The sequence below is a fragment of the Misgurnus anguillicaudatus genome, chromosome 12 (genome assembly GCF_027580225.2).
Source record: "Misgurnus anguillicaudatus chromosome 12, ASM2758022v2, whole genome shotgun sequence".
Taxonomy (NCBI): domain Eukaryota; kingdom Metazoa; phylum Chordata; class Actinopteri; order Cypriniformes; family Cobitidae; genus Misgurnus; species Misgurnus anguillicaudatus.
In genome coordinates, this window is record NC_073348.2 from 41148689 (window position 1) to 41217416 (window position 68728).

General features: G+C 39.5%; 8 protein-coding genes and 1 long non-coding RNA gene across 16 annotated transcripts in view; 6 read left to right on the forward strand and 3 right to left on the reverse strand.

The window, feature by feature from the left end:
* Positions 1 to 3140: 3140 nt before the first annotated feature.
* Positions 3141 to 14534, forward strand: LOC129446692 (myotonin-protein kinase). 3 transcript variants are annotated; one of them, XM_073874638.1, is made up of 15 exons: positions 3141 to 3185; positions 7842 to 7933; positions 8010 to 8093; positions 8215 to 8310; positions 8620 to 8768; positions 8837 to 8930; positions 9013 to 9210; positions 9681 to 9929; positions 10032 to 10111; positions 10183 to 10255; positions 10332 to 10429; positions 12075 to 12172; positions 12557 to 12618; positions 12943 to 13017; positions 13535 to 14534. In XM_073874638.1, exons 3-15 carry the CDS (start codon positions 8025 to 8027, stop codon positions 13634 to 13636), a joined length of 1443 nt encoding a protein of 480 aa, XP_073730739.1. In that variant the 5' UTR covers positions 3141 to 3185; positions 7842 to 7933; positions 8010 to 8024; the 3' UTR covers positions 13637 to 14534. The 3 variants fall into 3 exon arrangements, with proteins under 3 accessions (XP_073730739.1, XP_055063888.2, XP_055063890.2); XM_055207913.2 differs by lacking the exon at positions 3141 to 3185 and adding an exon at positions 5081 to 5469; XM_055207915.2 differs by lacking the exons at positions 3141 to 3185; positions 12557 to 12618 and adding an exon at positions 5081 to 5469.
* An 805-nt stretch (positions 14535 to 15339) lies between these two features.
* On the reverse strand, positions 15340 to 18052 carry LOC129446693 (transcriptional regulator ovo). Its single transcript, XM_055207916.2, has 4 exons — positions 17782 to 18052; positions 16888 to 17093; positions 16626 to 16809; positions 15340 to 16530 (listed from the first exon to the last, which is right to left on the reverse strand). The coding sequence occupies exons 1-4, from the start codon at positions 17870 to 17872 to the stop codon at positions 16220 to 16222; spliced, it is 792 nt and encodes a 263-aa protein (XP_055063891.1). The 5' UTR covers positions 17873 to 18052; the 3' UTR covers positions 15340 to 16219.
* Positions 18053 to 21812: 3760 nt separating this feature from the next.
* On the forward strand, positions 21813 to 29950 carry vaspa (vasodilator stimulated phosphoprotein a). The gene is made up of 13 exons (XM_055207338.2): positions 21813 to 21922; positions 23417 to 23588; positions 25636 to 25816; positions 25968 to 26037; positions 26119 to 26404; positions 26489 to 26628; positions 26910 to 26958; positions 27068 to 27101; positions 27619 to 27670; positions 27759 to 27830; positions 29101 to 29173; positions 29254 to 29311; positions 29400 to 29950. The coding sequence occupies exons 1-13, from the start codon at positions 21918 to 21920 to the stop codon at positions 29435 to 29437; spliced, it is 1230 nt and encodes a 409-aa protein (XP_055063313.2). The 5' UTR covers positions 21813 to 21917; the 3' UTR covers positions 29438 to 29950.
* A 309-nt stretch (positions 29951 to 30259) lies between these two features.
* akt2l (v-akt murine thymoma viral oncogene homolog 2, like) lies at positions 30260 to 36048 on the forward strand. Of its 2 annotated transcripts, none has more exons than XM_055207336.2 (14): positions 30260 to 30441; positions 31987 to 32083; positions 32161 to 32289; positions 32466 to 32577; positions 32665 to 32815; positions 32896 to 33027; positions 33103 to 33168; positions 33767 to 33835; positions 33912 to 34034; positions 34361 to 34489; positions 34647 to 34861; positions 34935 to 35022; positions 35098 to 35200; positions 35343 to 36048. In XM_055207336.2, exons 2-14 carry the CDS (start codon positions 32038 to 32040, stop codon positions 35420 to 35422), a joined length of 1443 nt encoding a protein of 480 aa, XP_055063311.2. In that variant the 5' UTR covers positions 30260 to 30441; positions 31987 to 32037; the 3' UTR covers positions 35423 to 36048. The 2 variants fall into 2 exon arrangements, with proteins under 2 accessions (XP_055063311.2, XP_055063312.2); XM_055207337.2 differs by lacking the exon at positions 30260 to 30441 and adding an exon at positions 30564 to 30586.
* Positions 36049 to 37065: 1017 nt separating this feature from the next.
* Positions 37066 to 40531, forward strand: LOC129446366 (NHL repeat-containing protein 3). Its single transcript, XM_055207331.2, has 7 exons — positions 37066 to 37232; positions 37600 to 37752; positions 37823 to 37973; positions 38064 to 38264; positions 38332 to 38423; positions 38679 to 38791; positions 39582 to 40531. Exons 1-7 carry the CDS (start codon positions 37143 to 37145, stop codon positions 39820 to 39822), a joined length of 1041 nt encoding a protein of 346 aa, XP_055063306.2. The 5' UTR covers positions 37066 to 37142; the 3' UTR covers positions 39823 to 40531.
* A 170-nt stretch (positions 40532 to 40701) lies between these two features.
* On the forward strand, positions 40702 to 51018 carry emsy (EMSY transcriptional repressor, BRCA2 interacting). Of its 2 annotated transcripts, none has more exons than XM_073874640.1 (21): positions 40702 to 40910; positions 42399 to 42473; positions 42565 to 42670; positions 42747 to 42846; positions 42925 to 42999; positions 43588 to 43763; positions 43854 to 43994; positions 44945 to 45204; positions 45379 to 45613; positions 45690 to 45863; positions 46117 to 46265; positions 46367 to 46541; positions 46615 to 46751; positions 46821 to 46997; positions 47091 to 47289; positions 47628 to 47792; positions 47876 to 48025; positions 48366 to 48508; positions 49356 to 49832; positions 50044 to 50376; positions 50458 to 51018. In XM_073874640.1, the coding sequence occupies exons 3-21, from the start codon at positions 42568 to 42570 to the stop codon at positions 50662 to 50664; spliced, it is 3576 nt and encodes a 1191-aa protein (XP_073730741.1). In that variant the 5' UTR covers positions 40702 to 40910; positions 42399 to 42473; positions 42565 to 42567; the 3' UTR covers positions 50665 to 51018. The 2 variants fall into 2 exon arrangements, with proteins under 2 accessions (XP_073730741.1, XP_073730740.1); XM_073874639.1 differs by having other exon boundaries at positions 40703 to 40910; positions 47076 to 47289.
* An 8864-nt stretch (positions 51019 to 59882) lies between these two features.
* lrrc32 (leucine rich repeat containing 32) lies at positions 59883 to 65701 on the reverse strand. Of its 4 annotated transcripts, none has more exons than XM_055207327.2 (3): positions 65424 to 65701; positions 64481 to 64571; positions 59883 to 63107 (listed from the first exon to the last, which is right to left on the reverse strand). In XM_055207327.2, the coding sequence occupies exons 2-3, from the start codon at positions 64565 to 64567 to the stop codon at positions 61236 to 61238; spliced, it is 1959 nt and encodes a 652-aa protein (XP_055063302.2). In that variant the 5' UTR covers positions 64568 to 64571; positions 65424 to 65701; the 3' UTR covers positions 59883 to 61235. The 4 variants fall into 4 exon arrangements, with proteins under 4 accessions (XP_055063302.2, XP_055063298.2, XP_055063299.2 ...); XM_055207323.2 differs by lacking the exon at positions 65424 to 65701 and adding an exon at positions 64979 to 65119; XM_055207324.2 differs by lacking the exon at positions 65424 to 65701 and adding an exon at positions 64979 to 65106 and having other exon boundaries at positions 64481 to 64706.
* LOC129446370 (uncharacterized) overlaps positions 65199 to 68728 on the forward strand; it is a 14290-nt gene continuing 10760 nt past the window's right edge. Inside the window, exons 1-2 of the long non-coding RNA XR_008645172.2 lie at positions 65199 to 65328; positions 68278 to 68460. This is a non-coding gene — a long non-coding RNA (uncharacterized lncRNA). The remainder of the gene's footprint in view (positions 65329 to 68277; positions 68461 to 68728) is intronic.
* The window catches only part of klhl35 (kelch-like family member 35), a 3614-nt gene continuing 3180 nt past the window's right edge, over positions 68295 to 68728 (reverse strand). The window contains exon 7 of the mRNA XM_055207329.2: positions 68295 to 68477. Within this exon, the coding sequence (XP_055063304.2) occupies positions 68295 to 68477 (183 nt within the window). The remainder of the gene's footprint in view (positions 68478 to 68728) is intronic.

Below are 68728 nucleotides of genomic sequence, written 5' to 3' on the forward strand. Positions count from 1 at the left end.
GTGTTTCCTGTTAGACCGCAGGCACAGGAATGCACAGAAACACTTCTACACACACACACACAGACACACACACACAGAACACACAGACACACACAGTAATGAACTCCAGCTGGAGCACAACCTCCTCTCTGTTAATGTTACACAGTGAAAGCATTTAAAACACTGAAACTCTTTGACAGCTCTGTGCTGTGCATGAAGACCAACAACTTACTGCATGAGCTGGATTTCCTTCAACTAAAATGGATTTTCTGGATGTTTATAAACTATATTATAATAATAATGTTTTATTTATAAAGCACCTTTCCCAAGCTCAAGGTCGCTGTACAATAAAGTAAGCAAAAGTTCATCAACAGACAAGTTTCAAGTTAAAACATACATGTTTAGATGCATTACAACACTAGACAGAGGAGGGGTGAAAATATCTGCTGAAAAGATGTTTTAAATTGTGATTTGAAAGAGCTTTTAGATGAAATGTGATGAAGGGAGATCCATAAAGCTCTGAATGATCCACCACCCACTGAAGAAAGATGGAAACAGTAAGCAGTTTTACATCCGAAGATATAAGTAAACATTTAAACGTCAACAGGAGAATTTTAAACTGAAGAGTAACCAAAAAGCATCCATATATAGTCTTATATCTCTTCTTTGTTGACCAGCAAAGAATCTAAAAAGAGCAAAGAGCTAAACTTCATTTGTCATAAAGCTTTATCATGCTGAGTTTGGCCATAAACAGGATAGTTTTGCTGTGTGTGCGCGTGTGTGTGTGCGTGCTTGTGTGTGCATGCATGTGTTTCCATCTGGAGGTGGTTTGTAAGGCATTTTCCTTCAGGGCCAAGAACCTGGAGCATTTCCTTTGAGAGAGGAAGATGAAGAAATGAAGAGAGAAAGAGTGGGATTAGTGGATCATGCAGCACATCTGGCTTTCATTAGAGCAAAGATGGTCGAGATGAAATAGAGAAGTGCAGCACTGACCTACTTCTGCTCACAACATTGAGACTCAAATGAGATTTTCCAGACCTCCCGACCCGAGTCCCAGCAGAACATTATCCACCCACCCTAAATCTCCACAGCTCAACATTACTCACCCAACATCTACACAACTTTCTCTTTCTACTGTCTTCTTCTTCTCACCAGGAGTTAGCTGCTGGTGTTTGATGCTGGTTAACTTAGACAGCTGCATACCACAGTCTGGGAATTCAGCCAGACAAGCAGAGAGAAAGAGAGAGAGAGAGAGACAGTTAATCTTCATCCCACCCAGTCTGACCCTCCTCTCTCTCATATGATTGACAGCATCAGCCTCAGCTAACAGGGAACGTTCCTGTAACTTTGGCTAATGTTCTCTAAAAGTTCTCTTAAAGTTATCAAGAACCGTTCTTGCAGTAATATTAATACAACGTTTTCCTAACGTTATCTGCCATTAATGTCCTTAACACGTTAGTTTTAGAAACATTATAATTGCATTGTTAGCAGAACCTTCTAAAAACGTTTTGAAAAACATTCTTATAACCAAACAATAACGTTGATAAAACGTCTAAACAACTGGACGTTTTTAACGCTCTAAGAATGTTCAAATATAAAAGTTTTTGAAACTTAAATGTAACATTATGGGAACGTTTTCATAATGGAAAATTGTTAGGGATTCTACAATCTTTAAAATATTCCTTACTCAACACAATCTAATTTAAAACTCTTAGATTATTCATTTACAAAGGATACTTGTATTTGTTTTCTTTCTAAAACTATATTATTAATTAACTATATTAATTTGGTTTTTTTTACTCATTTTTATGAGTGAGTTTTGTTTGTCTCATTATTATTTATGAAATTGTGTGTTCTTTTCTTGTATGTGTAACAGAGTATCATGGTAAATATTTTGCTTAATAGCATGAAAATCAGACTTTCATGTTTCATGTTTAAGTGCTATAAGTTGGTCCCCAGTGCTTCTATCAATCTAGAAAATGTGATAAAGATCAACCCAGTAACTTAGTTTTGTTAAACCATTCTCTGCAAGCATGTGAAAAAATAGATCATTGAAATTTGTCTCCCCTGATGATGTCAGAAGGGGATCTTGTTATAATAATACCACCCCTTAATCTGCACTATCCAACCATGGCACTGACATTTGATGCAGATATCAGCTCGTTTGCATTTTAAAGGACACACACAAAACTTCACATATGGACTCTGGGGATTTATTTAAAATCTTAAAAAACTCGTATGAAATGTCAGCTTTAATTACTTTTGTCGGGCTGAATTTATGCTGTTATTAAACATTGATAATTTATAAAGTATACGACATGTAAATGTATTGATAAAGGTCAAAGGTCACTTGTGTTATGTCATTGGTTTGGATGGAATTACATCACACCCAAAATGGTCAATAAGAGCCGTGTTGAGGGTTAAATCTCTTTAAGTAATGTGAGTGGTCAGAGATGTTTAGTCTACTGCAGAACTGATGATGAAGGATTAAAGTGATGCTGTTTAACTAGTTAGTTCAGTTATTATTTGAGTTTATACCACGGGTCTGTTGAATGCTGCATTCTGATTGGCTGAGAAATGTTCTATGGGTGTTGATTATTTTTCTGTAAACCGCACACCTATCTTTTCAAATGTCTTAAAAATAGGCACCAGAGCAATGTTTGTGGTAACCGTGGTATAAGCGGAATAATTGACTCCGGTCCTTTGAATTATTTGAAAATAATGCACACCTGCGGTGTAACGGCACTCCGCTTCACGTCGTGCCGCATTACCACCTTGGTGTGCATTATTTTCTTATAATTCAATGGCCCGTCGTCAATTATTCCTTACAAATTGTTTGGTTATTTCTTTAATTGTCGTGATTCTGTCAGGATACAGACTAACGTCTAAATATCAGATCACAACATATGAGGATTATATCTTATTTCTTTGTCTCGCTTTGTTTTACCGCCCTCTTGTGTTCATACAAATAAATAACACACAATCACACAATCTCCAAACACACAAGAGATTCAGAGAGGTGATGAAGAAATAAAACAATGACGTCTGCTCTCTGCTCTGTATTTAATTAAACATCAAAATCAAACTGATTTTAATTCACTATGTATAAAAACCTCAAGCGGGGCGGGGCTGCGCCTTATGACGTCGACGACGTAGGCGGGGTCACTCGGCTGTTGTTCATCTGTACGGTCGGCTGGCTGCACCAGGTAACGAGTCCTAATTAAACACGTAAACTATCACCAACAATAACTAAACTACTGCAAATAAGCTTAGGTAGATAGTGTTTAAGTTAAATAAGTACTGTATAAATAATATTAAACTTTAGTTATTGATAATTTTAGTTAGAAATGCTTAAAACAGTGTGCTTGGGTATTTTTCACATTTCTTTTGTCAGTCTGATAAAAGAGTAAAAAAGAGTCAATGCGCATTGCATTGTGGGATTCAGTATCACGCAGTTTGCACTTCTGTGTGGATGTAGCAGGTCATATATAATCTACATTGACGGAATTCAGCTATAAAATGTTTCATTGTTCCTGGACCTGTTGTGAAGCTATTTTAATTATGCTCAGAAGTTGCACACATTCATTGCATTCAGAATTTAATTGCATACAGTACAGGTGGAAGTAGTAAATCAACCCATATTAACAAATCAAATCAGACACACACACACACACACACACCTCATGTCTCAATCAGCTCTCTTGTTGAGTAGTCAGGGCACTGATCAGGGAGTCGGACATTTTAATGGTTAATCGCAAAAACCTTCCAGTGCACTGGAACGTTCCTTCCCTAAATATTCCCACAATGCAACGCAAAAAAAAACATTGAGCATTGATGGTCCCTATGTTCCCAATGTGAAGTGAGCTAGGGTCCTTACCAGGCCCTGTCCCAAATGGCGCACTTCATGTGGACTTTTTTATCTTGTGGCCTTAAATTGCACGTGCTTGCTCAGTCTATGAGTCCATAAGGTGTCCAATCTGTCATTTTTACGCTCTGAAGTCCACACTGATGGGCAACTTCTCTTCCTATTTCTGGTGTGACACTCGAGTCTATTGCAAAATACGACTCCGGTGCGCCCTTGTCTACAGGGTCCCTAAGGTCTGCTCTACATGATGTCATCAAAGTGGGGACTCTAAGGAAGTCCACAAGTCCGGTGTGTGTTATTTTGGGACAAGGCCATACTTCTATTGGGCAGTGAGGTGTGCATGAACGTCTTCTAAAAAAATGTAAAAAACTTAAAATGCTAATTTGCGTCTGACAGGAAGTCAGTGAGCTGTGTTGCCAAAGCCCTGCTTTTCCCGTAGCTTTGGCTTACATTTAAACTGGTGCACTAAGTTATTTTGTCATCATGCTGTCAGTTTTAAGGCATGATGATTTTATTATAGTAACAGACACACGGGTTTATGATGACTAGTATACAGTAAAAATCAATTGTGTGTAATGCACGACATTGACTGTAAAATATGTCATTTAGGTATGGAGTATGTTTTTATATGCAGATCTGGCAACCCTATCAGTGTATATTAATAGAGGAGACATTACTGGAGATAATGCACTCAGTGAAGTGTAGATTAGACCAGCAGATAATATGAGACTGATCTAAGTATGATGAGATCTGATCTCTGTGTATCATAGGACTCATGATGATTTCTACTGACACACTAAAGAGAAATATTTCAATACACAAAATTTTGTGGATGATGTGCCTGAGAGTTGAGTTTCACCTGTGATGAAGATGATGAAGAATGAGGCTGACGTCAGTGTTTCTGTTCACACAATGAAATTCCATGAGGAGAGAAGATGAGTTATGGACTGACCTGAGACCTGTGGACCGGTGACAGGTGGATGTTTCTGCTCTGAATTAGAGAAGTAGAGCAGCACATGTGTGAGTTTTATTTAAACAGACTGACAAACTTTTCTTACTAGAGTAAATCTGAGTGACGTGACTCTGATACTAGAGTAAAATTAAGAGCTAAACACAGAAAAGAGACACACCTCAAGAAAAACACAATAACATAAAGAGAGAGAGAGAGAGAGAGAGAGACACACACACAAAAAAAGGGATTGAGGCTGGCTGGAGGAACAGAGAGAGAGAGAGAGAGAGAGAGAGAGAGAGTGAGAGAGTGAGCGAGCGAGCACGTGTGTGTGTGTGTGTGTTTAAGTATACATCAGTACTGGAACAGAAGTCTGTAAAGCGTGAGAGATCTGATGGAGTTCTTCAGGAGTTATGGAGGTGGATTATAGATGAATCAGATCTGGTCTGGATCGCTGTCATGTCAACGGGCCCAGTGCCCAATAAAGCCGCTCGTCCGAAAGACACGGGTCACGAAGACAACCTGCCCATCCTAAAGGAGTCGATCGTCCCCGCGTCAGATCAACTGAGTCACGTCGGGCTGCAGACGCTTCTGGATCTGATGGTTGGAGTTTATCAAGAGTTTAACTCGTCTGCTCGAGCTCGAGAGAAATATGTTAGACGTTTCCTTCAGTGGGGTCAGTAATCTTACCTCATATTACCTCATTCATGTCTGTCTTTCAGTCTCAGTGTTGACAAGGTCATCTGAGGTCATGTCATCATTACTGTCATTATTTAACCTCAAGCTGTCTCAGTAAATGAAATCAGTCTGTGTGGCTTTAATATCTTTTATGTTTGATTTATTTGAGGTTTAACAGCGCAGATGTTTGTTTTGAACACTTTCATTGTGTCACACAGTCAGTCAGTTGTGAAATGATGTCAGTGATGATGACAGAATTATTTCTCTAAAGATCACACACTTGTGTACATGTCTACTATCTGTGTGTGTGTGTGTGTGTGTGTGTGTGTGTGTGTGTGTGTCTTTGTCTGTACAGGATGTCAGTGTGTTCATACCTTTAAAGAGTTGTCACTATGCAACAAAATAAAACACACAAACACACACAGAGAGCAGTGGCAGTGTTGACATTATAACAGTTACACCCTACATGGACAACACAACACCAACTCTCTCTCTCTCTCTCTCTCTCTCTCTCTCTCTCTCTCTCTCTCTCTCTCTCTCTCTCTCTCTCTCTCTTATTTTAAGGGAACTTTATTGGCATAATTGCATCACTTACAGTATTGCCAAAGCATTATACATAAAACAGGAACCATGAAATAACACAATAGTAACGAACATTAAGGTGTAATTAAGGTGCTGTGTGATGGATGAAGTGCTACTGCAAATGAAGTCAGAGGATATTTATAATATGAAATAGACTTTGAAATATAAACATTAAAGAAGTATATAACTGTAGATTAACAGAGACACATGAGAGGTAGACTAAAAGTACAATACATGAGCAGGGCTGTAGATTATTTCTGATGGTGTGAAACTCATAAATAAATTTAGCAGCAGCTGATGGGTGTCTGTCTTCACCCTGTAACATCTTCATCTCTCTATCTATCTCTCTTTCTCTGCGTTTAAATCTCTGTGTCAAAGAGCTTAACCATAACTTCTAGTTGCGATGACACGCGTGTCCACATTACTGTCTCTTGTTCACACAGAATGCTTTCTGTGAATGTTACGGCAATGTTATGTAGGTCCTCTTTATGAGAGCGATCCCAGAACAATTATGGGACGTGTGGGTGATTCTCATGAAATCCAGACTTAGAAGGTGTGAGATTTCTTTTAAAAGCCCTTGAAGCCATTTTTTTGCACATATAAGATTAAGGTCTGAACTTACTATAACCATTATTTTTTAGAAGATTTAAAAAATATTTTCTTTAGAATTATTAAAATTTTTTACATTATCAAAAATGATCATTACCGCAACATGATTAAATGTATGCATTTACAAACTCATGTTTCGGTAATGAGAACTAAAAAGTTGTCTAGGTACTATAACAAACAAAACTTTAACTTTTATCTGGAGAAAAAAAATAAGAACTGCTTACCTGGTAGCCATCTTGAGTGTCACAGTCAATTATGTCCCTTACAACAATTTTTTTTAAATGTTAGTTCCTTGAGTGCTTAAACAATGATTGAAAATTGTTGCGGAGGATGAGAAAATTTTTCTTGGACACATTTATATTCCTTATTATTGTCTCTACATTTACTAATGATAACCAAATACCACATGTTTCTTTACTGTAAATGTTTAGAGTATAACGTGCACTGAAGCTTTTTATTTTTTTAAATGTGGAAAGAACAACAAAATTGGTTTGATGTCAATTGAAATCATGTGCAAAATAATACACGAAGAGATGCTTCTTATTTTGATACTCTGCATTTGCGTTTATTATCAAAATGTTTCGTTGCTCATGACACCTCATAAGTCTAATTTCGCGAGAATCACCCGTTTGTGTTCACACAGAAGACTCTCTGACAATTTAAAGGAAATTTTCTTGGACCAAAGTGCCGTGTGAATGAGGTTTTAGATTCATGTGTTTTATTTCTGAGCGCTTCACTGTTAAAGGGCAACAGAGCGTATGAAAGACTGTAACATCTACTCTTATACTTCTGTTCAGTCACAAACTAATCCTGTAGATCTTCATCAGCTGAATGACACATGTACCTCACATTCTTCATCTGTTATCCCTACTGAAAAATCCAGCATATGCTGGTAGCTGGTTTTAGCTAGTCCTCCCAGCCTGGCAAAGCTGGTCAAGCTGGTGGGTCAGCCGGTCTTCCAGCTAGATCAGCTTAAAAAGTGACCATAACACAGCTAGACCAGCTTGCTACACCAGCAATACCAGCTAAAAACAAGCTTGGAGACCAGTTAAAACCAGCTCACCAGCTTATGCTGGTCTTAGCTGGATCTTTCAGGAGGGATGTTCATCTTATCCATCCATTAATGAAGCCAAGCAGTCATCTGGATCACTTCTGACATGTGATGTTATCTTCTCTCAGCTGAACCTCTGGTCAGACAGGTGAAGAAGACTCGACTGAGGAGAGATGATTTTGACATCTTGAAGGTGATTGGCAGAGGGACGTTCAGTGAGGTGAGGTTCAGATCTCTGTGATGATGATGATTATTCTGCAGATAACAGATATATCAAATCTCTTGCTCTTCGTCAGGTGGCACTGGCCAGAATGAACAGCACACAGCAGGTGTATGCACTCAAAATCATGAACAAATGGGACATGCTGAAGCGTGGAGAGGTAAAGACATCTTCATCTCATCACAAACACAATTCTGCCATCCATCATGTGATGAATCACTCTGTGTGTGTGTATGTGTGTGTGTGTGTGTGTTTGTGTATCTCTCTGTGTGTGTGTTCAGACCGCATGTTATCAGGAAGAGAGAGAGGTTCTGCTCAGAGGAGATCGACGCTGGATCACAGAACTCCATTACGCCTTTCAGGATGACAATTACCTCGTACGTGTCTGACAGTTTCTGTATAAAGAATAAAATGTTCTTGATCTTTAGGCATAATAAAGAGAAACTCTTAAAAATTCATCCCCAGTCCAAAAGTACTAGATTAATGATAAAAGATTCATATTTAAAAACAAAATGAGTTCGACCGACAGCACACTCAGAAGTCTTTAATAGTAGAAATATGGATTGCTGTAAAAACTCATCATTGGCAGGAAAGTGTTTTACTTGATGATGGCAAAAAAAACTTTATTAAAATTGTAAGTGAATGCAAAGATATGAGGAATGATTTTTTTCTTTTGTGTTGAGAAGTATTTAGTGATGGATTATTATGTTGGAGGAGATCTGCTGACGTTACTCAGTAAATTTGGGGATGGTATCCCGGAGGACATGGCTCAGTTCTACCTGGCTGAGATGGTGATGGCCATCGATTGTATTCATGGACTGGGTTACGTGCACAGGTAATCTCTTATCATATCTCTTACATACTGTATTTCATGATGTTTAATATCCGTTTGCCCTCCTCTAGAGACATTAAACCCGATAACATCCTGCTGACTGCTGACGGTCACGTACGATTGGGCGATTTTGGCTCGTGTCTCCGTCTGGACGATGATGGGCTGGTGAGGTCATTGCACAAAACCTCAGATGAAGGCCTCATTAAATATTCATGAGCAGTGTAAAGTTGAGATGTTTTCTGTACAGATTCGCTCGTGTTTGGCGGTGGGTACACCAGATTATCTCTCACCGGAGATCCTGAGGGCGGTGGAGGGTGAAGAAGGATACGGTGTGGAGTGTGACTGGTGGGCTCTGGGCGTGTGCGCGTACGAGATGCTTTTCGGAACAACACCCTTTTACGCCGAGTCCATTTCTGAGACCTATGCTAAAATAATCCACTTCAAGGTGTTGTGTTTGTTGAATGAAATATTAGAAACACACAGTTTGATATAACAAACACTCAGATTACATATCACTGATCTCTGATCATTACTCTTTAAATTTCCAAAGGTGTCTGAGAGTAAATCATCTCAGTAGTGTACACATCAGTAGTGTTTGTTCTGTTTTCCGTCTACTTATAATAAATCAATGAGGAGGAAGTCAGACTTTTTATTGTGTGTGTGTGTAATGATTTACTGTGTAAGCTCTTTTATTACTAAATGAGAAAAGATCATAAAATCTAAACTCTTTTGTCCATGCACGGTTATTTTAGTTTACCCATGGTTTTAAAAATGATAATCAGTACAGTAAAAAACTATGTTTACTACACTTTTACTATAATAAAACCATAATTCATTTATAAAGAGTAAATATGGCTTTATATATTTTCAACTGTTTGAGATGAGAGTAAACCGTGTGTCTTTTTATCTAAACAGGATTATTTTGAATTTCCCATCATGAGTTCGGAGGTGTCTTCTGATGCGTGCTCACTGATCTCAGGTCTGATCTGTGATCGTAGTGTGAGAATGGGTTCAAAGGGTTCTGGAGACTTTCAGAAACATTCGTTCTTCAAGGGTCTGGATTGGACTTCTCTTCATCTTCTTCCAGCTCCATATCATCCTGAAGTCTCAGATCCCACGGACACCTCAAACTTTGATGTTCTGGATGACTGTCTCAGTCAAATGGTACCTGAATCATCTCTCATGCTTATATAGTGACGAGAGATGTTTGTCGTGCACATCAGTCTTGAATATTCACAGTATCAAAGTGATTTCTCTGTACTTTAGGAGAACTTGTGTGACGTCATGGACCGCGCTCCAGTCGGAGTTCATCTGGCGTTTGTTGGTTACTCTTACACAGCCACCAGGTCAAACATCTTCAGTTGATTTATTTTCTCTCAGAGCTCTTGATGTTCACTGCAGTACTTCTACTTTACAGAGAGACAGGAGCCATTGATCACAGCGCTGACATTATGATGAAGATTGACTATCTACACCCGAAGGAGAAACTGGTATGATGCTCCTCCTTTATCTTCTCAATCTGGATCATGATACGGATTAATCTCAGTAAGAATGTGAATGCTTCAGAATCAGATGTGTCCAGGTCCAGATGATCCTCCAGAACACAAACCAGAGCTCATCAGGAGTTTAGAAACACAGGAGAACATCACAGAGGAACTGCAGAGGTACATCATCATCTGTTCCACAGCACTGATCTCAGATCTGATCTGATCTATTATATAACTGATCATTTATCCACCCAGCTTTACACTGTTGTCTGTAGTTATGCACCATAGTAAACGTTTCACTTTTGATTGGCTGTGATTAAGCTCAGGTCTGTGATGTCATCAGACTGCTCCCTGCCTTGACGTGCTTTGTGTTTTGTTTTCATTCATTCGTGGTTCCTGCTTTACCTGTCTCATGATCCTATAGACGCGTCCTCACCTGTCTACTGTTCAATAACACTGTTTGTGTCCAGATAAAACACACGATTCATCTTCAGGAGTGAGGAGCAACAATGTCATTACAGTTTGCATTGTTTTTAAAGGCGGAGTCCATGATGTTTGAAAGCCAATGTTGATATTTGAAATCACCTAAACAAACACGCCCCTTCCCCAATAGAATCTGGACCTTCTGTTGATAGACCCGCCCCACACATACGCAACCCGGCATTTGATTTGATTTGATTGGCTATAAGTGTGTTTTGGTAGTCGGCCCGTCTCCATTTCCAAACATCGTGGACTCCGCCTTTAATGAATGAATTTCTGAAAACATTTGTATTGTGTTTGTTACACAGTAGGTGCAGCCAAATAATCCGATTATAATGATATTGATGGCTCAGTCGGATTGAAAAGCCTTCATGTTTCATGTTTAATCAGTATGATTGAGGTTGATTGGATGCAAATTTGGATTTAAAGGGGTGGTATTGTCTGATCTGTGATCCGATCATCAGAGAAAATAATGCATGTAAGCGCGTGAATCTTAGTATTTTCTCAATTGGATGCAAAAATATCTTGTGCTTAAGTTCACATCTTATATTTACCTGTTATTTATGCATCACATGATTCACGTCACAGAAACATGCAAAAGAAAGGCAATGGCAACACACATTATATGGAGTCACGCCTGTTAAAATAGGGCTGTGCCTGTTTTTATTGCCTATATCTGAAAACTTCTTAAGAACAACTTACTTAACTTTGACTTTGTACATTTATTCAGAAATAAAGTGTGAACTCAATGAGGGATGTTGTGCGCTGCGTTGCCAAGTCCTCTGCTTTTTGGCTGAGTTCAGATTTGGGCTACTTTAAAAAAAATTTGAGTTTAGTTTATTGGTATTTTGGTTGTGAATAGTCATTGGGATGTTTTTGGCTTTGTTTTGTGTGTCCATTGGGTTGGTTTTGATACATTAATCTGGCAACCCTGGCTGTGCGCTTGTGCAGATGTTTTGTCTGGATTATATTGAATGTACATTTTAATCAGATTAGGGAACACGTAAACGGTACTGTCATAACCTACAATCAGATTAAATTCAGTGGTTACATTTTATTTTACGGCGTCACTGTTAAAGTGTAATGATATATTTAAGTACTAAGTAATAATCATTAACAACATGTACTTACTGTAGGGTTGGGTTAGGATTAGGGTTTGGTTTAGGATTAGTTGCATGTAATATGCATATATAACTGTTATTACTATAATAATTACATGTAACATGTGTAACAAAGACACCGTAAACTAAAGTGTTACCAATTTAGTCAGAATATGTGCATGTAAAGATAGGCAATGTTAGTCCATCAGTAATGTGATGTGATGTGATGTGGTTTCATTCAGGTGCTTACAGGCAGCTGAAGAGGAGAATGAAGAACTAAAGCAAAAGATGAAGAGATTACAGGATGAGATTGACAGACTGAACATCAGCAGAGACACGGGTAACAACATTACATTCATCTAGTCTAATATTGACTCTGTGACTGAAGTAAACATCACATCAAAGGAGCAGTTTGCAGTTTTATGTTACTACAATAATATTTAAGGCCAGTTTATCAAACTAACTAAAGAGTTTAAAAGAGTTTACATGATTGTATCTGTGTCTGTCTGTAAACATTTCAATCTGAGACTGATCTGTGTTTCACTTTTAAGATGATGTTACTGATAATCACATTACATTCTGTCACTCAGTCATGCATTGTATCCTGCACACCCCAAACCACTGTGTGTGTGTCTGTGTTTGTGTCTTTGTCTGCGTATGTGTGTTTGTGTCTTTGTCTGTGTGTGTGTGTTTGTGTCTTGGTGTGTTTCTCCTTCAATCACAGAGTTGTGTATGTGCCGGTCGCTGTGTTCTGTGCCGGTCCGCTGTGAGGATCCGCTGTGGCATGTAAGCATGTTTCTGAGCACACACACACACACACACACACACACACACACACACACACACACACACACACACACACACACACACACACACACACACTATATCTGTTCACATCAGCTGCTTGTCACCTTCATTCTATTATTGTAGTATGAGCAGTTTGCAGCAACATTTGTTCGATTGTGTGTCAGTCAGCAGACAGTTGTCACCCCTGTCAGTTGTGTGTGTGTGTGTGTGTGTGTGTGTGTGTGTGTGTGTGTGTGTGTGTGTGTGTGTGTGTGTGTGTGTGTGTTTGTACAAACTTATTTAACCCCCTGATGATGTTTCTAGAGCTCAGCAGCGACCTCTGCCTGTCATTACCCGCTAGTGACGCCACTTCATCGCCACCTGCTGTTGTTCAACAGAGTGAGTTTTCATCAGCCAATCAATAAACAGTTTAAAATCAGATTTTGACATGTATTCATATTAAAAAGTGTTCAGTTAATAAATATAATGTGTTTATATAGAAAATAAATACATTTTTGCCAACATTAGACACATGTCTTTAGAGATGTAAAGATGAAATGTTTTTACTTTTCTCTCTATTAGTCTGTGAATATGTTTGTTTATATGCTGAAATAACTGTGCATCTAACTCAACGAGACCACAATGAATAAAACAATCTTTTTGATATAGTCTACTCAAAACAACAAGTTTTACTTCTTAAATGTACTTTATTTTACTTGTTGATATGTTTATCATTATTAAGCCAACCTAATATATAAAATATGTAATAAATAAATATTAAAATAGAGTCTATTAGTAAAATGTGCTTCGGTGGGCAACTCACAGACTCTGTGTGGTGCCCGCTGGCACAATGTTGGAGGAGAGCACTGAACTAAACTTGACTTAAACTTTGTTTCTGATGTTTTGTTTATGACAGGTACACAGGCCACAGGTGAAGAGTGAAGGATATTTATTAGTTTGTGCTAAAGGGTCTGAACTTCTGATGTGGGAGCGTCGCTGTAGCTCTGAAATCTCCTGATGAAGAACACAAACACATCAGACACTACACACACTGTCAGAAGAGGTCATCAGACTTTACACTGATCTCATCTACTGTATGCCCGTCTGATCTCATCTACTCTACACTGATCAGAACTAATCTTTACACTGGTCTGATCTCATCTACTGTATGCCCGTCTGGTCTGATCTACTTTACACTGGTCTGATCTCATCTACTCTACACTGATCTCTTCTACTATATGCCCGTCTGATTTGATCTACTTTGCACTGGTCTGATCTGTTCTATTGTGGTTTGATCTGGTTTACAGCGGTCTGATCTGTTGTTAGCTCATAGCGTCACTCCAACATTACATCAGACATTGAGATGTCTTCATAACAGTTCTTTTGGTTTGTTTGTGTAGTGCTGAGTTGTGTGGATTGTTGATGTGTTTGTGTGATCTATAAGAGCATCACTGCCAGTCTGCTGTACAGAAGTGTTAACATGTTCAGGTTTCTGTCTGTATGGTGATCCTCTTTCTGTCATTTACATACAGAATTTATTCACTGTTTATTTAGAGTCTAAAGCACCTGACAGAAGTCAAGAGGTTCACAGATTTATCATCTAAACACAAACACTATCCTCTCTACACGCACTTATATTTCATTCAGTATCTGCAACACTGTTTCAATGCATACAATGAAAAAAATGACTTTCTTACTTAGAATTTTTGTTTTGTATTCAGATATCCAAAAAATTCTACATTTTAAAGAAAAAACTACATTTATTTCAAGATTTTTTTACCCCAATGGCAGATTTTTTTTGGCTCTTTTAAGCACAACTTCACTTAAATTGTATATTTTTTGTCTAAAAACTAGACTTATTTAATTTAGATATTTGTACTGAAAACAAGACACAAATACTAAGTAAGAAAGTCATTTTTTGCAGTGTATTCGCTACATGATGTTATTTTTGTACAAAAAAAAAGAAAATGACATTTTTATTACATATTAGAAAACTAAGTGAACAACTTGGAAATAAAGTTGACTTATTTATTTAACAAAGTTTGCATTTATCCCTAAATCATGTTTGTTACCTACACACATTATTTAAATGAGTAAATCTACATCTCGACATCTAAATGTACTCTGTTTACTCTCTCAATATACATTTATGATCTTTCTGTGTTCTTACAATAAGACCATGAATGTGTATTTAAAAAGTAAATAAATGATGCAGTTTTGTGTTTATCAGCTGTGAGCTTTAATGAGTTTGAGGCGGTTTGGTTTCCCAGACAGGAGTTGAGTTTAATCCCAGACTAAAATGCATGTTTGAGGTGTTTTTACTGAAACTCACATATCTCAACATACAGTATATATCAGTGCTGTCTCAAGATTCACACCAGTAATGTCTTTATCTTAATATAACCTGGCTTAATCTAAACCGGGTAATCGCCCATTTGTGTTGTTTGCTTAGATAAACATCACTGTTAAATGATACAAACTAAACCTCAAACAACCCAACAGCACTGTTTTAATAAAAGTAAAGGCCGCACACAATTTCTTTAAAATGTACCTTTAAATAAAGTGATATAAATATAATGTAATAAAATCTGTTGTAGATTAATTGTGTTTATAAATAAACAATCCCTAACTTCTCAATATCTAATAAGAGATCACATGAAAACATTAGAAATACTCTATGATCATTTTCTCGTTATCTTGGACAATTAACCAGTAACTTTGGTGTAGAAGATGACTCTTGCTACAATGATTAACTGTTTAAGGGATAGTTCACCCAAAAATGATGACAGAATGTCCCTTTAATCTGATGTACTAATACAACACTGATCATTCTTATATACGGGTGAAAGAACAAACAGTCACAACTTTGATTTGTAAAATGGATCTCTTAATAATCCTTAACACAACACAACACAATGACATTTCACATGAACAGAGCCGAATACAGTCATCATGTGTGATATATCTGTGTGAATATTGCATTCTGTCTTTGTGGTTTGGAAAGTGTTCATAGGGTAAAAACTGATTGTTGATGTACATTTGCATGAAATGCTAAAAATGCAAATGTACTCTCTTGCCTCACATCATCAAATACATATTTAACCTTACAGTCGCATGAGTATTTAGGGTTACTACTGTAAACTAATAAAGCAATATCGCTGGAGTAATAGTGTGATATAGCTCATCTGTGATTAAGTAAAGGAGTCAAACCCACAAAATAAAACTGAGAATAACTTCACACTTTAACAAATAATAAAATAACCTACATTTGTCTTCTAGCTTTACAGTTTATGGCTCTTTTTTAAAAGGCTGATAAATAACATTGTTCATTCATTACACACAGCAGGTCAGAGTTTCTGTGGTTTCAACTTCAGTCGATGACTTCACAGATAAACGTGACTCTTTTGCTTGTCAAACATCTCTTTTTGGAGATGCACAGTAGTACGGAAGGCCGTTGGGGACAAAAGTGTGAAACTAACGCCTTAACATGTACTACGTGTAAACATGTAAATGACATGTTAACGCGTTAGTCTCACACTTTTTGGCTCCAATGCCAGTAGAGTTTCCTTGACAGTCATCAGTCCTGTTCAGACAGTTGCGCTTACATGTAAAGACCCGCCGGCGGGTACAGCATGAAGGGGGCAATGGTGTGCTGCGCGGGACTCTCGAGCACGTGTTTGCGGTAGTAACGGCGAAGCGCGGGGCTGCTCGGGTGCTGCTGTCTCACGTGCAGGAAATACTCGTCCGGTCGGCTGGAAGTGAAGCCGCAGTCCTCGCACACGAAGATCTTGGAGCGTCGCTGGCGGTACGCGTACTGCTGACGCACGCCGTGGATCTTGCGCAGGTGCGACTCCAGCGAGCATCTCTGCGTAAACGCTTTATCACACAGATCACACCTGTACGGACGAATACCTGCGGAGAGAGCGGACAGGGTCACGGGTGGGTCATCGTGCATCGACACCTAATAAGATGTTGAGACCAAGCTAGGTAATGTTTTATGTTATCACCTGTGTGTGTCCGCATGTGTCTCTTCAGGTCAAATGTGTCGTTGAAGCCTTTACCGCAGTACCTGCACGGGTGTCGCTTAATCAGACTGTGACACTTCAGGTGACGAGTGAGCATGCGCTGTAGAGGAAACATTTTATGACACACGGAGCACAAAAACTCTGAGGATCCACTGGATTCCCGAACCTGCAGTTAAACAGGAGTGAAGTTACACCTAATAATGTCTTTAGTCTCTATATATGTATGTGAAGAAAGTGAACTTACTTTGTGCTGTGTTGGGTTCGCTAATGCAGATGAAGGACGAGAACTCTGATGCAGCGATTGATGTTGTTGGATTCTCTCCATCCCATAATCGACAGAGCGAGAGACACGAACGGCTTCCAGAGCAACAGGTGGAGGTTTTTGGACAGGCGGTGGGGTGTCAGGCACTGATTCCAGAACATCATCGGTGGGTGTCTCTACATCTGCTTCTATCATGAGAAAGAAACAAATAAAGTACAAATGAAACCACAGGTCTGATCTGTCTGTCTGTCTGTCTATCTCTGTCTGAGTTCTCAAATGCATTTGATTTCATAGCTGAGATCTAAATCTTGTAAGAAGTGTTCTAGATATGTTTAAGTGTGTATTATTGACAGTTTTTGGAGTCTAAGATGTTGTTGAGATCTTTTCTACATTTACGCATTTGGAAGACGTTTTTATCCAAAGTGATTTACAGTGCACTACAAGGTTTTACATTTTTTAAATCAGTATGTGTTGACCTTTTGCGCCGCTAATGCAATGCTCTACCAGCTATGAGCTATACATGAACACTATTTTACTTTGAAGTAAAATTCATCTTATTTCAGTCTCAGAGAAACCGTTTAGATGAAGATGCAGGTGCATTTACTGTAAATCCACAGTTAGCGAACAAAGAGCAATTTATTCATCAAAACGAATCTCATTTTAATTTATTTCTGTATCACCTTTTACACAGCAGCTTTGCACTAAATGAAACTTGATTAATGCTTATTAAAAGAATCATTCATTATAAAGCAGTAAGCAGTCGAGTGCACAAAAATACTGATGACTTTAAGAGTTTATTGTATGATTTCCAGATCATCTTATCTTATAGTCCTCACACGCTTATGATGAACGAGTCTGCTAATGGAGTTAACGTACCTGTGTCTGGATCAGTGCAGGTGTCAGATTCTTTCCACTGCCATCCAGCACCAACCGCCTGTTTCCTCTTCACCAGAAATGAACGTGGCATTTTTTACAAGTTGTAAGTTCGGTTCACTCCACTAACTTTGGATAGTAGACTTGAGCTAGCAAAACATGAAGTTGACCAGATGCTGGAGATAACTCAGACTGACCTGTACTGCTCATTTACTGCTCAATGTCTAGAGAGTAAATCTCAGAGCTCATTTCCATATCTCTAGAGAGAGAGAGAGAAAAGAGAGAGAGAGAGAGAGAGATTCTGCATTAGAAAGACACACCTGTGTGTGTGTGTGTATGTATGTGTGTGTGTGTTTGTGCTGCTTTAACTGCAGCTCCGCTGGTTTGCATGCCAGGTAGAGACAATCTGGTCTCCTCATTTAACTGGACCTGCCATGCAAATGCTCTTCTGGTTGTGTCGGGTGAAGGGCACGGCCGCTCTAACAGGAGCACGCACAGCCTGAACTGCTAGTAAAATTTTGCTTTTATTTGATGTTCCAGCTGATTGTCTGTTGGGTTTAAGTCACCTAAACTTGGACAAAGGCAATTCAAATGGGTTCTTTTACTGTTTACTATCGGTTAACATCGCAGTTCAGGAACGTGAATAGGTTTCTCTAGACCTAACAGATGTCCTTTTCTTTTGTTCAGAGACTCAAAGCTTTCCATCAGTTATCTGTCTCTTTAACTTCATCATAAACATATTCTTCTCTTTCAATCATGGCTCATTTTGGGCTTTCTGGCCCAGATGTAAACCTCTCAGATGAAGTCTGGATGACGTTGAGTGCGTTATTTTGTCATTATGCAAACTAAAGAAAGTTATTATCAAGCGCCATATGTTAGGTGTTACTCTCTAGAGTTGTTCATGGCCTTATGAATGATATTTATTCATGCAAAAAAATAAGAACAAGCCATTAAAAAATCTGTGAATGAGCAGACTTCATCTGTGCACGCAGCATGAAGTTAAAACAACTTGGTTTTGCGAGTCAATTCAACCTATGATGATTTTAAGAAAGTTGACATATGTAAATTGTTTAACTTGATTTGTTAAGTTAAAGTAACATATATGTTGATTTGTATTTTTTTCCAGTGTGTTGCACGTATACATCTGTGTTTTTTGTTTCGTTGTTTTTTCCACTGATGATGAAGGAAACATACGTTATGATAGGGCCGTACACTAGAGTACTGTCATCCGCAGACTCGCTCTAACTGTATGCAAATAATCTCTGTGTCCAGCGAGAGAACATTTTATCATATATGGAAACATCCCTCGCTAATGAATCTTCCCAAAGTCCCTCTTGAAGGAAAGCACGGTGCCTTTGAAATGTAAAAGTGGATTATAATTTCTGTGAAAGAGAATGATGTGAGGTCTTAAACTTTATAAAGTCCACACAGTAAACACGTCAAACAGTCAACGCACTGGCTACGCACAGATTTGCATGTTTCTTTGAGCGGTGGCGTGTTTAAACACGAAGATGGGCACCGAGTTTGACTGTTAAATGTCTCTGTTTGTAATGTGAACCACACCCGCTGGACAGAAAAGAGCCGTCCGTCTGTTCGCATCTATACTTCATGTCTCTTTAAATGAAGGAAATCTAGCGTTTCAGAAATATCTGAGTCAACTGAGCCTCAGGAATCAAAATTGGATTCATATGAAAGAAGGAAAAATGAGCACAGAAAGTAAAGGACATGAATTGAGTTATTCACAAAAACCAAATGCATTATAAGAAGATAAAATCACATTGAAGTGCATTGACATTAATAAAGAATTTTGTGCTGAATGTATTGTTTATATATTGCTAAATGTAAACAATGATGATAATGTTGAGATGGTAGCTGTGTGTGTGTGATTTTCAATAGGATATAATACATAACACAACCTATCACATATAACAGTGATAACAACAGTGACGTTAGTACGAGTCAAATTTATGCACTACAAAAATGACTTTCTAACATAGTATTTTTGACCTGTTTTCAGTACAAATATCAAAAAATTCTTAAATCAATATGCATTTTCTTGATGAGAAAGTAGTTTTTAGACAAAAAATTTACCACAATAGTAGATTTTTGCTTGTTTTGAGCGCACATTTGTTATAAATTGGATATTTTTGGTCTAAAAACTCGACTTATTTTCGTGATCATTAAAAAATGCATCTTGAATGAAGAATTTTTAGATATTTGTACTAAAAACAAAACAAAAATACAAAGTAAAAAAGTCATTGTTTCAACATATTTCATTTGTGTCTTATACCTTTGCTTTAAGTTTGGACTGAATGAGAAGATAAAAACAAACACCAATCACACAATTTTACTTGTTTATTTAATGTCAGGTCACTTAATCAATACAAATCTATGTCAGTTTTGACATCCAGCTGTCCAGCTTTTCATTCATGTCTGTGCCAAGTATAAGGGAGAGTGGGGTAAGATGAGCCGATTTTTACATATGTGGCCTTCTTTGCATGAAAAACTGAGACAGAAGTCAAACAAAAACATCAACCTTTATTTAAGGATGTCTCGTGTCAAATGAAATGATAAGAATGCCTTAATAACAAAAGGGCTTTGAAAAAAAGTGCTCTTGTGGCTCAACCTTCCCCAGCTGAGGGGTAAACTGACCCACTGACTTTTTTGTTTAAACCTGAACATAGTTTAAAAATTTGCACTTTTCTTAAATTTCATTTTAAAGGTGCCAAATAATGCATTGAAATAATATGTTAAATTGTTCTTTGATATTTACATAGAAGGTATGTAACTTTATTAAGTGCAAAATTTGTCCAGAAACGTTTTTACATGTTCATTTACAACCCTAGGAATTGTCATTTGAATGAAATTGTCGTTATTTGCCCTATTTGGAAGGGTAATAATGATAATAACAATAATAATGTTGATTGCTCTGCGGCTCATGCCAGCAGTAGCTCTGTGTGTGTGTGTAAACAGATCTTATGTTTGAGTCTGTATCAGATGAAATACAGATTTTGAGGAACAATTTATTGTTTGATGATTGTTAATGGACGTTTCTGAGTGGTAAGTTTGTTTTGTCAGTATGGACCTGCAAAACGCCAAATGCATAAAATAAAAATGTATTAAAATTGTAATGTCTTGGCATGATATGTTTTCTAAAATGTTTAAAAATGAACAAATCAGTTGTGCGAAACTACACAGAATTTTTTTTTAACTAAACATATTCAGTGGTTTCAGTAACACCATTTTGGGAAAACTGCCTATAGTAATTCAGGTTAATCTTTAGCTAAATCATTCACATGGTTTTTTATTCATTAGCCTATCACCAATATATTTGGTATAAATATTTAGACCTGGATAAATCTGCTTTGACATAACAGCCATTATACCTGGCATGTATAAATTTTACTTTGATAGGATAAAAACAGTTTTTTGTAAAAAAAAATCATACTTAACTATTTAACTTGAGCTTCTCATTACCATAGCCATAGCCATTGCCTAGATAAGGGGGGGGGGGGGTCAACTTTGCTCTCCCCTAAACTTTGAACACATTTTAAATGTACAGTATATTAAGTAAAAAATTATAATTTATATTAAATCCATAAATAATGTATTGATTCATGTTTGTCACTTCATATATTCAAGAAATTCATCAGATATTTTACACAATGTGCTTAAGAAAAATTAACAATAAAGAAAAATAATAAATTATGTTTGCATTTTATATCAGGATTGAAAATGACTAATAGATGTTTTTTCTCACTTATTTTACCATTCAGTTGTTTTATCACATATAGATCAATTTTATTGTTTACACCATCATCGAGAACCTCGACTTTATATCAAATAAGAAAAAATAAAGATCTTTGCTATTTTCTCAGTTGGTGATTTTATAAACCTACTCATTAGTCATCATGATTCATAAATGATTGATATGTTTAAAGAGTTTGTCATGTATTTATTTCCGTGTATAATCATTAAGTATTGTGTTTTAATTGGCTGATGAGTGTTGATAGTTCCTCGTTTAAAAACCAGGAAATATATTCACAGCAGCGGATGTTCACACGCGCGCGCACACACACGCACGCACGCGCGCGGATGATGGTGTTCATTAGTAACGCGTGAATCGATCTCGATCTATAATGAGGTGAGTTTTTTATTCTGTCATATATTTACACTCATGAGGTATTAATAATAATAATATCAGGTGTAAATGTGTCTTTATAAAGCTGAGGTGAGAAACTTTTATATAAAACTGTCATTAAAGTCTTCAAACTCTCGTTTTTTACCAAACATGAGTGCATATAAACTCTCATTTAGTCGTTTAGTTTTATTATATAACGTTTATTTACAGTTATATGATCAGGATTAATCAACATCTTACAACTGAACTCGTGTGAGTTATTGTCTTGAGACTGAGCTGAGATCAGAATGAATAGAAATGTATCCGTTAATATTCATACTCGAAACAATATTATCATCTGATGTAACAGTAAGTGATGTTAAAGGGATAGATAGATCACCCAAATATAAAACTTCTGGCATCATTTTCTCTTCCTCATGTTGGTTTAAACCTGTATGAGTTTATTTATTCTGATGAACACAAAAGAAGATATTTGATAAATGATGCACACAGTTAATGGTACCCATTGAACCCCATTGTATTTGTTTCCCTATCATGAAAGTCAAAGGTTACAATCAGCTGTGTGCTTAATACCATCATTTATCAAAATATCTTCTTTTTGTTCATCTGAGAAATGAAATTCAATGTTATTAAAGGGTGAACTGTAACTTTAAGGAGCTTTGATGTGAAACTGCATTCAGTGTGTGAGAACTAAAGTTGATAACTTTAATAATCAATTTGAAGTCATCAGTTCAGATATAACAGGAAGTTTCTATCTCACCCAGAAATACACACACACACACACAGATAAAGCCGCAAGTAAACCATTGCAAGAAATGCACACAGCTGCATGAGACTCTGACAAAACTTCATCTAATTTACATAAAGAGTCAGAGAAGAGCCAATACGAGTGTGAGATCTCACCTCAGTTTTAACAGACACTTGTGTTGATGTGTTTCCTCTCTTATTGCTCTCACATCCTCTTCTGAACTCATTTAATGACCATCTTTCTCAAAAGAGCTTTACTTCACTTTTTATGATTGTTTGCAGGATTATTTCAGTCTGTGTACTCGAATAAAGTCAGTTCCTCATCCGCCGACAGTTAAAAGACACAATGATACCTTCATTATTTTCATTTCTGTTTTATCACATTCTTTAGATGGTTTTGTTATTTAAGTGGGATTTTATTTTGTCTGATGTTTTTTTGGTGGTTATTGTTTTTAGAAGTGAAGTTTTTATCAGCGGAAGTCAATGATTGTGTCACATAAGTTGAATTGAAATGGTTACAGAAGAGGACGGACGAGGTTTCCCACATCCTCCTCACGCTCACTGGCTCTCTGTTTAAAACTGCATGTGTACATGAGCTCTTATTTAATGTTTTAGATCATCTGCTATGGTTTTAATGTCTTTCATGTCTCCGAATGAAGTCTGATCAGATGCAGCTGATTTCACTTCCTCATTTTCTTCTTACTGCACTTTACTGTGTGTCTTTATCTCAGCAACTCTTTGTGTTTGCAGTGAGCAGAGCATCTGTCAGGCGCGGGCCAGCGTCATGATGTACGATGACGCCAGTAAACGCTGGTTACCGGCCGGTTCCGGTCCTCAGGCCGTCAGCAGGGTCCATATCTTCCAGAACCTCAGTAACAACACCTTCAGAGTGGTGGGCCGAAAACAACAAGCCGACCAACAGGTACACACGACACGATGACTAGAGATAATGCTGTGTGAAGTGAAGTACAGTGCGGTGGACGGAGGAAGTTGACGTTTTTTTGTCTCTGCATGATTTTGTTTCTGTGCATGTGTGTGTGTAATTTTAAAAAGCAGAATAAAGTTTTCTAGAGTATGATGTGTTTAAATGTGTGAGTGATGTTCTCACCGCAGGTCTTACAGTTTCTCACACTTCCTGTCTGCAGCTCAGTACCACAAACTCATTGATCAGACCATTTCATGCTGGTTTCATTTGATTCAGATGTTAAAATCATGCCAATATACATTTCTCATACACTGACAGTTTTATGTGCAAACACTCTGTTGAGCTGAAGTGTTAAAGTGGTGAAGTTGTGTTTATAAAGGTTTGCAAAGGCTGCATCTTATGATAAATATATGAAGAGTTCAGGTGCAAAACCCTCAAAGTCAGTGGCGGCCGCGCACAAATGTGAAGCTTGTCAAAACATGTATTTAGCACAGCATGTGCACGTATGTGCATCATTAGGGATCGACCGATATGGATTTTTCAGTGCCGATGCCGATACCGATTTTTGTTTCATCAGCCTAAGCCGATGACCGATACAGGCTGCCGATTTTCTTGAGCCGATATTTGGAGCCGATACTGCTTTTGCTCACTCAATTTACATCATAAAAATTATGTAAAAAAATGGCATGTTGTTAAAAAGAGATGTTATTAGTCTGGACAGTTCTTACATTCATTTTAGTCTAGGACTAGTCTAATCCCTGTCCGGGAAACCGCCCCATAGAGAAGAGAAATAAAAACCAGCTTTGTTCAGCTATTAGCTGTTAGGCCGAGCTTTCGATGTTGTCATGGAAAGGTTAATTGTTTTTAGTCACATGACCTGCAATCGCTTGCGGGTTTCAGCACTCTGTCTGTAAATAATGGCAGAAAAAAATCGGCGAACATGGCAGCCACGTATCGGCCAATGCCGATACACATAAAACTCGCAAATATCGGCCCGATATATCGGCTGGCCGATATATCGGTCTATCACTATTCATCATGATAAAATATGTATTTGGCACGTCATGTAAACTTTTGTGCATTGCGCATCATGTCAAGGTATGAGCCTGCTGCAGACGATGATATAAATAGACATTCACGTTTGCCAGAAACTCACTTAATCTCATGTGTAATGTTAGGTGAGTGTCTTGTGAGTATTTTGTGAATGTGAGCGTCTCTTTTATCATAAATTCTTTAGACACGTCTGCAGCATGCAGATATTTTGACATGACACACGATGCACATAGATTCACATGACACAATGAACACATATTTTGAATTCCTGCCCCTCTCCTGCCGCTATACTGCTGAGTGTGACTTTTATGTTTAGGTTGAGTAATTTCACTATAATGGTGATAAAAGGTTATTAGTCAGTAATTGAAATGCCTTGTTATCACAAATGTTCCTTTAGTCATTTAATCACAATTTAATATATGACTGTCAAGTGCATGCAAGCGTTTTTGGCAAATATCTCCACTTTTGAAAGAAGTCTCCAGTCACTCGTCACTGTCCTTTCTGAATAAAGATAAAAGGTAACTGAAGAACTTCTTAAACGTTAAACTAGCATATAGCATTAACTCAGCAGTCACAACTTTGTTTTTAGCATTGTAATAACATTGTAATTAATGTGTAATTTAATGTTCATCTGGACAGTTGGTGTTATGTTGTGATTGGTCTGTTTTTCAGCGGTCTTTTGAAGTTTACACAAGAAGGAGGAAACAATTGTGTTGAGGCTCATGATGTTTCATTACCATGTACACAACTCTTATTATTAATCTATGGCTACATAAATACAGTTTTACATTATACGGCACCTTTGACAGACAAAGAGTTATATATGAATGGCCTGAAAGGCCGGGATTAAGCGTATTTGAAGCGAAAGTATTTGATGAATGTATAATACGTGCCGAGAGCATTCAGTTATTATCGTTATTTCATTTTTAGTGTTTAGAGGCTTTTGCATCTGACTTTTATTTGAATAATATGATATTTTTTATTGTTTTAGGTTGTCATTAATTGTCCTTTAGTAAAAGGCATAAAATACAATCAGGCAACACCGACGTTCCATCAGTGGCGAGATGCACGGCAGGTTTGGGGACTGAACTTTGGCAGTAAGGAGGATGCAGCACAGTTTGCTGGCGCTATGGCGCAAGCGCTTGATATTCTCAGCGGTCAGACAGATACAGGTCAGATCATCAGTGTACTCCTACAATTACAGACAGCTTGTTCTTATACCTCTCAATGGTAAAGTGTACACTTGGCAAGAGTTTGATTTCTTAGGTCCTGATTATAAGTTCAATGCTCTCCACCTTCATCCTGATTCTGTCTGTACGGCAGGTGCGTGTCCTCCTCCTCCTCGACCTCCACAGAACGGCCCGAGCGCTGAGGAGTTAGAACACAGGAGAAGGTATAAACTTCATCATCACTCACACACAGATCACAGCTGAGCTCCATCACATCACACACATCTCTCTCGCTCTCTCTTCAGACAGGAGCAGCAGGAGAGAGAGCGACAGGCGCCGGCCCCTCCTCCGGCTCCAGCTCCAGCTCCCACCTCTGCGCCTCCTCCACCTGGACCTCCACCTGCTTCAGGAGCCCCGCCACCACCGCCGCCTCCCCCGCCACCTCCTTCTGGAGGAGGAGGACCACCCGCTCCCCCTCCACCTCCCTCTGGAGGAGGAGATGGCGGAGGAGGAGGAGGAGGTGGAGGAGGAGGAGGAGATGGAGGTCTGGCCGCAGCGCTCGCTGCAGCTAAACTACGCAAAGTAGCCAAGGTCAGTAAGATGGAGTTTCTCTTCTAATGAAAGAATGCACAGATCTATCAGCTCATCTCTCATGTTTATGTTGTGTATGTGCAGGATGAAAGCGGAGCACCTACTCCTGCAGCGAGTAGTGGTGGTGGTGGTGGTGGCGGTGGAGGTGGTGGTGGTGGTGGTGGCGGCGGCGGCGGTGGTGGTGGAGGACTAATGGGAGAGATGAGTGCTATTCTCGCTCGACGGTCAGTAAATAGTTGTTTTTCATTTATGTATTAGAAACTAATATTGGATTCATTCTTTTCTGAACCTCCGGCTCCTGACCCTCATGTGACTTTATCCTCATTTCCAGTATTTTGGCTAACAGCTTGTGCACATTATTAATTTGATGTTTAGGGTTCGATACATAAATGCAAAGTGGTAACTCGCCTTAATAATAATATAGCAGAAAACAGCAGTGCACCATGAGCGTTTGGTTTATGTTTGTGTTTATAATTATAAATGTACCAACTTCTCTCTATTACAGAAAAAAAATGTCCGACAAGCCAGCAGTGAAAAAAGAAGAATCGACAAATGTAAGTCTGGCTGTGTGTTTTAATAAACATGTGTGTGTGTGTGTGTGTGTGTGTGTGTCAGATTGATTTTCTGTTGTGTGTTAAAGTGATTTCTTCATCCTCTTCTCAGGGGGATTCAACTCAACCTGACCCCAAACCTGCAGGTGAGAAGAAAATGATTAGATAAACCACACCACACTTCCTGATTAATTGTTATTTATAGTAGTGTGTAGGTTCTACGCCGTAGGTTATGCATAGGCTTTGCATAGCCTGATTTAACAACACAGCCTTTCTATGCGGACAACAAGCGCTGTGATTGGTCCACTAGAACCAATAGTGGTCTTCATAGTAATTTCCACTTGTGACAGTAAGAACACAGATGGGCCAAGTTGAGGAGTGATTCAACTCAAACAACAAAAAGTCGCTGTCTATTTAACTCCATCATTGCCATCTTCTCAAATGATAAACAACAATCTGCTGCTTCTTTGGCATTGCACTGCTACTGTGGGTTACACGCGTGGATGCTGCCTACTAGTGGCCTGCGTGTGTAATTGCACTTTGACGATATGTAAACCAATGCGATGAGGCGACACCGCAGGACCTACGCATAACTATAATGAGCTCTTTACTTTCAACACCACACGTTCTTCACCTTAAATGTCCTTCATCTTTTCTATTCAGATAAACCAGAAGCTGTCAAGAAGCCTTGGGAGAAACCTTCTTCAGTATCGCGGTAAAGTTTGGCATCACCGTGTTCACCTCTGTGTCTGTACGTTCTCTGAAACAGTTTGTTAAAGATTTGCGTTGTGTTTTATTAACAGTGTGAATTCAGCTTCAAAGAGTCAAGACACCAAGAGTCCAGTATCTCCTTCCACTGGCGGCACATTGAGCAGGTACTGTACTTTACACTCTTTACTCTTTATATTAATGAATGTGTTTCTCTTTGATCATGTTTGTAGGCTGTGCTTACAACCTCAAGTACTCCTTCTAAATGCTTACTGCATATTAAAAATATTAGAGACACAAATGTTCATCTAAACTTTATTTCATTGTGAAGTTTCATTCTTACACTAATAGGTGTAGTTTCTGACATATAATGAGTTATGACATGAGTTATCTCCTCAATTAAGAGAAAACGCTTTCCTGCCAATGACGAGTTTTTACGTCAATCCATATTTCTGCTATTATCCACTAGGTGTCGCTCTTACCCAACTTATAAAACACCAAAGCATCCACTGATCCAAAAACAGTAAAAACTCTGTGTATGTTTTGATGCTAATAAACGCCCTTTACAAAATGCAATTATCTCAGCTTTTTATTAAAAATTTAGTATTTTTGTGCAAATAAAGAGCAGTGTTTGTGGTAACCCTGGTATAAGATTAATAATTGACCCTGGTCCTCTGAAGTTTTTTGAAAATAATGCACACGTGCCGTGTAACTCCACTTCGTGTCTTGCCTAGGGCTGTCACGATTATGAAATTTGGCTGACGGTTAATTGTCTAATAAATTGTGACGATTAATTGGCTGTTTTAGGGCTTTGACGTTTAATTCTAATACATTTTTTTGTTTGTTCATGAAATAATGTTTCGCACATTGTTGTGATTATTTGAATTAAATCTTTTGCAAGGTTTACCTGGCAGTAAATATTAATACACATAAGTAATTATTTAATGAATATATCTTAAAAAAACTGAAAAAAATCCCTAAATTTTAAATTGCTGCTTTGGAAATGTATATTTTACTTTGCTTATCAAAGTTTTGCAGCATTTCTTTAAATGCTGTTTTTTCATTATATTAAATGGCTTTGCAATGTATTGCATTACACTCTCAGTCAAGGAGCGCCATTAGATACGGTCTCATTTATACAGGCGCTGCAGCTCCCCCTTGTGTTTTTTGGAGAGATATGCAATCATTGCGGTGATCTGAAATCATCGAAATGAGGTCAAACAATCACAATGGGATGATTATTTAATCATTGTGATAGCCCTAGTCTTGCCGCATTAACGCCTTGGGTGTGCATTTTTTCAAATAATCGAACGTCCCGTCGTCAATTATTCTTTACATAATGTATGTTTATATATTTAAAGAAAAAAAATGTCTGTAAGGCATAAAATCATAAAAAACGATTTTCACATTGTGTGTGTGCGTCTGGTCTTTCTCCAGGACGAGGCCGGGCAGCAGCGCAGGTGATTCGGCTGGAATCAAAGACTCTGCAGACATGGAGAAATTCAAACAGGTCATTCAGTGCTGCAAGAAACCTAAGATTCATGATACTGTGTCTTTACATGAAGTTAAAACATGTTTGTTTGATAACAGGAAATCCTAGAAGAGTTTCGTAAAGAGCTGCAGAAAGTCAAAGAAGAAATAATTGGAGGTCAGTTGAGTTCATGGAGAGAAATACAGTGAAGTTCCTCCTTTAACACAATGACTGATGTTATGTTATGTTATGTTGTCATCCACAGCTCTGCTGGAGGAACTGCAGAAGATCAATGTGGTGTAGCTGCGCAGACCTGTTTCACACCTGACACACGGATGAAGGAAGCTCTGATCGCAACCACAAACAGAACAGTTTCATTCTTGTGATCTCAAAATCACACGCTTGCCTTTATTTTTATTGTTTTATTCATGAAGTATCAGGCTGAATATGAATGTACTCTATTAGAAGTATTTTAATATACCATTGTGTGTTTTAATCTCAGCACATTTCGTCTTGTTTACGTGTAACTAGTTCACTTTTTTTGCGTGTGATAATGTGTCTTTTTTATTATTTTCGAAACTAGTTTACATGTTGTTTACATGTTTAAAAAGAGGAAAATGTGAGGTTCTATATAAGAGCAAAAGTATTTTATCTAAGTTGAATGACATCATGTTTAATATGATGTATGAGTGATGTCAGAGGTTTGTGTGTATGTGAAGCTCTTGCGTGTTTGCAGTGTGTGTTTGTGCTTTAATGCTGTTTCATCACCAGCACAGTGTATGTCACTAACAATAAAATACTATGGTTTTACCATGATTCATGTAAGTTACAGGCTTTATGATATTATCAGCAGAGTACAGAACATACATACAGAATAGTAAACATGCATTATGGTCATAACAAATAAACAAGAAAACAAAAGAAAAAACATAGGCTACATTAAAAAAAAGAGTATGAGTGCGTGCTGATTATGATGACGTAACATGTCATTGATTTACAGACTGTTCTCTGATCCGCTGTGCAAATAAAACCGTTTGGTTGTGTAAATACTGATCTCAGAGCAGCGCCTCCCTACCTGTGTAACCGCTGAAGCAACGGACTGAACTGATCCGAGAGCAGCGAGGGCGGGGCCAGTGACGTCGCTGCCGCTGAACTCTGGACGCGAGCGTGTTGAATTCGCTCTCGATCCGGATCAAGACGCGATAAATGAAGCGATAAACGCGCTTTACATCTGAGATCTGAAAAATGATTCGCGATTCATTCATTGTTTGTGTGGAAACGAACGCGTTAGCACAGACAGCAAGCAGGTAGTTTGCATAAATCACTAAATTAACTAGTTTAACTAGCGGATTTCTCTTTGTTCTCTCACATTTTTTAAACTGTATTGAAGCGTTATTTGACTTGTAATGATGTAAAGTGAGTTGTGTGTTACCCAGACCCAAAGTTCACATGGTAAGTTTGTTTGTTCAGGTAAGTTAGCTTAGCTTCATCTAATAGCTTTACATGAGAAACTAGCTCACTGCTTGTTAACATTTTATTGTGTCATACAAAGTGTTTTCTTTAAGTGAGATTCTGACAGTAATGCTACATATTTAGTACCTAAAAGCTACAGCCATGGGGTTTTTTGGTTATGTACTATGTGTAATACCATGGTATACCTTAGCGTATATGTAACACTAGGATTTCAGCAGTAACAACATAAACAAACGGTTTTCGTGGAACAAACGTAACTTCCGGTAAACTCCGCTAATAATCAATAACAACAGAGTCCTTTTAGAGGAGTTTATTTCTGATAACAAGATAAATAAACAACACTTAAATTACAGTTTAAATCATAACTAAAGCTTATCAAAAACGACACTGACTGAACTAGCGCTACTGTGTAAAATGTGTTCTATATAATCTATACAACTACAGATCGGCTGCCAAACCTCTCTTCGCATAGCGCTGATCCATGATCACCATCTCCCCTCGCCTTTAAGAAACCAAAATATTTGTTATTTTTTATTTGAAGAGGTTGTTCCAGAGTTTAGTTTATCCACTAGCCTGATCATAAAACAAACAGAGACCAGATGTTAAGTTCTGTCCAGACGCATAACCGTGTCAACCCGGGTGTCTTTAAATTAATGAAACCGTCTATACGTCAAAGTGACGTGAAATAAGGTCTGTCTGACTTCATGTTGGGCTGCGCAGACTGATCGACGGCTGACTTAAAGCAGTGCATGCCGGTTAGACATTTTGATTCTGATGATCACTGATGACAACGGTCAAGTGCATTTCATGTTTAATCAAACCTTCAGTTCCACTAATAAACATTATAAATGTATGTTTTTATAACAGGTAAAACTCCTTAATATGCATAAATATGTTATATTGTGCCATGTAAATAATTAAAAATGAATGTAAGTGGAAGACAAAACTCTTATTTGTATTTCAATAATTTAGGCATATGTTTCTTGTTATTTTCAGACATACAGTATCTAAAATATTCAATATAAATTGTTTCAGGATGGAACTTTTATTAAATGAATAGTTTTTTGACAAATTCACCATCTAATCACCTGATTCGCGATAAAAAATAAAACACGGCGCACACGTCACTATGGCAAGCAGCAGGTGTCCGACTTGACGGCTGCGTCTTTAACTCCTCATCTTTAACTGTGCTAGCGACAAACCACATCGATCGGTTTGTGCAGTGCCGCGCCGCATGAACTCGAACACACTTCTTGTTTTCTGATACGTTACTGTAGTGTGTTGGGAAGTTAAAAGGCCTGCAAACAGTGTGTCATCTGCATTGAAAAGATATGAAATATTCTGGAGCAAACTTTTAAGCTTTGTTTTGTGTTTTGAAGGACTTATTAAAGGGACGTGTCTGTCAATCAGCCCTTTAGCCCCGCCCCATCATGACTGAGGTTACTGTGGTAAAGGAAGGTTGGCTCCATAAAAGAGGTATAGCACATAATCAATGCGCCGCATGTTCTTACCAAAGTAAATGATGAATATGATTAATGGTTTTTGGGTGACAGGTGAGTATATAAAGACCTGGAGACCGCGGTATTTCATCCTGAAGAGTGACGGATCGTTCATCGGCTATAAGGACAAACCCGAGTTAACCGATCAGAGCTCAGCTCCACTCAATAACTTCTCAGTGGCAGGTTAGTCCATTAGCAAATCATTACAAGGTGTTCACAGCAAAAGAAGTGCAAATCAAATACATTTTTAATTGGGGTATTTTTAACATAAGTATGCCGCATGTGAAAACCTCTCATGTGCATTAATATTCATCGATTCATTCATCACTCGTGTTAAAACAGTGACTGTGACTTTCCAGAATGTCAGCTGATGAAGACGGAGCGACCGCGACCCAACACCTTCATGATCCGCTGTCTGCAGTGGACCACCGTCATCGAACGAACCTTTCACGTGGAGAGCAGCGAGGAGAGGTGAACGCAGACCTCGTGCACATTTCACACGCTTTCAATTCTAATTCATTCTCATCATTCGATCCTTTCCACTCGTTCACTACGAAGGGATGAGTGGATGTCCGCTATTCAAGTTGTGGCCAATGGACTGCAGGCGCAGGGAACAGAAGAGCCGATGGAGATCAAGTTTGGATCACCTAACGACAGCGTCGCTCTGGAGGACATGGAGGTGTCTCTGTCCAAGTCTCGCTCAAGAGTGGTCGGTGTCTACAAAGCTTCACATCTTCTCATGACGTCGGCGTACAGTGGTGGTGATGATGGTTTGTGTTTATTTTGTAGACGATGAGTGACTTTGATTATTTGAAGCTGCTGGGGAAAGGTACGTTTGGGAAGGTGATTCTGGTGAGGGAGAAAGCCTCTGGCATGTACTACGCCATGAAGATCCTACGCAAGGAGGTGATCATCGCAAAGGTAATGAACATCACATTTCTGTAAGTAGAATTAGACAGATGATTTGATCTAGAGATGATGTGTTTGTGTGTTTAGGATGAGGTTGCACATACGGTCACAGAGAGTCGAGTGCTACAGAACACCAGACATCCTTTTCTGACGGTCAGTGTCTGTCTGGTCTGATCTGTCTGTCTGTCTGTGTAGAAAAAAGACTGAGTGTGCGTTCACACCAGACGCAAATTAAGCGAATAAATCACGCTATTGGTGCGTAGTTGAACACTTGAACATTTTAAGTGAAATTTGCATAATTTCCACATGTAGTATAGATATCAAATTGAGTAAAGCGGATTAACTTACCAGATTACTTGTCCGACCTCCTCACTAACTTCCTTTTTATTCCTGTTTCTATAAAAGTATGAAGATGTGTCGTACAGCTCTGGGTGTCCACATACAGCCACGACGATGATTTTGTCCTCCATTGTTGTTTTGTATTTCTGCCTCCGCCCGCTATGTCATAACCACGTCACTACTAGAGCAAGCTCCTGATTGGTTAACCTGGCGTGAATATCTGCCAAAATTCCGATTTTTCAACTCGCATGATTTGTGATGTCTATAACGTCTTTGCATTAACTTAACATGTAAATCGCTGACACCTAATGCTTCAATATGCGTCTGGTGTGAACACATCATGAGAGCGTCAGTGTGTATATGTGTAAACCGTATAATGTTGAAGTCATTTCTGTTGTGTTTTGTTGTGCAGACATTAAAGTATGCCTTTCAGACACACGACCGCTTGTGTTTTGTGATGGAATACGCCAACGGTGGTGAGGTATGTTCTGTTTTCATCAAACACTGTTCTCATGAAACATCATTGTGTTCTGTCATAAGCTCTTTCTCTCTCACAGTTGTTCTTTCATCTGTCACGTGAGCGTGTGTTCTCGGAGGACAGAGCCCGGTTCTACAGCGCTGAGATCGTCTCGGCTCTCGAGTATCTTCACTCACAGAACGTCGTCTACAGAGACCTGAAGGTCAGACTCGCTCTTCTAATCTAATGATAAGATCAGAGGTTGATTTCAATCTTTCACATGAAATTACTCAAAGATCAAGATTATATTTTCACAGAATGTTCTTAACGTTATCTAGGATGATTAGATGTAGAAAACAGTAAAAATGTGCTGGACATGTGACATCACTGCTACAATAACAAATCATCTAACATCTCTCTGATACCACTTAGAGTTTAGTTTCTGTTGTTTTAAAAATTCTAGTTTTATTTTGTGTGTTGACCATTTAATGTCAAGAAGTCTTTCGACAAGTAAATGTAGTTATTTTTTGTTAATGTTGCCATGTTTAGCTGGAAAACCTCATGCTGGATAAAGATGGACACATCAAAATCACAGACTTTGGTCTGTGTAAGGAGGGAATCACAGATGAAGCCACCATGAGGACGTTCTGTGGAACCCCAGAGTATCTGGCACCGGAGGTACCGAACAGCAGCAGAACGTACAAATCACATAAATCATCACATTTACTGCACCTGACAATCGATTAGAGAATCAGATCTGTGTGCTGTCTTTGCTGTTGAAGTGACTGTGTGTGTACGGTACCGTGTTCCCGTATGATGTCACGTGTGTCCACAGGTTCTGGAGGACAATGACTACGGCCGTGCGGTGGACTGGTGGGGTTTGGGAGTGGTGATGTACGAGATGATGTGCGGACGACTGCCCTTCTACAATCAGGATCACGAGCGCCTCTTTGAACTCATTGTGATGGAGGAGATCCGCTTCCCCAGGAATCTCTCACCCGAGGCCAAATCTCTGCTCACGGGCCTGCTGAGAAAAGACCCCAAACTGAGGTGCGGTCCCCTCCACCACATTACTCTTGCAGGGATACAATGACTGTATTAATGCGATTCTGATTGGCTGCAGGCTGGGGGGCGGTCCAGACGATGCTAAAGATGTAATGGCCCACAAGTTCTTCTCCGGTATAAACTGGCAGGACGTGCTGCAGAAGAAGGTAATTGTGACATCACGTGAGCGGTGAGTTCATTCGATGGAGATTCTCACGGTGACGTCTCGTTTCTTTCTGCAGTTGGTTCCTCCCTTCGAACCTCAGATGACATCAGAAACGGACACGCGCTACTTTGACGACGAGTTCACGGCTCAAACCATCACGGTTACACCCACGGACAAACGTAAGTCTCCATTCGATCCCTCTTATGCATTTACTGAAGCCGCTGGGCGAACGACTGCATGTTTCTGGACTCTGCTTTCATTGACTTCATGTTAAAATAAATAATCATCATGATGTCCTGTCTTCTGTTTTTGCTCTTCTAGTGAACCGTCAGGATGTGGAGGATGCTGTTCAGTGTGCGCACTTTCCTCAGTTCTCATATTCTGCCAGCATACGAGAGTGATGACCGCTTGAATCCGGTTCACACAGAGAGAAGATCATCTCTGAATCCCAACCAGCAGCCGAAAGAGCAATAACAGCAGTGACCATCCCATCATCATCATCATCATCATCATCACTATAGAAACCAACAGCACTAAAGATTATTTTGGACTTCTGCACCGAGTGAATGAAACACATTGAATAATGCGATCTGGAGGGTGGACAGGTGCTGTCAAATGTGATGACTGAAGTTTGACAAACACTGATGCTGTATTTAAGTGTCATCATTGTCATTATAATCATACATGCGGATTGTATGTTTTGATCTAATTATTATGGCAATTATACCATATTGTGTGAGCACAAAAACACAAGTTTACACAAAACAACACTATGCTACAACATTAAAGACTTTTCAGGCAGCAGTGTGTTTCTGGCTCTTAAATATGTGCAACTTCCCGTCAAAAACTCAAGCTGTTAGTTTCAACATCTACACATGATGATAATACAGTTTAACTAGTTTGAAAGTTTCCTGTGGACATGCATGATAAACATGTCAAGGACTCATTCTCATGTAATCCTCCTGTCGTCCCTAAGTTTGCAGCACTACATTATTTCTTGTGTCATAATAAAGCATTAAACACATCAGACATCATCCTTTTGTTTTCAATTATATATCAATGACAAATATTAACCTTTATGCACTTGTGTAGGGATATAGTTTAATCAGTATGGGAGTTCACAACCTTGAGCTAAACTAAAACCATTTCTGGTTAAACTCTTCTCACCTAAACATGTTAAGAACCCAAAATAATATTACATTCAACATCAATATTTTTACATTGCGTATCAGAAAACACATTTAACTGACAGACAATACGTTTTTTTAACTGGCAGTCACATTGATAACTACTAACATGACAATAATCATTGTAGCAAACAAAGTACAAAATATTTTGAAGAAAACAAAAATAAAATAAAAAAGAGAAGGAAATAAGGTATGATATCATCATACAACACTGCACACTGCAAAAAATGATTTTCAAGAAAAACTGCTTAGTATTTTTGTCTTGTTTTCAGTAAAAATATCAAAAACATTCTTAAATTCAGATGCTTTTTCTTGATGAGCAAAACGACCCAAGAAAAAAAGTCCCGTCTTCAGACCAAAAAAATAAATAAAATTTAAGTGATTTTGTGCATAAAACAAGCAAAAAAATCTTGATTTTTTTCTTAAACACTAAATTCAAGAAAAATCTGTCGTTTTGCTCATCAAGAAAAAGCATCTTAATTTAAGAATTTTTTGATATTTTTACTGAAAACAAGACAAAAATACGTGCAAAAATGACGTTCTTAGTATTTTTGTCTTATTTTCAGTACAAATATCTAAAAATTCTTACATTAACATTTATTATCTTGATGAGCAAAATGACCTAAGAAAAAATCTAGTTTTTAGCCAAAAAAGTATGAAATTTACTTAAAACAAGCAAAACTCTTGAAATAAGTTTACTTTTTTTAAAAACACTTAATTCAAGAAACATTTTCTCACTCCATTGGCATATATTTTTGCTTGTTTTAAGAACAAATTCACTTAAATTTTATAATTTTAACGGTAATGATGTAAAAGGGGGCGTGACGTCCGCTGTCACTCTAAGCCAATCAGGTGGGTGTGTTTGTCACGTGATGAAGAGCGGAAGTGTAGCACTGTAGAGTAGCAGTCGGTGTTTTGTTTGACATTAATCTCTATGAGAAGAAGGAATTACTGCTGTTTTATTGCTGTTGTCATGGCACTAATTATCTTTATAATGTTTCTGTGTGGATCGATCAGCTCTCACGTGAGTTCTGTGTCAGATCCGGAATAACATCGAGCGCTCAATCGAGCTTTCACACTTCTGTTTATTTGTTTCGATCACGAGTGTATATTCTGTGACTCTTTTAAAGTACTCTTACACGAGACACTAATGCTGTCAGATAGTAATACCATGCTACTCATTAACATATCATTTACCATGCAAGGTGTTTCAGAGAATACCATAGTACACGGTATTACTGTGGTGTCTACTAAAGCAGCTCGGTTGTGTTTGTATTTCTGGGGGGCTGACAGTCAAATCTATAATCTGATAATGTTTGGGGTTTTTATAATCAGATTTGATCTGAGATTGCAGATGTGCTTGTCAAACTGATTGGTTCACTGTGTTTCAGATAAGCATTGCATCAGCTAAAAGTGACTTTAGGGTTTCTGGAAAGGTGTTATACAAACTGGACATCTCGTGGCCCAAACAGCCGGAGTATTTCACAGGTCAGGTGTTTGGGGTGGCTGTCAATCATCTCTCTGGTTTGGTGTATGTGGCACAGGTGAGTAAACCGTCCGTCCTCTCACCACAACCGTTACCAACATCCAGATATTCATGTTTGATCCATGCAGAGAGGAGATAATATCCCTAAAGTGTTGGTGTTCAGCACGGATGGAGACTTCGTACAAGCGTGGAACACCACCACCCTGGAAATGCCTCATGGGATTTTCCTTGCCAATGTTTCATCTGACCCATCGCTGTGGATCACAGATGTTGGGAATGGTTGGTCTGATCTTCCTTTCTTTTTTTATCCACCTGATGCCATGAGCTGGCAGAAAACTCAAGTCTGTAACTCTCGGCTTGTGCGTTCAGGGCCGTACGGACACACGATAAAGCAGTATTCCCCGTCAGGAAAGCTGCTCCAGGTGCTGGGATCTCCCGGAAAAGCCGGATCTTCTCTCATTCCCCTCCAGTTCGACCAGCCGGCTGAGATATTCGTGCACAATTCCGGAGAAATCTACATGGTGGACGGAGACGGGGGAATAAACAACCGTCTGATTAAACTCTCTAAAGGTCTGATGTTCAGCAGCTCGCTGTAGTTTTGTGTTGATGGATTTGCTGATGTGTTTTTATTGATCAGATCTGCAGGTGCTGTGGATGCACGGTGAGAAAGGACAAGGACTCGCTCAGTTTTATATCCCTCATAGTGTGGCAGTGGACGACTTCCAGCGGGTTTGTGTCTATGTGCCACATATTTATCCAGGATTCAAGATATCTGCTTGTTTTTATGTTGATATAAAACGAATCTGCTTTTGCTTTAGTGGAGTTTTTTATGAGGTCTCTTTCTGTTTGTGATTCGTGAAAGAAAAAACAACTATGACAGAGCTTTCATTTGAGTTTTTCTCCATAAGTAAATATTTAATGTTAAATATGGCTATGAATAATGATTTTATATGCAGTTTCATGTTTTGTGTGCTCATTTTTCAGGTTTGGGTAGCAGACAGAGGAAATAAACGCATTCAGGTGTTTAATTCAGTGACGGGTGACTGGTTGGGCTCATGGGGAAGCTGTTTTAAAGATGACGCACCATACTCTGTCAGGTAGGATGAGTCTTTTATGTGGAAAAAATAATAAAAATATCAAAGCAATGATAAATGAACTGTGGGGTATTTTGAGCTAAAACTTCAAATATGTACTCTGGGGACACCAAAGATTTATTTGACATCTTAAAGGGGACATTTCACAAGACTTTTTAAGGAGATCAGGTAAATCTTTGGTGTCCCCGGATTGCATATCTGAGGTTTTATGTCAAAATACCCCACAGATAATTTATTATAATAAGATGTTAAAATTGACACTTTGTAGGTGTGAGCAAAAATGTGCCGTTTTTGGGTGTGTCCTTTAAAATGCAAAAGAGCTGATAAAATACAAACACTAATCGCAATGATGGTGGTTTGCTGAAATTTAAACTCAATTGTGCAGTGAATTATTTTCTCTCTCTCTCTGTGGTTGGATAGTGCAGACCCCTTAAGGATCCCCTTCTGACATCGCAAGGGGAGCTATTTTTTTCACATGGTGCAGAGAATGGTTTACCAAAACTAAGTTACTGGGTTGATCTTTTTCACATTTTCTAGGCAGACAGAAGCACGGTTGTTAGAAGCACATGTTTAGCACTTAAACATGATGTCAGATTTTAATCATATGTCCCCTTTAAAAAAACTCTCATAGTATGACCCCTTTAACCTCATAGAAATGCCACAATGAGACAACTTTTACATAAAAAACCTTGTTCATCATCTCACTATCCAGACTTTTGTAGATTTGTCAGACAGCGTTCTGCAGTTTATAGTTGTTATGAACTTGTGTACATGTGTTTTAATGATCCTGTAGAGTCACACCAGATCAGAGGTTCCTGGTTGTAGCCCAGTTAAACATCAATCAGATCACACTGCTGGAGGCTCCACCTGTTGGAATAATCGGTCAATGTCAGGTGATCAGCACCATACAGCTGGCAGAGGACATCAAACCTCATCTGGTAGATCTGGATCAGAGCAATGGTGATCTTTATGTGGCAGAAATCGGTGCCAATCAGGCTCAAAGGTTTATTCCTGTAACAGGAGGGACTGTTTAACTCTTACATAAAGAGCTCAATCTGGTGAAAATGATTGAAATTTTACAGCTGTTTGTTTTTAATCAGAAATTAATGTTTAGATGAGATGCATACTGTATTTGTCATGGGTGTGATAAATGAAAGTTATTAATATAAAAGATATACTGTATGTGTAAACATCATTGGTAAATTCCACTCTGTCTTGTACAGTATTTGTGTAACTGTATACAGCGTTGTGTATGGTTTGTATTTACAGGAATATGATGTTCTGATCTGTTTGGTACATATGTGCGTGTTTGGCTGACAACTTTTGTAAGGTGACTTTCCGTAAACATATTACCCAAATATTAATATTTAACAGATTTTAAATATGGTAAATGGCACTTTATATTTTGTTGAAAATGTGATTTAAGTGATGTTTTAAAATGTGCTGTGTTGCTGAGGAACCAAAAGTTGTTTTATTTATGTGAAACTTTGCTGAGTTTAGCGTCTGACTGCGGCAGTGACGTCATCAGCAGGTCAGATGACGTGTTTTTGCCTATACATGGAATAGAAAAAGTTCTGTTTAAAAAAGTTATGAAGTCAGGTGACTGAGATAAAGTGTTATATGTGAATTAATTTTATATGCGTGTACTGTGTTTGTATAAATTGTTTAAATTGTAATTCTCTTTCAATTGTAATTAGCTTCGAATCAGAGCTAAATGGATAAATGTAATTTACAGAAAATGAAGCCGACGTCGTGTCTGTTTAATAATAATAAATAAATAAATATGTTTGTATTTCAGTTCTTTCTAATGGAGTGTTGAACGCGGTTGAACGTCGATGCTGTGAAGTGAACGCGCACTTAAGAATGTCAACAATGAAGACGCGCGTGCCCAGTATGCGCTGCCCGAAATATTGCCTGCGCTGTATATAAATCGTTGAGTAATCTTTCTGTTGTTTAGTATCAGTGCGATTTACAGTTAATTTCATTAAGTATGATTTCTAAATCTAGACGCTGATGTTTTGTTTCATTGTATTATGTGGATATTTCGTCGGGCTTTTTCACGGACAGCTGTGTGTGTTGTTTGATAAACATGGCGGAGCTGAAGGACTGCACAGAAATGAAGGTAAGAATAAATTTCATCTCGCAGTGCTCCACTGAAACCACACATTAATGATTGTAGTGATGATAAGCTGTGTTTTACTACACATCTTCACCTCAGGAGTCAATGAAGAGTTTTACTGCTGTGTGAAACACTACAGATGCTACAGGCTAAAGCTAACATAGCTCTGACAATAAAAACTAATGATAGAAAACATCATTCAAACATCTTTATTATTGGTAGAACAGATTTATTCTTTAAAAGCATTCACGATTCATGCTCAATGTTCTGTTGTCGGATTAAATAATCTGCATTTGCTTCATTAAAACTGACGTGAAGAATTTTAATTTAATTCAAGATATTGTTCGTTTGATTCGTCGTGTCTGGATCTGTGACAAACACTGACCGTAGATCAGATCATAATAAACACCCTTTAATCATGTGAGAGATCAGAATGAACACACATACAGAGAGGCTGATCTCCTATCAGACTAATATGTCAGAATAAAAACTGATGTCAGTCAGAGCCCGTGACGCTTTAACTCTTTAATCACCTCAATTCCTATGAGCAATTTCAGCGTTATGGATGTGACATTTTCACTTAAAAATTAAAAAAAAAATGTATTACCAATATATTGAAGCATCTGTTTAAATTTTCTTAAACTTGTAATGTGATGAAAATGTCAGTCTATGCATGTGTTTTAATTGTGTTTGTGACAAAAAAAGAAACGTTTTGACAACATGCTTTGTAGGAATTCTGTGAATTAAAATGTGAAAAAAAGGTAATATTAATACTATTTGTGCTTTTATGAGGATAAACAACATTATGGATGTGACCATTCTAAAAGCTGCACTTACTGCACTGATAAACACATTTGGACTTAAAGAGAGACCTCGAATGGGTATTTAAAGTGATAGTTCACAGAAAAATGAAAATTCTGTCATCAGTGTCTCATCCTCATGCTGTTGTAAATCTGTATGAGTTTAATTTCTCGGATGAACACAAAAAAAGATATTTTGATAAATGATAGTAAGCACACAGCTGATGGTACCCATTGACTTCCATAGTAGGAAAAACAAATACGAAGGAATTCAATGGGTACCATCAACTGTGTGCTTACCATCATTTATTAAAATATCTTCTTCATCCTTTATCACAGTACTTTCATAATGTTTGTTTTCCTACTATGGAACTATGGCAGTTTTATTACAAACATTCTTTGTTTTTTGGGTGAACTATCCCTTTAAACCACTAAATATTAACAACTAATATAACAGTATGGTTAAAACATCATGGATATATATATATATATATATATATATATCAGCTGAAATAGTTCATTTTTGTATGGTGGTTAAAGATAATAACTAACCGCACTGCTGTTCTAAAGGAGGTTTTCATAGCTTAGTTTTTATAATAATGATGAACTTTATCTAAGCTGAGTCTAATAAACAACACATGATTATCAATCTGTTGTTCTTGAGATGACTGATGATGCGTTTCCTCTGCAGGATCTCTTGAAGATTATTGGCTCTTAGAGATACAAAGTGGTGAAAGTTTCCAGCATCAGTATTGCTTTGTCAGATGTGAGTGTGCTGTGATCATTTGTTAATCATTGAATGTATTCAGTAATAATAATAATAATGTCAAATAATAATTTAGAATGTTGTTGTGAAGTTGATGATTCAGCAGGAAAAGCCGTTGACGGGCAGCATGCCGGTGGTGTGGCCCGCGCTGCTCGATCTCAGCAGAGACGAATGCAAGCGAATCCTGCGCAAACTGGGTGAGACTAAACCCCTTTAACCCTTCACATGTTTGTTGTGCACACGTTTGAATTGTTATGCTATATGTGTTGACAGAGCTGGAAGCGTACGCTGGTGTGATCAGTGCGCTGAGAGCTCAGGGAGATCTGACTAAAGACAAGAAAGAGCTCCTCGGAGAACTCACCAGAGTCCTCAGGTATCTGCTACTGATGATGTTGATGTGCCGTATGATTTACGGCTGAACGTCTTTCTGAACTGTTGTTTGGTGTGTCAGTATCTCAACAGAACGTCATCGAGCTGAGGTCCGCAGAGCTGTTAATGATGAACGCTTAACCACCATCGCATACCAGTGAGTCTCACAAATACAAACATCATCATTTCATTGTGTCTGACGTTGTCATAATCACCTGTTACTGTGCGTTTACACCGGACGCGAATTAAACGAATTAATTGTGTGAATAGTTGGATGCTTGAACATTTTGGATTAACGTGCGTCATTCATAAGTGAAATTCAAGGCATTAGTGTGTGAAATTCGTCTCATTAGCATGTTACATTTGCGTGCTATTATAAATCGTGCTATTCACGTGTAGTTGGATAGTTGAAGGTAAGTTAAGTCGCAACATTTGCGCCTGAAATTTGTCCTCCATTGTTGTTTTGTATTTCTGCCTCAGCTTAATTTCAGATTTTTCACAATTCACGCATCAAATGAAACTTAACTTAAACTTAAATCGTGCGAATCACGATTTAACCCTAACCCTATCGCGTCTGTGCATTCACTTAACATGTAAATCACTTGCACTTAATGCTTCATTCGCACCATAAGGCCCTAACCAATTAAATTGATCTCTTCTGTCTCAACTCTCCATCAGTTTGTGTAATGTTACGCTGAGTAGCTCCACCCGCAGTGAATCTTCAGTGTGTTTTGTTTTCATACAGCATGTCCGGGCCCAATAGCTCATCTGAATGGTCTATCGAGGGGCGTCGGTTGGTTCCTCTGATGCCCAGACTGGTTCCTCAGACAGCCTTCACTGTGACGGCTAATGCGGTGGCCAATGCTAGCGCGCACCAGAACGCATCGCTGCTCCCACCCTCTGAAACCGGCAACAAAGAAGGTAGGGGTCAGTTTAAGAGACCCTTCACAGTCGCAGTGATCAGAAACAGAATGAGCAAATGATTGTGGGTTTATTGTTTTTGTCTTGCAGTGGTGGTTTGTTATTCATACACCAGTACCACCTCCACTCCCAGCAGCACCAGTGCACCAGCAGCTGTTAAATCCCCTCGACCGGCCAGCCCCGCCTCAAACGTCGTAGTGCTGCCCAGCGGAAGTACCGTCTACGTGAAGAGTACGATACTTACACACACAGCAGAAACTCATTACACACACACATGAGCAGAAAAATACAGCAAAAATCAGGCACACCCAAAATCTATCATGAGCAGTGTTTGTTAGTGTTGAAGGAGTTTTTGGATGACCTCATTACAGAACATTGTTGTAACCGTTACTTTATCAGAACCATTATTTTATTCGTTTCAAACCTCTGTGCTGTTATCGGGGTTCCCACGGGTCTTTGAAATCCTTGAAAGTTTGTGAATCAGGGGGAAAAAATGTAAGACCCTGGGAAGTTTTTCAAAATATACATACATAGATACAGGTCATTGAACGTGCTTGAATCTATTTTATGCAAGTTTTCTGGAAATAAATCAACCCTGTGTAGTGTAGGATAATATCATAAAATTCTACACACGTGCTAAACTGTTCACTTTAAATGCTTATATTTTCTGTATGTGAATGTTGATTCATACCAAAATGCTTTTTTGCATAGTTGTGTTTGACACATGAAAACATCTCGGGTTACGTATGTAACTGTTGTTCCCTGAGAAGGGAACGAGACGCTGCGTCTCCCTTGCCATACTTCCTGCGTACCTGTAACGCCATCTTTGGCAATATTTCAGATAGCCATATACTTCCTGGCTCCCGCGTCACACTGTCTTTGTCGTTAAGCCTCATCATTGGTTGAATTTGATATACACATTCAGACACATTTACCCCTGAAGGTGTCCCCAAAGTGTCACCGCAGTGACGCAGCGCGAGTTCCCTCGTAAGTGAACTGTAACAATGTATCTTAAAAGGTAACACGATGTAACCTTGCTCTCACTTGAAATGTGTCCCCACATTTAGTCCTTGAATTTGAGGGTATTAGACCTGGAAAGTCCTTGAAAGGTCCTTGAATTTGAAGTGAACTAAGGTGTGGGAACCCTGTGTTATGTCTCATTTTCGCTCCTCATTTCTCAGGCGTGAGCTGCTCTGATGAAGATGAGAAACCCCGTAAGAGGCGGAGAACAAACTCGTCCAGCTCCTCCCCTGTGCTGTTGAAGGAGGTGCCTAAAGCGGCCGCGCCCATTTCCAAAACCATCACCGTTCCAGTGAGCGGCAGCCCGAAGATGAGCAGCCTGATGCAGAGCATCGCCAACTCTCTCCCGCCGCACATGTCACCTGTGAAGATCACCTTCACCAAACCCTCCACCCAGACTACCAACACCACCACACAGAAGGTCGGTCAGAAACCTCATTGAGTGTTCAAGTTTGAATTCATCCTCGTATCTCAGTTTAATGTTAGTTTCAGATACTGTAGTAGAAACGCTGTGACTCTTCTTAAATAAGACTCTGACCATCTTTTGTGCTGAGCGTTAATTTAAAACGCTTTAATCAGAGCTTCTCTCATTCAGGTTATTATCGTGACAACGTCTCCGAGCTCCAACTTTGTGCCAAACATCCTGTCAAAGTCACACAACTACGCAGCCATGTCTAAACTGGTATCGAGTGCAGCGCTCTCGGCGGCCGCTCAGAAACAGACGATGGTGATTTCGGCGAGCTCCAGCGTAGTGCCGGGACCCGGTCCTGTTGCCGTGACAACAATGGTGTCGTCCACCCCTTCGGTGGTGATGTCTACGATCGCGCAGGGTAAGCGTGTGTTTGTGGTGTTATGTGCTGGTTTTTAGGGCTTCTGTGTGTCAGGATTCATTTGTGTTTCTTTCAGGTGGCTCATCTGCCGCAGTGAAACTGGCCTCCAGCCGACTGCCGTCTCCTAAAGCTTTGGTCGGCTCTCCGTCTCAGATTCTGCAGATCCCCAAACAACAGCAGACAGCGGCTCAATCTGTGTCTCCTAAAGCCATGCAGGCATCACCCGTCTCCTCGTCCGCGCAGAGCACAGGCACGTCACCCGGTGTCAAACCCTCTATACAGATTAAACAGGAGTCAGAATCTGATGTGTCTCTGATATCATCAGCGTGTTTCTGCACACTGAGTCTGACTGTATGTGTGAGATTTATTCCTGGAGTTTACATGTGCTTGAGCAGTGCTGTGTAGACTGTGTGTCGGGCTGAGGAGGTATCATTAGATGTTTGAATGTGATGGATGAAGATTTTTAGTATCAGGTGGATAAATGTGTGTTTGCGTGTGTGCAGGTGTGAAGATCATCACGCAGCAGATGCAGCCCAGTAAGATTTTACCCAAACCCTCCAGTTCAGGGCTCCCCAGCAGTAGCTCCGCCCCCATCATGGTCGTCAGCAGCAATGGAGCCATAATGACCACCAAACTGATTTCCAATCCCACCGGGAGTCCCACAACTGCACAAATGACCTTCCTGCACCTTTGCCTCGTGTGTGTGTGTGTAAGTTGAAAGATGATATTTTCACTCACAGTGTCTGTTTTATAGGGAGTCCTGCGACGTACACGCGGCCGTCTGTCAATCCTGCGGTCGCTGCTCGCGTGGCCACGTCACCTGCCGGAGCCACTTACGTCAAAACCACCAGCGGCAGCATTATAACCGTCGTGCCCAAATCTCTGGCCTCGCTGGGGGGGAAAATTCTCACCACCAGTATGGTGTCTGGTGAGGAATGACTAAGATTTCATGAATTTAGGCTAATAAAACTGCAGATCGTGACTTTTGCTCTGTGTCACAGGAACCACAACAAAGATCACCACTATTCCCATGACATCCAAACCCAATGTGATCGTGGTGCAGAAGACCACCGGCAAAGGAACCACCATACAGGGACTTCCAGGAAAAAACGTGGTCACAACGCTGTTAAACGCAGGGGTAAGATCACCCGATCTACTGAAACGACCCAAAGTGAATGTATTTCTGATCAAACTGTGTGTGTTTTAGGGAGAGAAAGGCCTGCAGACGGTGCCCGGGGGGAAGCCGGCCATCATCACAGCTTCTAGGCCCATCACTAAAATGATTGTGACGCAGCCCAAGAGTCTCGGTGCAGGCGTTCAGCCCTCTACCACCACCAAAATCATCCCGACCAAGATTGTGTACGGTCAGCAGGGAAAAACGCAGGTGGGTTACAAAGAAGAGTATGTTTGTGAACTTTGTTTACGTTTGTTTGGTGAAGTTCAGTGCTGATCATCTCATCAGGTTGTGTGTCCTCAGGTTCTGATCAAACCCAAGCCCATGGCCTTTCAGACGACAGTGGTGAGTGAACAGACCCGGCAGCTGGTGAGCGAGACGCTTCAGCAGGTCTCTCGCTGCACAGAATCCAGCACTATCACGGGTCACATCCAGGAGGTGATGACGAAAGACGATTCGCCCGCGTATACGGAGGGCAGCCTAGCGTCTGACATAACTCACGGTAAGAGAAAACAATAAACCGTTTCTGACTTCAGTAACAAACACGTGGTGGTGACACATCTCATATTAAAATGTAAATGTGGAAATGGATGTTGAACTTTCAGATGTGTTCATTCAGAGTCAAACTTTTGTTTCTTATCTTATTGGTGACCAGTAGTGTCATTGTTTCAATCCATGAATGTAAAACATTGGCACCTCACGTAGACACGTTGTTTTTTTATATCCTCTATATCATCATATTTGTATCATTTGTTAATTCAGTAGCGTCTTTGGCTTTCGGTAAAGGATTTGATTGATGCAGAATAAATAACATGAATCTTGTCTCTCTCTCTCTCTCAGAGTCTCAGCCTGTAGTTCATGTTATCACCTCCAGAGGGCAGGATTGGACCGAACAGGAAGTTGCAGTGGAAGCGAGTCCCACCATCATTTACCAGGATGTGACAGGAGAGTCTCAGTCGGCTACGTCTACCATCAAAGCCCTGCTGGAGCTTCAGCAGACCAGTGGTGTGTGTTTGTGACCCATCTGGTGTTTATTAGCCTCTTCCTGTTGTGTTTCTGCTCTATTCATGTGTGTGTGTGTGTTACAGTGAAGGAGAAAGGTGACGCCAAACCACGTCAGCACACGATTGACCTGAGTCAGATGGCAGTGCCCATCCCTGTCCCTCCTGACAGAAAGCCGTCACCCGAACCGTCCGGTCAGAGCACAGCAGAGTCTGCACCCATCACTGAATACATGGGTAAACTCACAGTTAACACTGTTTGAAACAAGTTACTAACCCACACTACATCAATACTTCTTAAAGAATAAAGTGTTATTTTCATTTTACTATCTTCACCTTCAATAAAGACTTTTGATAGACTTGGAAGAGTACATCTGGTGTTGTGGTGTAAATATGAAAAGTGTCCTTGAACATTTTTTGATTGGTTTCTTTACTCAATGAAAGCAGTGCTGTGTGTGTGTGTGTGTGTGTGTGTGTGTGTGTGTGTGTGTGTGTGTGTGTGTGTGTGTGTGTGTGTGTGTGTGTGTAGTTCTCTTGACAGAGATATGTGGGGTTCACGTCTGTGTGTGTGTTTCAGGTAAAGTAAGTAAAGCTCTGATTGGTGGAGATGTTCCTGGATCCAGCAGCCAGACTAAAACAGCGTCCTGTTCACCATCACCAGTGCTATCCTCATCTAAGAGCAACAACCCAGCGCCCACATCTGCACGCATCACACAGCAGGTCAGGGGTCACAGAGCTCCTCCCACATTTGCTTGCGTTACACAGCAGGTCAAAGGTCACAGATCTCCTCTTACATCTGAACGCATCACACAGCAGGTCAGGGGTCACAGAGCTCCTCCCACATTTGCTTGCGTTACACAGCAGGTCAAAGGTCACAGATCTCCTCTCACATCTTCACGCGTCACAAAGCAGGTCAGGGGTCACAGAGCTCCTCCCACATATGATTGCGTCACACAGCAGGCCAAAGGTCACAGAGCTCCGCCCACATTTGTATGCGTCACACAGCAGGTCAGGGGTCACAGAGCTCCTCCCACATCTGCACGCGTCACAAAGCAGGTCAGGGGTCACAGAGCTCCTCCCACATCTGCACGCGTCACACAGCAGGTCAGGGGTCACAGAGATGCTCCCACATTTGTACGCATCACACAGCAGGTCAGGGGTCACAGAGCTCCTCCCACATCTGTACGCATCACACAGCAGGTCAAAGGTCACAGAGCTCCTCCCACATTTGTACGCATCACACAGCAGGTCAGGGAGGGGTCACAGAGCTCCTCCCACATCTGTACGCGTCACACGGCAGGTCAGGGGTCACAGAGCTCCTCCCACATTTTCACGCATCACACAGCAGGTCAAAGGTCACAGAGCTCGCCCACATTTGCATGAGTCACACAGAAGGTCAGAGGTCACAGAGCTCCTCCCACATCTGCAAATGTCATACAGCAGGTCAAAGGTCACAGAGTATTTATCAGAGATCTGGCAGAACCCTAAAGCAAAATCTGTGGTTTATATCAGAGTTTAACATGAGAAGTTTTTCTGCAGCTCCTAAAGTGTTTATGTCGTCACGCAGGTGGAGGCGTCTGATCCGCATAATAAAGAGTTAGAGGAGCAGATCGTGGTGGAGGAGGGACAGTTAGAGGGCGACACTTTGGATCCTCAGACGGGTCTGTTCTACCGCTCCGCTCAGACTGTGAGCCAGGCTCCTCCTCAACTACAACAGCACCGCACGGCTCCACCCACCCTGAGCAAGCCCGCCCCTAGTCCGTCTGACACACCCACATCCTCTAAGAGGGTGGAGCCCGCCACTCCCAGACAGTCTGTGCAGCGAGAGAGACCCGCCCCTTCTGACTCTCAGTCGCCCTCGGCTGGCTCTCAGCCGTCGGTGCAGCTCGTGTCCTCGAACCCTCCTCACACTCCACAGCTGCCCAGACTTCAGCAGGCGCCCACCTCACACAACCGGCCCAAAACGCACACGCAGCTGTCGCAGCCTCCGCCCCTGCAGGCGCATCACCCTGTGGGCTCCAGTAAGACACCCGGCTGCAGTCAGGTGAGTCTCTCTGAAATAATGCAAAAACACACACACGAGATCTCGTTTGGTTCGGTTTCACAAGCACTGTGTTATTTCATTCAGTTATTTCTGATCATTTATATTAATATTCATAGAAAATACCACCAGAATGTGCTGTGTATGATTTGAAGTCACTGTGTCGTTCAACAGAAACTCTGTTCTGCATTATGACGTTCTTTGTGTTTCCCAGGTGCCAATCATCACTCAAGGTGCCACCGTCACCAAGATCACGTTCGGAGGTCATCAGTGTGCGCCTGCGTCCAGCAGCGGTGAGGTGTCTGTTAAACTCAAGCCCGAGTCCAGCACCAGCGCAGGAGCACCTAAAAGCTCCGTCTCTGACATTCTGAAGATCTCCATGATGGAGGCCGAGATCGATCCGAGCGTCGAGCCCATGGTGGTGGACTCGTCGAGTGACTGCGGCCCGCTGACCAAAGCCCCGCCCTCATCATCGCTCATCAGCAGCTCCAAACCGACACACGGACCTTTTAGCCACATCAAGAGCACAGACGTGGACATCATACAGGTGCGTCTCCCTCACTGTAACACAGACGCACACAGTTGTTGTAGTGTTGATGTACGTTTGATTTGTGTCATGTGTCTGCAGGTCATTCCTCAGTTCTCCATCATGCCTGACTCGAGTCAGTCTAACGTGGTGGTGGAGCCCAGCGGCTTTCTGGAGATCACCGATTACACCAGCCAGCGTCTGGACGAGGATTCGGCCATGGAACAGGAAGTGGACAGCAGCAATGACGAGGGGGCGGCGGCCAGCCCGCCGGAGGCTGGCACCGACCAATCGCAGTCAAGCATCTGAAAGAGACAGATTTTGATATGTGCCGGAGGACCTGACAGAGACATCCAGGCCGGCATTGAGAAGTGAATCTTATGTTGGGATATTTTGTATTTTCACGATGAGCGTATAGAGAAACATTCAGCGGTGAACGAGCGGCCGCGTGTCTGTAGTGCTTTGTGTTTTACAGCGAGACACGGATTTTCAAAAGGTCGATTTCTACTTCATGTCGATCTTACGGAGGGAACCTGAGATCAGATAGTTTTGGTGTAAATAACATGAGCTCACTTATGATGAAATACATCTCTTCTGCTCGTCCAGTCTCATTTGTGATGTAACGTTTAGCATTTTAACTGTATAAACTTTACTACAAAACTCTTTTGCGCGTGTAATTCATTCTTTTTGTTATGGAGTGTTTGCGCAGGTGAAAGGCCCTTTTCTCTCCCGCGCCCGCTCTCAGATTACAGACGGTTTAACAGGGTGTGCCGGCAGGTGCATTCACAAAACGCTGGGCCGTGAGAGAGGACCGCTCGGTGATTTTACTCTTCGTGTGTCGGGCGCTCGCACATCGCTCCTCGGAGACTCCGTGCGGTTTTTCCTGAGCTCTTGGGTTTGTGTGGAAAGTACCGGTGTCATTATATCCATTTATGAAATCAGTTTCCATGAAAGTGTCTCATTATGATGGAAATAAACACTGTGTGTGTGTTGGGTGGGTGTGTATGTGGGGTGGGGGGGTTTTGTATTTGTGTAAATGAGGTCCTGTAATGCTGGTGTTTCTGGGTGGATTCCAGCGTCTGTGTGGTGGGCGGGGCATCGAACCGTAAGCTGTAAGCACCTAAAGAGAGTCATTGTGTTGGTGAACATAGAAACACGCCTTCGAAAAAGAAAAGAAAAAACCAGCTGGGACTTTCCTACCGTGATTTGTTGATATCCGTGTGGAACGGAGGAGTAATCCGATGGGAATGCTCTTTGCATTTACATTTCCATTTGCATGGCAGATCCTGTAGTGCACGCGTCTGTGGCTAATGCTTTATCTTGCTCCTCTTTTATGCCTGATTAAGATCTTTTGTTGCTTGTTGTGTAATGTTTGTTTGTAGTCTGACAGGCACTTAAAATAGATTTATGACTTTGATCAATCCCTCACGGATCAGCAGGGGAGTTTCTCTAATACTTTTTACTGGATCTTATTTACTTCTTTGAGAATTAGTGTTGAAGAAAGCTTTAGAAAGAGATGATTGAGGAAAGAGAAGAGTTGTGTTTGATGCCCGCCAAAGCAGATTCTATTAATAGCCTCAATTTTAATATTTATTACATATTTTTTGTGTTAGCTTGGCTTATTTTATGCATGTTTACATTTTAAACAATGATCAAACATATCGACAAGTAAAACGGTTTTGAGTAGACTCTGTAAAAAAAGTAGCTCTCCAGATTGTTTTATCCATCACAAAAGGCTATTGAAAGTTGGACTACAAAGAGTGAATAATACCCTTCAGTGCCATTAAAACCATTAAGATCATAAAACATTTAATGCAACTAGATCAGACTTTCATTTTCACATTCAGTTGTTCTGCAGGCAAACGCTGGAAAACCCCTATAGAGGAGCACATATGTCTGATGACTTCAGATAACCTTTATCACAACCTTCACCTACTGCTAAATATATCAGACATCAGCTGGAGCTCAAAGGGAACTTAAAGTCACAGCGTTTGAAGAAGTTGTAAAGGTGACAATCTTCCTATGGGTTTTAAGATGCCTTCTTTTGACTCTTCCCGTGTCACATTGAGAGGCGTGTGACGCACACATGCGTGATATGATGTGTGAACAACAACACAAACTATTAAGATGATTTTAAAAGCAGAAGGAACCTCAGACACGGTTTAGTCCAATGTGAGTCCAAGATCTACTTTTATTTCAGTGTGTTTTCTCTGAGTCCCAACCCGTGACCTTTTGTGCTGCCGAAGCGCTGAGCTTTACGGGAATGCAGCGGATACGTACAGGTTTACACAGACTTCACTTTATTGTGTACAGCATTAAAGAAATGTAAATTCTGTCATCATTTTCTCTCCCTCATGTTGTTTCAAACCTTTATTCTGCTGAAGACACAGGACGATATTTTGAGCAATGTTTGTAACCAAATTGTTTTTGAGCACCATTTTTCTTTCCCACTATAGAAAGTCAATGAAAGTTCTGTTTCCTGCTTAATTACAAATATCATCCCGTGTCTTCAGCAAAACAAAGACATTTATAAAGGTTTGTAACAACTTGAGGATGAGTAGGTGATGGTAACAATCCCTTTAAATGATACAACTAGTTAAGTACAAACCAAACATGAATTCAAGGATTTGCCCGAGCAGATTACATACAAACTCAATGCAAAGACACACATATATTCCCAATGACGCGAACCGAGCGGTGCGATTGACATGAAAACATGCGCTATTCGCCATAAACACGTCTACGTGCAAGTTGAAAAAATTAACATGACACGAAGTTAAGTCCCACAAGTTATCTAGAGCGAGGAACACGAAGGTTCGCGTTTGTTGTGAATGGCATTCGCATTGCCTGTGCGAGTTCGCATCTATTCACCTCTTTGCATTGACTTTGTATGCAATCTACACTCTACGATGTGTTAACACATTATATGTTGATTTCGTGTGAAACACAAGAGTAACACAAAATGTGTTGAATAATAACACAGAGATTCTGGGACAATGCATTTAGTGTGTTGTCCCTAAACTAAGCCTGATTGTGTTGTTTTTAACACATCCGTTCTAATCATTGATTTGGCGTTTGGTGTGTACGCCCCATAATAGGAGGATGGATTTACTCTTAACATTATAATCAAGCTGGACTGACAGAAACTGATACGAATCTCTTAATAATTTATAACCCATCTAAAAAGAATGTGCTAAACAAACCAAACCCTGTGTAGTTGATCTACAGTATATTTACTGTATAATGATGATAAGAGACAGGAATGATCTGTACACATACACACACACACAGATGATTGTGAGACGTTCAGGTGTGTTGTGTTTCTTTAAATGATATCAGATAATGTGTCTCCACTTACAGTCTCCATCATCCGATCTCGCGTTCTTCACACTTTCTGAAGCAGAATTTATGAGCCGAATCTCAGTATTTGACATCTGCTCTTATCCCACCAATGCCGTCGGTCCAGCTGGCGTCTCCTGTAAGGAAAACAATCCATCGCAATGGAATGCCTTTAAAATCCAGATTGATACCAGACCACCGCTTTCAGACCCTGAACGTGTGTGTGTTTATATAGGACTTGGAAATCCAGCAGATGAATCATATTTATGTTTCTTTAAAAGAATTTCCATATGTACTCTTCATATATACAATATGTGAATGAAGATGATGATAGAAATATATTCTCTGTGCGCTGATCAATTTCATATCATTATGGGTCAGTTTCCCGGACAGGGTTTAGATTAATCCAGGACTAGGCCTCAGTTATATTAGGACATTTAAGTACAAACAAACCTTATAATAAACAATACAGGTGTGTATCTTGATATTACTGTTAAGATGTGTCTGTGCAAGATGTTTTTAATGTTATAAAGTGTTGATGTTTAGCTCATATTCATTGAGATGTGTTGTTTTTGATGAAATCCACCACAGAAACAGCAGAACTAAACTGAAGCCGTGAACATCGTGCCTGATCAGAAAAACATCAAAGTCACGGTGAGCAGCGCACTCGCTCTTACACAGACATTTAAATGTTGATGAACATCTTGTTCAGCGCTACCCACAGATTAGTCTAAAACATTTCTTCTAGGTGGTAAAACCTCTCGACTGAATGAAGATTGTTGACTCATTTAGTCTGTATGTCATTATTCATCTCAAGACTTTAGATAATGGAACAAAACCTCCAGCTGAGGAAATTTCTTTATAATTCTGAGACTAAAAACTTTAAAAATATTTACTTGTGTGAAGTGATGACGTTGAGTTTTGCTCCATTAACCCACAGATACAGAAGAGCTTTGTTTGATCTGCTGGTCATTATGGGATGTTCAGAGAGTCACACATCTCTCAAATATGATCAAGTCGTTTTATTATAAGCATCACATCAGAAAATACAAACACAACACTTAAGTTGCTGTAGTTATGCAGCTGTTTGCCAGTAAATTACTGTCGTTTTTAACAACTTTAATCAAAGTTAAATAAACATTAACAAGTCTTCATCTTTACAGAATAAAACTAATAAATAACAGCATCAACCTTTTACAGTTTTTTCCTTCAGATTTTGGGCATTGGCTTCCCGTTTAATTTATTTTTATTTGATATATATATTATCTTATAGTATCTAATATAGTATATTCTCTATAGGATCAGCTATGCCTGGCTTTCTCTCAAGAGTTTTTTCTCCAAAGGATTTTTTTCTCTAAAAATTGTTTAGTTTTTTCGATCCCTTGGGACTCAAGCTGACATTGGCTTAACTTTGATCTCTCTTCTATACGTTACATTATTACTACACTAACTAGTATGGTTTAATCTTAGCTGCTGTACTCTGCTACTCTTGTTGATTTTTCTGTGTTTTCTCCTGCTTTTATTAATGTAAGTAAAGCTGCTTTGAAACAATTAAACAATTGTGAAAAGCGCTTTATAAATGAAAAAAATATATAACTCTGCCTCTTTAGACTTCATTGAAACAGATATAACTCGAGTCATCGTTGCTCTGTGTGTGTGCGTGCGTGTCAACATGCAGTCCATAAATTGTAAACAGACTTAAAGAATGTTACTTTATGAGCTGAAATGAATCAGACAACACATCTTTTATGAGTAAGAGGTGAAATCAGTCACACACACACACACACAGTTTGGTTTGGTTTGTATTCTGAATTTGCCTCCAAATTTGGAAATGTGTGTTTGTTTGTCAGAGGACTGCTGTTATCAGTTATTCCCACATGTGTAGTTAGACTTCACTGTCTCTCTCTCTCTCTTTATAACATCAGAACTCATCTGAGAGTTAGGAAAGTTAATGTCAGTTTTGTGGGGTCATGTGAAATATTTTAGTTGCAGACACATAATTCTCCTGAAATAACACACAATACCTCTAATATAACACACTTGTATTGTGAGAACATAACACACATTTTCTTTGATGTGTCTGAAGAACTGAGAAACTGATGATCAGCAGGGTTGTCATAGTTTGTGTAGGAAAGACCACCTGCCCAAACAGTGTGTGCGTGTGTGTGTGTGTGCGCGTGCGTGTGTGTGTGTGTGTGTTGAGCCTCCTTTAGAAGTCGACTTGTGTTGTGTTTGGACAAGAAATGGGTTCCAGTAAAAGGAAAGTCAGTTAATTGATACCAGTTGTACTTTTAAATTTACTTGAGATGCTGGAGCGGCCGAGAGACACAGAGAGAGAGAGACACAGAGAGAGAGAGAGAAACACGCATTTGCCCCCTTTTGTGGTTTTTGAGAAATGATTAAAGAAACATTTAAGCGATGATGTGTTTTTTGTGTATTAGGCTAAATAAATGTAATACAAACTCTATACGCTTTTTTTAAAAGTCAGTTTGATAAATGTTGGGCTTGTATTGAGTCCAGATGTGTTTTTCAGAGTAACACAATAACATCACAAACCTAATGAACTGAAAAAGTACAAGAGAATCTCTTAAATATCTCATCAGGTTTAATGTTGGCAAAATTCTGCTATTAGTTTAGAAAGTGATATTAAACTGTGATATTAAAGCTCCTTTAGTTACATCTTATCACATTAAATCTCATCATCTTCTCATCACATCTCATCTCATCACATCTCATTACATGTCATCTCTTCTCCTCATCACATCTTCAGGATTTATAATGTGAATATAACTGATCGTTTGTGTATTTACGTAAAGATGTTTGTGTGAGAGTTTAATATTTTTATGAACCATCTTATAAATACTTGACAGCGGCTTGCCAATAAAAAATAAATAAAAACAAACAACATTTTGAGAGAGATGAGAAAATAAAGCCAGTGATACGGATAGCGGCAGTTTCTCATGTTGTATGGGACAGAAGATTGGATTCACTTCTCATTGTTGATGTTTAGAGAATTTCAGTTTCAGGGCTGCAGGTCATGAACTACACAATGAGAGAGAGAGAGAGAGAGAGAGAGAGAGAGACACACACACACACACACACACACACACACAGAGCACTTTTGCTGTATTTGTGTGTGAAGTGTTTGTTTGGCTTTGGGCCGTTGTCAACTGAATCAACTATGAACAGATTCCTCTGCTCTTCTTTAATCTTTAGTCTCAAATATCCTGAAGATGTATTGTGTTTCCTTTATCATGACAAAGCACCATATGAGACTCACAGACAGACAGACAGACAGACAGACAGACAGACACACAGAGGTCATGTGATTCACAAACATTGTGTGTTGTTATGAGTGGAATTCACTTTGACTGTGAGTCAGTTCACATTAAGATCTGATCTGGACCTCAGATTCAAAACAGATTCTCAGCCTGGACATGACTCACACCTCTGTGTGTCCGTGCGTGTGTGTGTGTGTCTCTGTGTGTGTGTGTGTCTGTGTGTGCGTGTTGTGTGTGTCCGTACGTGTGTGTGTGTGTGTGTGTGTGTCCGTGCGTGTGTGTGTGTGTCTCTGTGTGTGTGTGTGTCTGTGTGTGCGTGTTGTGTGTCTGTGTGTGCGTGTTGTGTGTGCATGCGTGTTTGTGTGTTTGTGTGTGTGATCCAGACGGATGGGGGAGTTGAGACTCCAGTGGGTGGAGGAAGGGCACTCATCCAGATTTCCGATGGACAAACAAACATCATGAGAATGATTTGTTTAGATATTCATGAGATCAGACACATCTGATGTCTCCAGATGATAAGTGATGTGTTCAGTTCAGATCAGATCTAACACAGGAGTAATATTAGAGTTTCTCTCTCTTACATCATCATCATCATCATCATCATCATCATCATCATTATCTCTAACTGCTGCGTCTCAATATAATCATCACATTTCTCTTTCCTGCTGGTAATACAGATGACTCTATCATAAGCTGGTCTAGCTGGTCTCCAGCCTTATAAAGCTGATGAGTTTATCTGGTTAAACTAGTCAGCCAGCTAGTCTCTTAACACTAGTAAACCACTTTAAATGAAATGCACGACAGTCTCTGTTACAGATCCTCTCTTTGGTATCACGCTGCGATCTCACTGAAAGCAACATAATGTTACCGGCCGTGTTTTGGAGTAAAATCATGTTTGGGTTTAGTGTGAGGTTCTGCATACCTGACCGGGGCGGTTCAGATGTTTTATTGGACCTTTAAGATCACACACACACACCCATCAGAGATGTTTTATGTCATGGTTTAGATCAGTGTAAGTGTATTATGAAGAGATTATAAACGCTGCTATTGTTTGAAAGAAGACAAAGACGCTCTTGAAACACACAAATCTCTTCTCTAATAATCTCAGCTTCATGTAAAAACAGGATTTACAGTAATTATATAAACAACACTCTTATTGTTAATGCTGCGTAATTGCTACTCTGAAACACACAAACATTAAAACCTGATCTAAAGTTGACAGAGTCGGAGACAAACATCTCACAATAATAAACAACACACTGAAGTTTCACAACTCACAAGATTTAAACAGAGGAGCAGACACAGACTAATACAAACCTTATTAAGACATGAATGTAAATAAGACTTTAAACAGAGAAACACAGAGCCCCCCCACCCCCCTTAGTTTTTAGTTTAGTTTTATTAATGTTTTACTTTTAGATTTTAGTTTCATTTTTATTAACTTTTATTAGCTTTTGCCATTTTATTATTTACTACATTTTGTTGTCTCACACTAATATTGCTCATGATGAGTTTAATTTAGGCCACACTGTAAACACGGACAAGTTGTAAACTAAGTAATGTAATGTAAAGTAATGTAAACTAAAACAAGCATACATTTCACTTCAAAATTCAACTTAATTCAGCAAGTTCACTAAACTTCATTTTAAGTTGATTTAACTTAAAATCATTTTCAATTTAGTTAACCGCGTTACTTTTAGCGTTATAAATGGCATTATAATACAAAATGCTCAAAATAAACACAAACTGCATTTTTGACATGAATTGTTAATACTGTGAAGAGAAATACAATAAAAGTGCTGAAGATGTAAGTAAACACTGATCACCTGAACGATGACTTCACAAAATTATAATTTACAACAAAACAACATCAATAATATAAGAGATTAAACCTCTGAGACATTTTATTAACAAATATTTAAGCAGTTTTTATCATCTCTTATTCTGTGAAAAGCTAAATATTTCTTACAACATGTACTGATCATTTTAAGTTCATTTCACCTGAATGTTTTAGTTTAATGAGTTTTATACACTTAAAAGTTAAATTAAAATTAAGTAATATTTTTTTATATAAGCAAAACACAAAATATTAAGTGATTTTACTTCATTGTTTAAGTAAAGACAATATCTGAGTTAACACTAGATTCCAGTGGTATTTAATAGTTTTAGTTTAAGTTAGTTTTAGTTAACAGCAGGCAAACAAACAGCAGTGAGAACTCAATGTTCCACATTTGTGTGCTGCGTTTTCCTGTAGCAAAACTGTTTCCTGTTTGGACAACAGAGCTGATGCCATTGACTTCCTGTCTCACTGCCAGCTAACACACACACACACACACACACACACACACACACACACACATTCTGGTTTCCATGTTTTGTGGGGACATTCCATAGACGTAATGCATTTTATACTGTACAAACTGTAAATTTTATTCCCCTTACCTACCCCATTCCCTAACCGCAACTATCACAGAAAACCTTTTTCAAGAAACATCATTTTGTTTGATTTATAAGGTTTTTTACAAGGTCACAAAAACACTGGTATTCCTATCTTTGTGGGGACAATTTATTATTAATTATTATACATAAGATATTCGTTTAATGCACAAGCACTATTTATGAATGTTTAGGTTGCACATAATGATGAATAAGTTGCTTTGTATTAAGCGTCTGCCAAATGCATGAATGTAAATGTATTTAAGTGAACTGAAATTTTCCATAAAATAAGAAAATAACTTTGCATATGTAGTTAAGTTAAATCTCATTGGTTCTTGTGAGTGAGATTTGATTAACCACTATATTTGATTTTAATGACAGCGCTTTCATATCTGGATGAACTATTCATGAAATATAAATAAAGCTGACGTCAATCATATTTATAAGTTACAGTTAATGCACACAAACACATCAGGTTCATCATTTATTTATCAAAATACTAAAAAGCTTCATAAATATATATTTATACACATATAGATTTATACATTAGTTGTAAATAATTCCTTCATATAAGATTGCTGTGTACTGGTCGTACAGGTTTCAGTGTTAAAAAGCAGAAGGGTTGTGACGGACAGACGGTGGTGACTCAGATTGACAGGAGGAAGCTGCTGATATTACAGTGTTGAAACAAACCTCTATTAATATCAACTGTGATGATGTCTGTTTCCTTCAACAGGAGTTTCCTGACTATCTTTATCTTGTGTACATCACCCGATATAGACGCCAGGGTCAAATTTATTTCTGAACAAGCCTGGAAATATCTAAAAAAAGAGCGACTGATCAAACAGGCCAGTCTGTGGGTGCGTTAAACCTGATGATAACTTCATATAATTCATGCTAAATAATGAAGGAATAATATTGACTACACAAACTGACTGATGGCGCTCTGTGTCCCTGGATAGGAAACTCTGAACAACAGGAAAGCCGTCCTGAGAAAACAAGCCACACGCTTTCAGTGCAGATGGTCCATCAAAAAAAAAAAAAAACTTAATGCACAATCCCTTACACAATCGCACGCGTGTAGTGAAAGTCAAATCTTTCCACTGCTATATAAAGTCAAACTCTAGTGTTTGTGTCACATTGACGTGTGGAGAATAAAGATCACGGCAACGTTCACATTTATAAAAACTGTCTTTGACGTGGAGAACGTCAGGGTCTGAGCAGACGTACACACTTTTGCTTGTCCGGTTGCTGCAGGTTTTTGGAAATATAAGCCATTCTTGCTGCTCGTAAAGGATCTGAACATCTTTTATATGTCCATGACATTAATTAGGCATCATTTAAATACTGCACACAAGTTCAAGATCATTTGTGGTTTATAGATTTCACATCTGAAAGAAAGGGGTATGTGCGTTTTCTGTGCGTACATTCGTTCTATGAATCACACATACGCATTTTTGATAAATTTAGGATGGTTTCTACACAGTGTTTTATAAATGAGGCCCCAGATCTGTTCATGTAGAAAAGTAGTGTTATATCTTCTGAAAGTCCTGCAACATTAACATGGTCGTTCTTAATCAACATATTTCTCTGCTACATTTTTCTTTCTGGTCATCGTGATCGTCTCCATGGCTTAATTTTTCATTTTAGAGAACGCCAATGTTGTTGATCAGCCTGACATCTTAAGGTTGTGCATTTAACATTGAATGGATTGCAGAGAGCACCCACGCATTTCATACTGAAACCTCATGGTCATGCATGCACCACCACCACAGTCAGGTGAGGACGTTTTGGTTTCTTTTCCCTCTTTTCTTCAGCTTTACCTCAAGCTTTGATTCCTCTGTTGAATCTGTGACGTCTGGAGTGACAAAGTTTGAAGACCACAGTCAACACCACCATCAGTCCTAGCGCTAGCACAACGATCACCCAGATCAATAACACTTTAGTGTCCAAAGACTCGCAGTGCTCCGCCCGCACGGCACTCACGTCGATCTCCACGTTTTCCGAGTCCTTGCCGTACCAGCAGGTGGCGACGGCGATGTCGGGCACGGACAGTTGGTCCTGCTGCAGTAAAGTGAGGAGGTGTGCGTTTCTGCAGCAGCTCAGGGGGTTCGAACCCACATACAGAGTTTTGAGAGCTTTCTGCAGAGAAGAAACCGTGTCAGGCGCCAGCGTAACCAAACTGTTATTCTGCAAGTTCAGGGACTCGACAGAAGAATCTCCCCTCCACAGAGACAGAGACGTGAGCCGGTTCACTGACAGATCCAAAGATTTCAGATTGTAGAACGAGGTGAAATCCACATCTAGCGTTTGGAGCTGATTTCCTCTCAGAGAAAGATGGGCGAGAGACGTCTCCAGACCCGAGAAAGCCTGAGCGCCGATATTCACACCAGGGTTCAGAGACAAATCCAAAATGAGAAGCGGGCTGCCCTGAAACGCAGCTTGCGGGACCGACGCGAGACTGTTCTCCGAGAGGTACAAATAGCGTAAAGTCGGGAGCGAAGAGAACGAGACGCAGCCGTCGGCCGGACTCCACCGAGGTGGGCAGATGCTGAGCCGGTTTTGCTGAAGGTGGAGGCTGTGGATTCTGGGCAGCCTGGAAAAAAACCCGGGGTCTAACGCGCTGAAAAAATTCCCCTGCAGGTGCAGAACCTCCAGCGCAGCCAGCGCGTTCTCCTCCAACTTCAGATCTTGCAAACTGTTGAAGCTGATGTCCAGGGTCTTGAGGGACCTCAAAGGGCTTTCTCCATCCAAGATGAAGCTCTCCAAACAGTTGTTGCTGATGTTCAGGGTCTCCAGAGCTTGCATACTGCTGAAGAAGGAAGAAGGAAGCGATTTGAGCTGATTGTAACTCAAGTCTAAATAGAGCAACCTGGAAAGATCCTGATGCTTTGTACTGACGCAGTGGGAATTGTTCTCCAGCTCTTCTAAGGGACCGGAGCAGTTCACGCTTCTCAAGAGATTTCTGGACAGGTCCAGGTACATGAGTTTGTTCCTCTGTGGCAGGACGGGGAAATAGAGGAGTTTATTTTCCCTCAGATCCAGATACATCAGCTCGAACTCCAGGTCTGAATGGATGGTCTGGAAGTTGGTCATGCTGTTTTTGCTCAGGTTTAACGTTTTAAGCTGGAAGAGGTTAAAATCCACGATACAAGAAATCGAGTTAATGGATAAATCAAGTTCAGAGAGATGGGTCAATGACTCAAAGGCACCATCCTCGATGTCTATGATAACATTATTATGCAAGTCGATGTTTTCTAACGCCTGAGATCCATTAAACATGTCGCTGCTTATTTTCGTGATGCTGTTCCCATCTAATGACAGATTGGTGAGCGCGGGCGCGTCTTGAAGGAAGTAGTCACTCATATCGCCGAAGAGGCCGTTTCCAGAGAGATCCAGACTTTGTACGGACGTCAGCCGGCCGACGTGCGTCTTCAGAGCCCCGTAAAGATCCAAGGAGTTTCTGGACAGATCGAGAACCTGCAAGCGGCTCATGGCTTGGAAGAAGCCCGGCTGGATGAACTGAATCCGGTTAGAGTGCAGATTGAGACGGTGGACGTCGGAGTAGGCCAGAAGAGCGTCATGGGTGAGGTTTTGCAGAAGGTTACGTGACAGGTCGAGCGTGTGGATGGTGGAGGGAAGTTGAGCTGGGATGTTTTGAAGGTTCAGATTACTGCAGTCTGCGTTTTTCTGGAGCTGCAAAACAACAAGCGAGAACGAGATGAGGAACGTTGCACAGATGCTTTTAATCAAAGTGACTCACGTTGAAGTATAACCTACACATTATATAGCACAGGAACTAAACCTGGTGACCATTAATCATCATTAAGTTAATACAGATGATGTCTCAATAGCAAAAACCATCATGACGTACGTTGTATATTACTCATGACATCATACCACTTCTGTTTCCTGGAATAACTCTGTTTCATCTCTATGTTATCTATTTACACGTCACACATGCCTCACACAAACTATTTATATTCTTTAGATATTCCACACAGGGTCTGTAATTTCCCCTCGTGTCTTGGACTGCCCCTCCTTTTCCTTTCTCAACAAGTCCGTTCAGTGAGGACGGACACATAACGGAGCACTATCCTCTACGGACTATAACTGTGTGTCTCACAAGACTGCTAACACCATTTCCATCCACAACATGTAAAGACTAATTCACATTGATCCAACAACAACAACTAACTCCAACAAATTCCAACATTTCTTGATCCAACAACTGCCAACGTGGGTTTCATACTGACCTAACAAATGCATTTGTTGGCGTTTGTTGTATCAGTGTGAATTGGCCTCATCATCAAGATGTTTCTCCTTAACTCAGTCCTGGAGCTTTGAGAACACAGATGTCATCAGTAATCCAGAATCTTTCTGCTTTTGTTTTATTTCCCAGAGGAATCTCATATAAGCGTCATCATTGTTTCAAATGTTTCTCACGAAATTGTCAACTAGACATAAAAGAATGAATGTGAACGGCAGAACTCAGATTTCGAGGGTCTTGGAAGGAAGAAGTTGATGGAAATGATTGAGATTATATTGGCGTGCAGATTTATATCTGATGTGCAGATTTGCTAAATATAAAGACAAGTTGAAGACAGAATTCAGATCTTTTCTCAAACTCTAGAGGTGGTTTCCCGGAGAGGGCTTATCTAATATTTGCATGTTTGAGCTGCTTTACTTTAAAAACATCTTGCACTGACGTATCTTAACATATATCAATGTTATTGTTTAGTCTCAAGATGCACACAAGTAATGTTTTTTGTAAGGTATGTTTGTAAAAATGACTTAAATGTCCTAATATAACTAAGATTAGTCTTGGGTTCATCTAAATCTTGTCCTGGAAACCGCCCCTAGATGATTTACGCTTACTGATCACTGTGGTCTCAGGAGAAACATCTGAGAAGAAGCCATAATAACAACGTGCTCCATTTAATCACATTACTCAGCTCAGAGAAACTACTGAAATATTAAAGAGATCTCATCTGGGATTCATGTTGGTTTCATGGACACACAGAATTATTTAGATAACTAGAATAAATAGAGAAGATGCTTTAACTCACCACATGACACGGTGAAAGTTCTGCTGGACGTCTGAACGGTGCCACCTGCTTCACGATGAGCATCAGGATCCAGAGACGGACATCCATAGTGCTGATTGAGAGATTGAGACATCAACCATCAAACATGACCTTGAGAAGTTAAAGAGCATCATCAGACGTCACAGATGTAAAGAGACGTCAGTGTTCTTCAAGTTAAATGTGTCCTCCTAGTTCCTTTGCACTGATACTTGACATGAGAAACACCCACAGAGTATGTCAAAGCAGAAATATTAAAGGTTAATCATCATTTCCACATTTCTACACATCTGTTTAACAAAGATATCAAAGCACGATGAGGTCACGACTAAATTTAAACTCTGCACTTAAAAAATGAGTGAACCAGCAGACGTCACATCAATGACAGAGCAGATCTGAGCTCACATTCACCCACAATATAGAGAAAAAAGGACGAACTTCAGGATGACAGAGAGACATTGATGAGTGCAGGTGAGATCTTACCTCACTAGAGTCTCCTCGTGAACTCCATACAAGACTCATTCATACTGAACACACTACAGCTCTCTCTCTGCTACACATCCTGTGAGAATATCCTGCATTACACGCTTGTTTTTTCCTTCTTAACTCAAACCTTGTGTGGGATTGGACAGCTCTGACCCCACTCACACTCTCTCTCTCTCTCTCTCTCTCTCTCTCTCTCTCTCTCTCTCTCTCTCTCTCTCTCTCTCTCTCTCTCTCTCTCTTACTCACCCCCTCTCTGTCTCCCTCAAACTCTTTCTAGTATTTACCTCAGTTCACAGTGTTTCTTGAGTGTATTGATGGTATATTGGCGGTTACTATGGTAAACTACGGTAAGAGTGCAGCATTGATGACATGTAAACACCGCTATAGTTCGGTTATCGACGATATTTAATTGCGATATTGTTGCGTGTAAAGTTTTACTCACTGTGTGATGTGCTGCAGCTGCGCGTCTCATCTTTATCTGCCTCTCGCTCACGCGTGTGCTCCTGAAATCACCGCAGCATCCCAAATGATTCCGGGATTTTCCCAGCCGTCATTTAGGATTTGACGAGGAAGTTTTTCTTTTCTTCTCGCCGCTCTTCCATCATATCTGAGTGGCGTTCACGCGCAGCGCGACAAATTTAACATCGAAGTATACACGCGACGCAACTAAATCGCGCCGTTTTTCCAGTCGCTATCGTTAAACGCGTGAATTTAAAACTTGTCACAAAAAAATCTATTTATATCGTCATTTACACGACACGTGTGTTATACAAAACAGCTAGTTAATTATTTTTTTCGTGTTTCTAATAATAGACGTGTTTGTTTGTTTAATTATTTTGTTTGATTCGCTCAAGTGAACGAGCGTGGCGCCGTGGCCGTTTCTCAATACGAAGGCTGCAGCCTCCGGAGGTCGCATATGAAGGCTCCATACGTCATCAAGCATGGTTTATTTAAGCATTACATTCGCAAGTCATAAGCATATTACAACAATTTCGATTAACTAAGAATACTAGTCAACGTTATTATTTATTCATTTTCTAAAATAAGACAGTCTTGATGACGTATGCGACCTCTGTTGGCTGCAGGCTTCGGAATGAGAAACGGCCAAAGGGCGCCGCAGCGGTGTTTGTCTCCATCTAGCGCTTTAATTTGAGCGGTACGCGCGTGACACTGTAAGTACATGTTAGTATCACGCGTATCGCAACATATTATTGTATTTAAATTTTAAAGCCGTTTTAATAAATCATTATTGACTTGAATGTCTTTAGTCAAACGTGTACATTATATTTTATGTGGTACCAGTTAGCTTAAGCTGCTTTTAGCTGGTGTAACGGTGTAGCAGGCTAATTTTAATGAGGGTTTTGGGGCATGTTTAGTTGGTCAGGCTGAAAGCTTGGCTTGGCTAGGCTGGGTTAAACTGGTCCTCCCAGGCTAAATTTGTCAAGCTGATGGGTCAGCTGCTCTCCCAGCCTGACCAGTTAAAAGCGTGGCCTAAAACCAGACCTGGGTGTCTTTGTACAATTTTTTATTAAATAAATTATTATTGTAAGAGATTAATTAAGGTTACTTTGTAAATGAAAAGTCCAATCAGATTAAGCAGCTTATCTGAAAAATGAGCACTGCAACAAAATAAAAGATCAACTGTACATGTTGCGTGTTTAACACAGAACTGACAGCAAAATATTTCACCAGCATCAGACAGAAGGTGATATGTGTAGGTGAGATTGATCTGCATGAAGGTTTCGTTGCATTTTTTCCAGACATCAGCCTGCTTTCCTCTGTTTTTAGCATATAGGCTAAACATTCATTAGTTACCATTTGCCCTTAAGAAATGAAGCATGATTAAACTATAATAGACTAAACATTGGTTTTATTGCTAGTAAGTAACCATAAATGTACTATGTTCTTCTCACCATAGTAACAATGGTATGTTTTTAAAACTAGGGTAATACAAATGGTCAAGTGTAGTTTGCTGGCACCATAGGATGAAGTACTGTAAATCTCCATTGGATCAGAAGGCAATTAGTTACTGGCTAATCATTCATTACCACCATTAGATCAAAGGTCAAGTTTATAAACTGGTTTAGTAAAAAGCACAGCACACTAAATTATTTTTCGCTTTTAAAACTTTAATAGAAAATGAAAAAAATGAGTATATTTTTATTGAACTGTTTTGTTGATTTTAATGCATTTAAGTTGAGATGATTTTTTACATGATTTGTGTTTTTTGTTTGTAATATTTCATGTTAAATTGTATGATCTTGTTTGAGGGGTGCCAATAGGGGCGTCATAATTGCTAGAAACGGCCCTGTATCTACTGCCAGACTCAAAAGTGTTAGACTCCTCTTAGCCTGTTTTAAGATCAGATCACTAATGAACATCCTCACATTTGAACCTTTTTCTCGGTTTAAAAGTGGGACTTTAAGGGACAGTTCATCCAAAAATAATTTGTTGTATACATTTTTTTAACACAAAAGAAGATATTTTGATAAAGAAAAACAAATACAATGGAAGTCAATGGTTACAATCAGCTGTGTGCTTACCATCATTTATCAAAATATCTTCTTTTGTGTTCTTCAGGAAAAAGCTAATTTAAACAGATTTACAGCAACTATCACTTAAAGTCTATTCTCAGACTAAAATGAATGTTAAAGCTGTCTTGAAAGTGAAAATAACTTGCCCTAATATATCAAAATACGTCAGTGTCATAGTTTTGTCTTAAGCTGCACACCATATCCACTCCATGATGCACTCCATGATGATTTATATAAAATATTCATTTCAATTCAAACAGTCTTACAATTTAGCCGATAGATTCATTATATGCTGTAGTGTATATATTTATTTCATCTTTATCAGTATGTGTGTTTCTAAACTCTTAACCCTTAAAGCCTTTGTGCTACTAATGCAATGCTTGACCAGTTAATGTTCACAGATCAGCTAAATCTTTATTACATCAAAGTAATATGGAATCAGAAAATATGATAGTGTTTGTACCTACTATAGGTTTTATTGAAACATGAATATAACTTCATAAATACAGATGAGGTATAAAGAGACAACATTTCACAGTATAAAAGGTGATTTCACATTCACAGGATTCACAGTCATTATAAATAAATGCTCGTCTGAGTTTTAAGGATTGTTGGCTGTCAAGTGCATTAGTGAACAGGAGTAATGATTTCACTTTACTAAATCACATACCTGTATAATAAACCCTCCTATTAAAGTTTCCAGCGTAAAGCCTTTTTATGACTCTATATGACTTTAATAAAGTTCAAACTTTATCTTTGCAGGAGTTTCTGGAGGTCTTCTAGAGATGCTGCGTTATGGTCACACAGCCGTGGTAACTGAGACATCGTGGCAGTGGATTCTCTTCTGTTAGTTTGCCAGTCGTCGGGTCAAACGACCAAATATGATTAACACCAGTTGAGAACTCATCCCGACCTCCCACAATATAAACCTTGCCATCCAACACGGTGAGCCTGCAACCCTCCTGAAACACACAAACATGAATACATTTACTGGTTTACATTAATATTACACTCCAAATATACAAACATTAAACTTTTGACTCATCAATAGAAACTAGCAGTTATACCACAGGCCTATTGAATGCTTTATTCTGATTGGTCTAGACGGTATGCATTATTTATTCGATAAACGCACACCTGACTGGTCAAATGTGTAAGGAATAATTGATTGAATTATCCAAAAATAATGCACAAATGACAATTAAAAGGACCG

Excerpts from the sequence above, each read along its gene's own strand:
- LOC129446692 (XM_055207913.2), top strand. The coding sequence starts at position 5,253 with ATGTCAACGGGCCCAGTGCCCAATAAAGCCGCTCGTCCGAAAGACACG. Across the intron at positions 9,930-10,031 it reads ATGACTGTCTCAGTCAAATG|GAGAACTTGTGTGACGTCAT; the intron begins GTACCTGAATCA and ends TCTGTACTTTAG. Across the intron at positions 10,112-10,182 it reads TACTCTTACACAGCCACCAG|AGAGACAGGAGCCATTGATC; the intron begins GTCAAACATCTT and ends TCTACTTTACAG.
- LOC129446693 (XM_055207916.2), bottom strand. The coding sequence starts at position 17,872 with ATGCCACGTTCATTTCTGGTGAAGAGGAAACAGGCGGTTGGTGCTGGA. Across the intron at positions 17,094-17,781 it reads CTGCACTGATCCAGACACAG|AAGCAGATGTAGAGACACCC; the intron begins GTACGTTAACTC and ends TTCTCATGATAG. Across the intron at positions 16,810-16,887 it reads CGAACCCAACACAGCACAAA|GTTCGGGAATCCAGTGGATC; the intron begins GTAAGTTCACTT and ends GTTTAACTGCAG.
- vaspa (XM_055207338.2), top strand. Across the intron at positions 26,038-26,118 it reads GAGTTAGAACACAGGAGAAG|ACAGGAGCAGCAGGAGAGAG; the intron begins GTATAAACTTCA and ends CTCTCTCTTCAG. Across the intron at positions 29,174-29,253 it reads ACATGGAGAAATTCAAACAG|GAAATCCTAGAAGAGTTTCG; the intron begins GTCATTCAGTGC and ends GTTTGATAACAG.
- akt2l (XM_055207336.2), top strand. The coding sequence starts at position 32,038 with ATGACTGAGGTTACTGTGGTAAAGGAAGGTTGGCTCCATAAAAGAG. Across the intron at positions 33,836-33,911 it reads AATACGCCAACGGTGGTGAG|TTGTTCTTTCATCTGTCACG; the intron begins GTATGTTCTGTT and ends TCTCTCTCACAG. Across the intron at positions 34,862-34,934 it reads AGAAAAGACCCCAAACTGAG|GCTGGGGGGCGGTCCAGACG; the intron begins GTGCGGTCCCCT and ends GATTGGCTGCAG.
- LOC129446366 (XM_055207331.2), top strand. The coding sequence starts at position 37,143 with ATGAGAAGAAGGAATTACTGCTGTTTTATTGCTGTTGTCATGGCACTA. Across the intron at positions 37,233-37,599 it reads GTGGATCGATCAGCTCTCAC|ATAAGCATTGCATCAGCTAA; the intron begins GTGAGTTCTGTG and ends ACTGTGTTTCAG. Across the intron at positions 38,424-38,678 it reads CAGTGGACGACTTCCAGCGG|GTTTGGGTAGCAGACAGAGG; the intron begins GTTTGTGTCTAT and ends CTCATTTTTCAG.
- emsy (XM_073874639.1), top strand. The coding sequence starts at position 42,568 with ATGATTCAGCAGGAAAAGCCGTTGACGGGCAGCATGCCGGTGGTGTGG. Across the intron at positions 46,542-46,614 it reads CACCACCAGTATGGTGTCTG|GAACCACAACAAAGATCACC; the intron begins GTGAGGAATGAC and ends TCTGTGTCACAG. Across the intron at positions 47,290-47,627 it reads AGCGTCTGACATAACTCACG|AGTCTCAGCCTGTAGTTCAT; the intron begins GTAAGAGAAAAC and ends TCTCTCTCTCAG.
- lrrc32 (XM_055207327.2), bottom strand. The coding sequence starts at position 64,567 with ATGGATGTCCGTCTCTGGATCCTGATGCTCATCGTGAAGCAGGTGGCA. Across the intron at positions 63,108-64,480 it reads AACTTTCACCGTGTCATGTG|CTCCAGAAAAACGCAGACTG; the intron begins GTGAGTTAAAGC and ends GTTGTTTTGCAG.